Raw genomic sequence first — 72,089 nt, forward strand, 5'->3', positions numbered from 1 at the left:
CAGTTTATTGCCTGTCAGTTAGTTTTCAAGGGAAAGAAAAAACAAACAGAACAGTATGAAAAGACACACGTTAGCGGCTTCCCTTTGTGAGCAAGTAGCTTCCTTTAGACGGAGGCTACTATACATTTGGTTTTTTTAATGTATGCGATTAGCCTTCAACTAAAATATGTGGAATTTCATTCGACCAAAACTGACAATTGTGTTTGTTGACAAACCCATTCAAATAAATGCTCACCGTGCTCGTGGGTTTTCTCGGGGTTCTCCCGTTTCCTTCCACTTTCTTCATTCCACCATTTCACTCATCTCTCATAATCACCGTCTCCTTTAGCCTAACCGGCATAACCGTGGGACGTAAAACTCAAAGATTTCATTTCAAATAAATGCTCATTCATCAAATATGTTTTAATAAATTGGATTTTGTCTTGTTAAATAAATCATTTCTTCACAAAATTTACTTCCCTGTCACTATCATCTTCGTGTAGTTCATCTAAATGTAATTTCACTTTGTGCAGAGAACTTACCAACAATCCAATATTTGCTGTAGTTTTTCGTACTTATGTCGTTAGATTAGCCGTGAATTTTAATTTTAGCTACTCTTACCTCTCCGCTTCTTGTTTGCTTTCGAACCAGTCTCGGTGAATTTAGTAACCGATTTCCTGGTATAAGTACGGACCTCGTTTTTCTAGGGATATCTTTCATTAATATTCTAACAGTTTTCCGAGCGCTGTCAGTAGATCCATAGACAATAAAAAATTTCACTCTTTCTTGTAAAGCGAAAACTTTTTTTTACGTATGTTCATCGTTGAACTATTACTCAATGACACGCAATCAGAATAAGTAACAGCACTTCACTGTCAACACGACACAACACATTTGGATATACTAATGTACCACTAATCTAAGCTGCAGTTATTGTTAATGTATAATTAAACAAAGCCCCCCCCCCCCAAAAAAAAAGTTGATTAAACCACGTTTCTAAGTAATTTAGGGTCAGTAATGGAAAATGCAATTATAGAAATCAAAGTATGCATATATTTTTTTCATTCCTTACTATAGTAGTCGAGCCGAGTCGTGAAGCTTGGACGCTAAACCAATCATAGAAATATTTTGCTTGAGCTCCGATGCATCGGAAAACTTCGGTATAATTCGTGGACCCGCTTCCCGAGCGCGCACTTGGAGAAACGTCGAACAGCTGAAATTCACCAACAACGTTGCTAAAAAAAACTTACCTATTCCAGAGGGCAGCGAGTTGTTGTTCTTCTTCATCCTGTTGTCCATCTTCGTCTGTTTCTTCCCAAACTTCACTCTCCGTATCGCTGTCTTGTAAATTTATAATAAAATTTTCCATTGTGCTATCAGCAACCACTTCGAGACGAAAATCTTCGTCTTATAGTTTTTCCGCTTGACCAACACATGTCTCCCAGTGATGTTTAGATATGCTGTTCAAAGCAATATTTACGAGATTTTCTACGTCGTTTAGCCTAAACGCGTTGTTTCTGTCTGCAATCGATCTCTTCACTTGGGACCATATCATCTCTATTGGATTATAGTGACAATGATAGGGAGGCAGTCTGATTACAGTCTGCCCAAAACTTGAAGCAATTTCGTCCAATTCGTACATCGTAACGCGGGTTTGGACATCTGTGCAAGTTTCAAAAGCTCAACATGGGTTTGCTTCGGATCTTTTTTTTTTTTTTTTTTTTTTTTTTTTTTTTTTTTTTTTATAACCACTCAACTATGTCATTTTTCTTTGTGTTTGTAGTTGGCGATCTATTCAAGATTACTGAGTGGTAACTCACGTTCTCCATCACAATTACCGCATTTTTCACCTCTAGGTCATGTAACTTATTAAGGAAGTTTAAAAACCATTCCTTGAAAACAGCCACGTTAATTTTATGATGGTAGTGAGCAGAGATCTGTTTTTCCGCGGAAAACTAATTTGCATCCTGGCACAAATCCCTTTTTTCCCCCGGAGCCAACATAGTACACTATTATTCTTTTCCCTTTTCTTACAGGCACGTTCAAATCGCCTCTTCCGTCTTCGTCTTCCCACACCTTGAAATGAGAGTGGTTTTTGTGTACAAATGTCTCATCAAGGTAAAATATCTCCCGCCCTTCTTCTCTTGCCTTGCAGAGTTTGCATAAAAATGTTATACGCGAAGCTGCAATATCGTTTCTTTCAAGAAGGTATTTTCGACTGTCTTTTGTATTCCGGTAATGGAAACCCATTGTCTTCAAAATGGAACGTAAGGATGTTGCTTTCCCCTTAAAGTTAATTTCACTCCTCATATCACGAAGAAGTTTATCCACCGTAAGATACTCTCTCTTCTCATAGTAGTGGAATATTCTCCTCCTGAGAACATTTTTATCAGAACCATCCAGATCAGTGATAACTGGTCTTCTGTTTATTCATTTCCTTGGAGAAACGAAGGATATTTCACCCGTTGAAGCTTGCGCTCCCTTTGCCTCTCCAGTTATGCGTTGAACACAGCTCCTGAATCACCTTCTTATTGTTTCTAATGTCCTCATATTGCATATCCCAAGAACAGAACACGAACACAAGGTGAAAAGAGGGAATAAACGAATCCAATAACAAGTATGCATATAAGAGTATACACGGATATCACATATACACAGACGCACGCGAAAGCACTTAAAAATTACCAATAATAACACTGCTCAACAATAATCACTGTAACAATTATTCTAAAACGGTAACAATAACACAAATAGTAACAACGAAAATATAATGCAGCAAAAAACAATTAACAAAACGGAACTTGGCGCCAATCCGACAACACTGTACTCTCGGGAGGTGTTTTCCGTGTAGCGCGAGAGACGACACTGACAAAATTTGATAGGTGGGGGTTGAATACCGGAACACACCCTCGCGTTCTATTGGGTGGTGAAATTGCTAGATCTAGGTCAAGCTTCATGACTCGGCGCGACTACTTTAGACAGCCAGCCGTTCGATTTGTTTTCTTTCTTGATTTTTTTTTTTTTTTTTTATGCCATTCAATTTGAAGTGTCACAAAATGTATGATTCCATTTAAGATTTGGAGAAGGAGAGCACGCTGGCTCGGTGGTAGAACTGTTATTTGTGGTTCTTGGGTTTTCTCAGATTATTCCAGTTTCCTCCCACAAATTTTTCCTCCATTATCATTCACTTCCTTTAATCATTCGTCCTATCTGGCCTAAAGGACATAATCGTGGGACGATAAACTGAAAGATTTCTATTTTCATTTAAGATTTTAAGGGTGGGGGAGGTTTTCTGCACCACCAATAGCTAGAGACGAAACTTTTTCGCTAATGGATGTGTGCGAAACGTTAAAAAATGCGTTCATGTTTCAGGAAACCTCAAACTTTTCGTTTCAGAACCAGAAATCACGTTTATATTACCGCGAATTTTTTGCGAAATTCGGCATTACTTGCGATGGATGCGAATAAAAACGAAAAAGTGGAATTATTACTAATAATAACTATTATTTAACTTAAAAGTCGTTGCATTTTACCGGAAACGTGCATGACGCTAAATTAAGTTCTCCATAAAATCTGTAAGGTTGTATGGCGTGATGTCACTTTGTGGAATTTGACATTGTTTATGGAAGTTGACATTGTATCATTGTTGAACAGTTTAAAAGTTATACACAGGTCTTTTGCTGTCAGCTTGTTATGTTCAATATGGTTGGCAGTCTCGAGTGTTGATACCGAGAGATTCTTTTCTAAGTATAATATGATTGTTGCTTACAGAAGAACAAACTTAAAAGAAACGTTGGTAATGTCTTGCTGCATGTTATCTTTTAACTAAGGATAAGGTTAGAGGAAGTGTTTAAATTTCTGCATTAATCTCTATATTTCAATGAATACATTAGCTAGAATATGTACCTAATCAAGGTATATCCTCATTTTTGTATCAGATACACCTTACTACCAAAAATATACTGTTTACAAGTACCACATTTATTTTAAAAAATCCTGTGCTTCCTTTTTTAAAAAATGCGAAAATTATGATAATAAATGCTACAAAATATGAAAATCGTTGCGAAAAAGTTTCGTCTCTACCAATACCATAGAAGTACCTCCCCCAGTACGTCTATAATAATGTTTCCTGTAAACAGAATATTCGCATCCAAACTTGATTTTTTTAAAAGGAAAAAAACCTTATATAAATACAAACCAATGGAAATTCAATTTCCTCCCTATACTTACTAAAAGTTCAATGCCTCTTATACGAGTCTTTTTTTTTTCTTTCTTTCCTTTTAAATTATTTGCACACACACTGATTTGAGTTTTATTATTATTAGATCCTATGCTTTTCCTCGGTTGCTGGTCTCTTCGAAACAATTTGTGCTACTCCATTTTTCTTGGCTAAATCCATTGCCGCCTGTTGTTCTGTCCTGGCTAAGAAGTACATCTTCAGAGATTTCCCAGTAATTGTGAGGAGGCTGGTGAAATCATATTCCTCTGTATCGCATACAATATTCATTGATATTTAGCACAGTTAAAATTTAAAAACTCCGGCGAAATTCGTGCGAGCTGCCGTGCTATTTTGTTGCAGAACAAAACTTCTTCTAATGCTGACGAGAATCCTTGGAAGCGTAGAATTTGTCTCATATTAATATCCAGTTCAAGGAAGGCATTGTATTTTTCATTGGACAGTTTGACCTCTTCAGTCTTGTTCTTGTGTTTACTTTGGATTGTCCTAAAGAGAAGTTCCAGCTCTAAACTCGGATAAGGCTTCGATTTACAAATTGTATAGACTGTTGCCCTGTTCATTTCAATCGAGGTAAATTTTAGAAAATCTGTCAGGGTCATGTCACAGATACCCATCATACTGAAATATAGTGTCCTAGATTCAAAATGATGAGACACATATTTTTTTGTTTTGCAGGGAAAAAAAAAAATGCTGGACCGACTTAAGCTGCTTCAAAATTCGAGGTCCATTTTTGTCACAAGTTTTGGTGCTAAAAATTGTAAACGGCTGTTTCTCAGGAATCATGAAACATAATTCAGTCGGTTTTTTTCTGTTTGAAAGGTAATGGAAGGGTCTTGCAAATACATATACAACGAACGTCATATGCAGCGTTTGGGATGCGATATTAATGTAAATACAAATAATAATAATAATAATAATAATAATAATAATAATAAATCGACCTCCAAAATCTCGAAAAAGCCACCCTCAAAAATTTGCAAGACAGTTATAGCAATACCTCAAGTTGCACATCTCTAAATTACAAAGGGTGTTTATTCCTGGTTTCAGTTTTACAAGTGATTTACATAAGCACATTTACAAGTTTAATATTTCACGCACTGATGTTCGTGTTGCCGAATGTTATCAGAGAATTTATAGCCCTTTGCAGGTCCTTTGTCTCAAAGCAAATTGCAGTTGCTTCTGCAACCCACCAGCAGCCGTCATAAATTAGAGCCAGAAACGTTCCCATGTTTATGTCGTGATGTCGTCAGTGCTGCATAACACGAGTTCTGTTGCCAATGGTAACATTCACCTGTTGTTTCTCATGATTGGCAGTTCTTGGAATGGAAAACACATCATCATTGCCAGTTCCCTCTGCATGCCACACACAGCTTTTTTGAATCATTTTCACACAGCTGGCGGAACATGTACTGCGTAGTGTGTGTTTTGCATCACGGAATGTTTGAATCTCTGCGGATGGAATGTAAAATCGGTGTAACACCTGATGTATATGTCTGAACGACAGTCTGATTCCACTCCATATACCCGGTTGATAAATTATGTCGCGTAACAAGATGCTTAACCGAACTGCCAGCACTGTCACTTGCTGATTTGCCATGCCCAGTGGCTGTGAAAATGCATTTCCTGACTGGGATATTGAATGTTTCAAGTTCATGCAGTTCATAACGATTTTTAAAGTGACTTGCAGCTCCATCAGATATAACCGTTAGTGCTGTAATTGCATCTCCATTCTCAGTAATACAAGTAATGATTTTCTTAATAGCCAGAAGAGCATGCACTGAGTCATGAATGCTGTCATCGTTGACAGTAGCAAAATTTTTTGTACAATCTTCCTTATATGCTACTGCTGTGAATATAGACACCTGGTCGTTTTTCCAGTGGTAGTTTTGAATCTCAATTTGTAACAGAACTGCCCAGTTTTCAGCGAAATCAACTTGAAGCACTACGTACTGACTGTCTCCTTTTGCTCTGATTTTTTCTTCTGCCACTGCTTTCCTTTGAATATTTTCCACATGCAAGTGTGGAATAGTTTTGACTGTCCATTTAGAAATGTTGCGAATGAACAGACCTACTGGAACTGTCTTTTTAATTAGGTCCCCATTCTCCCAGATTGCAAACGATATGTCTTCACTGTCCTCTTCATCATGTAATCTCAAAGACTCTAACATGATTCTAGCACTCCTAGGACATTCGCCACCTTCACCAAGACAACAGGACTCTGTTAGTGGAGAACACACTACAAGCCTTTGTACGAGGGTCATTCAGAAAGTAAAGAACATTTTTGCATGGTTAAATGAAAATAAAAGATATCAGCACAAAACTTTGTTTACTAAGCAACATGACCTTACTCTACTTTTGTACGTAATCGCTATAGTTGTTAAAACATTTGTTATAGCGTGGGACCAGTTTTTCAATGCTGATGTCATACTCATCTGCCGCCAAAGATTTGAGCCAGACTGTCACTACTTGCTTGAGTTTATCATCGCTTGGTAACTGTTTTTCTCCCAAAAATTCCTTAATTTTCGGGAATAAGTGAAAACCACTTGGTGCCAAGTCAGGACGGTAAGCATGATGTCCAAAGATGTCCCACTTTAGACGAAGTTCCTGCTGTGTTCATGCTGATGCATGAAGCTGGGCATTGTCATAGAGCAACAAAACTTTTGTCGACAGCATTCCACGTCTCTTGTTTTGGATGACGCGTCGAAGTCGTTGGAGAGTTTCATAATAGGCTTCTGAGTTTATTGTTGCTCCTCTTGCCATGAACTCCGTACTTAATATTTGGCGGGATTTTCGATTGGCTCTGGCATTTTGAATCGCTGCAAAAACAAGTAGCGTGACCGCACAGTATTCAGACTCGGCTCAAACTGAGGTGGAGGAAGGAGCTAACTGCCGCGCAGTCGATCACAATGGTGGGAAGTCGGTTTCTGGCAGGATACGCAATCGTTCTTTACTTTCTGAATGACCCTCGTAAATATTGCATTACGTCACGAACATTGGTTGATAACTGCTATGGAGGTTGTCACTGCTATGGAAGAAAGATCGAGATTGGCACAGTTTATGCAGACACACAAGTTCCGTGTAGGATTGGGAATAACCCATCTGGGCCGTAGGGAATAAAACTTGGAACGACCTATTTTAACATCGGGGTGGTCTTCGCGAAATTTGCTATACACTTCGTTTTACAGTCTGAGAGAGAGAACATTTTGTTTCGGAATTTCCACACCATTTTCACGGATTGAAATTACATCTTTTCCATTGGGACTTCGAACAGAACAATCGACATTATCACTCAGGAAGTAGCTTCTTGCCAAATCAATACTTGAAGATGGGAGTGGGTGTCGTTGGTAAGGATCTGGTGTGTGATACATTCTTTTTATTTGCCGTGATTTGTCTGTTATGTTATTGTTGTTGTTACATGCTTCTTTGATATTCGTGTTGGGACAAATGTCAGTAGCCGCATTTTGTCATGATACGACTTGCATGCACCAAAGGAGTCTGTGATAGTCTGTAACCATTCTGCACATTGCCCACATAACGAATCATTGGCTCTAGTTGGCATAATATTGATATCATAGAGTTTCGCTAAATTCGCACTTATGGTAGTCGCAGATTCTGTTGCCAACTGCTGTCGTTTCCGACTTACGTAGACTGTCCTTCTTTCTGCCTCACAAGACGTGGTATTTTCAAAGAACTCATATTCATTACAAGGTTAGATATTGTTGCATTCAATATATCTATCTCTTCCTGATTATCACTGTACAGTTTATCATCACCCAACACTCGAAATTCTCTTCCCATATTACCTCTTTCTTCTTTACTCACTGCACTTTCCGACGATTCTGCACATATTCCAGTTTCCTGAACGATGACATCAATCCGCATAGAATACATGTCCGAGTATCGACGGTAACAGTTAAAACAAATTAAAGTATCATCATTAATGTCCTCACGTTTCAAATACATTCTCACCAACGCTGCCATCTGTTCCAGTTGTCTGAACTTCCGGGTCTTGCATTGATACACACAATTTTTATACGTCTTCGAAGCCAGAACACTTTCTTCTTTCCTCAAAAAACACTGTTTTTCCACCTGTAAACATCTTTTTAACAACTTACAACTGACCCACAGACGCAGTTACCAGCAATCTGAAATGAAAAGAAATAATGGATTCTGTTAATATGCCTTATATAGGTTGATGTAAAGGTAATTGCGGGTTTGGAGTATCAACAATAAATCAGTCTCTCTCAGCTTAGAATAAAATATATTAATCAAAATAAAAACTATTACAATCTATGCATTTTTACAAACAAGAAACAAATGAATATATTCCAGCAGCATAGAAACCTGGAGTTTTAGAAGTAGTGTTGTAAAAAAACGGTTTTTTTTCTGTGAAGTTTTTTTTCAATAAAAAACATCGTTCTTTTTCATGTTTTTTTTCAAATGTCTGTTTTTTTTTCTGGCAGCTATTATTTATTGATTTATCTTGAAGATTATTGAAATAATCAATAGAACTTGAATCGAAGCCCTCGTAAATTACAAATCGTTTGTTTCCTTGTACCTATACGAGCAAAATCGTGTGATTATTCCATTCGGACCCAGATCAGTTTTGGCGTTTTCCTACTTTGTCAATTAGTGACTTATTGCTCAAAAACCACTTACCCTATTGATATGGTTAAGACCTTGTTTTTTAGAAAAGGAATGTGGCTATTTTTTGGTATACATTACATTGCAGTGTTGCGAGCGGGTGGGAAATTACTGAGGGAAATGTAGGGGTGAAAATTTACAAAAAATCCCGAACCGAATTTCAAGATTTTTGTATCTAGCACCACTGATGCCATATCGGTCTAGGTCACCTAAAAAAAATTCTTCGGTGCGTTGACAAGGTACAGTGAAAATCTAAAGTCGCTGGCTTCCATTCAAAGAGAGAAAGAAAAAATTCTCTGTTTCCATACACATGAAATGTTGACACTTTTTATGCCTCAGAAGCAAAAACCAACAAATATGCCGGGGCTACAGCTTCTCTAATTATCCTATTGAAACTTTTTATGGTGCGTTCTGTAGGCTAAAGAGAAGGCTTTCAGGTAGTGGTACATTTGTTGCAACGTAGCGAGCAAGAGGGAAATAATAGAGGGGAAAGGGAAATTTGCCAATTTTTTTTACTTAAAATCAGGAATTAATTGTTTTGGCTGGAAACACTGTCATAAAACAGACGTAAAGTATCTGAAAGTAAACCTTCGTACCCCAAGAATACTTCCTACAAGTATCATGGCGATATCTAACAAAGTAAGCATGATTTTTTTTTAAAAAATCTCATTCTACCTCAGAAATTCACAATTTTCTTAACATTTACAGAACATAGTTTATTATAAGCGTTAACTGTACTTCCCCTAATTATTCTACCGAAACTTTTTATGGTGTGCTGTGTAGGCCAAGGACGAGGCTTTCAGACAGTGGTACGTTTGTTCGAATGTAGCCAACAAGAGGGAAATAATAGAGACAAAAAGGGATTTTTTCACAAGATTTCTCCCTAAAATCGGAAATTAAAATTTTCTGTAGCTGGCAACAGTGCTAGCAGACACACACAAACTATCTTAAAAGAAGCTTTGGTATCCCTATAATATACCCTCAAGTATTGTGACAATATCTAATAAAGTAAGCAGGTCATTAAAAAATATTTCAGTCTACCTAAAAAAAATCACAGTTATCTTTCCACTTAGAGAACAAGATCTACTGTAAACCTTAACTGTACTTCCCCTAACTATCCATTTGAAACTTTCTATAGTGCGTTGTGAAGGGTAAAGACAAGACTTTCAGATACTGGCACTTTTGTTCCTATGTAGCCAACAAGAGGGATATAATAGACAAAACACGTAACTTTCCCCTAACATATTGAATTAAAATTTTCCGTAGGTGGCAACACTGCTAACAGACAGACGAAAACTATCTTAAAATAAACACTGGTACATTACTAATATATCCTACAAGTATCATGGCGATATTTAAGAAACAATGCTTTTAATTACCAAAAATATATTTCGATGAAGAGAAAAGTAGGGGAAAATCAAGAGTTAGAACCTTAATCTGAATTTTTCGTGCTTCCCCTAATTACCCCACTGTAACGATATGTACGCGAGTTTGTTCAGTAAGAACAAATGTTCGACTGACGTAAGTTGACTTGCATTCCGACGTATAGGTACGGTTTATAACAAAAATTTCGAATTTTTTGCCCAAATTTAAGGAGATTTTAATTTCCGTAGTTGGCAACACTGCGCGCAAGCCCATCCAATTGATGTCAACAATTAGGTATCCATCGGACGTATCTACCTGACAAGTCTTAAGGAGGTCTCTCTACAACGAATGAAGCTACAGGGGAAAAGTAATAAAGAAAATTCGAAAATTCTCGAATTTTTGACTGGGGTGAAATTTGAGAGGGAAATTCGACACACAGAAGAAAAAGAAACTAAAATGATAAACTATGGACCAACCATATTTGGCAAGAAATATATATATATATATATATATCGATATCTTAATTTGTGACCATACAGGAGCGGATTAAAAAATTGACATATCCGTATGTGCCACTTTGGCCACCTGGGTCCGAAAGGGTTACGAGTGTACATTTAAATACATTTTTTGACTACTAACTTGTGTTGTTGTATTAATTATAGTCTTGACTAATAATAATATCGTTGTTGTAAACAATCACAATCTCTCCTTTTTACATCTTAGTTCCAATACTGATGCTGAGAAATGCAGGGTGTTTCAAAATGAATATCGAGGAATTAAGTCTTCGCAGTACTTATTACATTTTACGCACAATTATAAACAATACATCAAATAAAAGAACACCTGAAACAGTTTTTGCTTCAAGTGTTCGATGTGAGCTTCATTCGTCACATGGCACACACAGAGTCAATAGGTGAGAAAGGTCCATAAACTTTCCGCCATATGGCACAAAACATTCAATTCACACAGACGGTTGCACTGTAACTACAGATTCAGTCTTTGCAAAGTTAAAACACACAAAGCTTTCTGGTCTCTAGTCTCCATCTTTGCTACTTGCTCTTTCTAACGGCAGACAGAGAAAACAATGCATGGCATGCGTGTGTACAAAACTGTTTGAGTTGCTCTTTTATTTGATAATACTTATAATTGTAAGTTAATTGTAATAGATACTACAAAGTTTCAAAACCCTAATATTCATTTTGAAACACCCTGCATTACTTCAAATTATGTCATCCTATATTCATGTCTTGTATGTACACTCATGTCCAAGATTATTGTTGTATGTCTATAAATATGTTGTTGTAGGAATATAATTTGATAACGAATCCGCCTGGTATTTGTTATAATATTAGTATGTGTATAATCGGCAAAGACATGTATGTGGCAAATTTCATGTCAAAACAGCAGTAAATAAGAACAATAAAACAAAAATAAAACTTTCTTTCCATTTAGCAACAGTTTCTTTTACTCTTTCTCATTTTCGTATTTATAATTCTTTTCCTTTGAAATTTACAACAAATATACATTTTCCGATTATACACGTAATATTAAAAGTACCCTGCAAAATCATTATCAAATTATATTCTTACAAGAAGACAGTTATAGATATGCGACAATCATTGTGGACATGCATGTACATATCATCGGGCCGACCCCAGGCAATTTGTCGCCCGCGCAATGACGTAATTTGCCGCCTAAATCTTTCTCCAGAAAGAACAAATCTTAAAAGTCACGATTTTAAGTATGCTACTCCAGCATGAACAACGAAAGGGAGGGAAACTACACTCGCACTCAGAAAGGCTTAAATACTTACTACAAATACAATATTGTTGTGTCTGTTTTTTTCTTTAAAAATTAATCTATTATGTTAGTGAAAGATAAAGCAAATACATCTGAAAGATGGTAATCCTTTTTATAGAATTCAATATCGAGTTTCAATCTCAACATATCAGTTTGCAATTATAGTGCAACTAGCTCTTTTACCTTTATTTCTTGATTTTCCTTCTACATCTGTTATTTTTTTTTTTAAATTGTTTCCACCTTCCATGATAACAATCTTATTTGCGACAAAGACAAGAGAAGCTTTCATATCAGAACTTTGATAACTAACCAAAGGGGACAGGCATTCGAGAATTGAGTTCCTGCATTTGACAACAATCAAGCAATTTATTCTGGGATTTATTTTACCATTTGCTTTAGCACTGATCATGTTACTTAAACTAATGCGACCTAAACATAATTTATGAATGTAGTATTCAAATAGAAGGTCAGCTTAGTCAGTGGTGCCCACCCCCTCATGTGCATGACGCACCCCCCTCAATTGTCTATCCGTAGGTGTTCTTCCATGAAAAAAAAATCTTTTCGATTAATTTTTACACACCCTCAAGCATATTTATATAGATTTTTAACCCCCCCAAATATTTCAATGACGCAATTTGCGTCATATCCCCCCTGGCTTAGTAAATTTAGCTACCATGATCATGAAGTCTATCTCCAACAAGAAATATTTATTTTAAATAAAACACTTATGACAGATATTGCCCCCCAGTGCAAATGCACGTGTTGCACATATGGTAGAGCCAGCAATGCATATCATATATCTAGTCGACAAATTATTTATATGATATTCAGAAAATATTAGTAGGCAAATTAGTATTAGTTTTTACCTTTAGACAAGTTATTTGCATTTTATACTGTTCGTGATATTACTTTCGTACTTATTAAAGGCCTACTTTCACGAAAAAAAAAACAAACAAACAAACAAACAAATGTTCATTTATACTTTTATTTCTTCGTAGATATTGGTGAAACAGTACAGAAACACGGATTATTAGTAGGTACGCTACTCATATAAATTGTAAAATATGTGTACCGTATCAGTATCTAGTGTTTAATTTATGTTGCATTTTATGGTAATTACACCTACATAAAAATACTTCAGACTTAAATGACGTAAGATACATTACAAATGACTATTTGAAAAAAAACGAAATTTAGAAAAAAAAACGAGAGGCAATGTTTTTTTTCTAAAAAAAACGTACATTTCTGAAAAAAACGAACGGTTTTTTTTCTATTTACAACACTATTTAGAAGCAATGAGTTCTTCGAAGGCCGTTTTAGCTACTGCTTGGGTATCGAAGACGACCTGTTGCAGAATGTGGTCGAGGTGGTAGTCGGTTGGTGAGAGGTCTGGGGAGTACACTGGGCGCGGTAGAGTTTCATATCCCAATTTGTTCATTTTCTGTACAGTCATTTGTAAGACATGTGGTCTGGCATTGTCATGCACCATAATTGGTCCTTTGCGATTGACCAATGCTGGGCGTAACTGTTGCAGTTTTTGGTGCATTCTGTCGAGTTCTTGGCAATACCTAGCTGATGTGATGATTTCGCCAGCATTCAAGAAGTTTTAGAGAATGTGGCGAAACCTTCCAAACAGTAACCAAAACCTTCTGTGGATGCAGCTTAGGTTTGGGAAAGTATTTTGATATTTCATTTTTGTCCAATCACTGCGCGGAACGCTGTCGGTTGTCGTATAACATCCATTTTTGTCGCAGGTCACAATGCGATCAAGAAATGGATGTTTTGTTGCGAATAAGAAGCGCGGAGCACACTTCGTGTCGGATTTCGTTTTCGTTCAGCTCATGAGGCATCCATTTGTCGAGCTATTTTGTTTTTCCCATTAAGTGCAAATGTCGAACAACTGTTGAATGGACAACGTGTAGTTCTTTTGCAACCTCTCGCGTTGTTTTGCTTGGGTCCGCTTCAATAATGGTCCTCAGTTGGTTGTCATCAATCGCAGCAGAACGTCTGCGGTCCTCCTTATCTTCAAGGCTCTCGTCTCTTTGGCAAAATGTTTGGAACCAATGTTAAACTGTACGTTTACTGACAGTCCCCTGGCCAAAAGCATGATTGATATTGCCAGCATTTTCTGTTGTTTTTCGTCCCAGTTTGAACTCATACAATAACATCGCTCGAATTTTCCTTCTGTCCATCATTAGTTGGAGAGCCTTAAAGACACAAAGAAAAAACAGTTACTTTGCAACTGTAGAGCGAAATGCGCTCTGAACAACGTTGTATTACATGAATGTGAATGCGGACATTTTATTCCTACATACGTCTCAAAGTTTGCAATGGGAAAAACCACAATTAATTTTGCATCAACCAGCATGTTACATAAGCATCTATGATTTTTTTTTTTTTTCGTAATGGGTTTTTATTATCTACATAGTGCTGCTGTTTACGTTTTGTTTGGTTTGAATTTACATTTTGTATATTGTTTACCCATTAACACACCTGTTGCAATCACATTTGTCTGCTGACCAATTGCGATTCTGTTTATGTTTTCAGCTTGTAAATGTCCTTACGGAAATAGTTTGTAAAACTGAAACCAGAAATATACACCTTCTGTAATTGATAGATGTGCAACTGTTCTGCAAATTACATAGTTTTTGAGGGTGTCCTTTTCGAGATTTTGGGGATCCAAAAGGGAGCAATTTTGTTGTATTTTCATTAATAGCACATCCCAAGCCTGCATATGACGTTCGTTATATATGCATTTGCACGGCCTTTCCATTACCTTTCAAATACACAAAACCCGACTGAAAGGTCTTTTATAGTTCCTGAGAAATACCCGTTTACAATTTTGGGCGCCAAAACTTGTGACAAAATGGACCTCGAACTTTCAAACAGCCCAAGTCAGCCCAACAATGTGTTTCTGTAAAAAAAAAAAAATAAATAAATAAATGAAAATAAAATAAAATAAAAATAAAAAAATAAAATAAAAATAAAAAGTCTTTATCATTATGTATCTAGAATACTATATTTCAGTATGATGGATATCTGTGGCATCATCCCCTGGCTGTCAGCATTTGGAATGCAGCTCTGTTACTTTTCTTATCTATGCCACACAACTACTTCTTCAGTCTAAGCTAATATAGAACTCGCGAGATGACGTCTTTGCTGTTAGACTGTGATCGTACCTGTTGCTCGGTAAGCTGCACCCTGTCAAACGAAGGGTCCCCTAGGATTAGCGTTGACTTCAGTAATTTTCCAACTGACACAGATGTCCTGTTCGAAGGAGTTCTTAGATGTTTGATTTATAATCTCCTATGGCCCATTAAGTCTTTCCGCAAAACCTTTGACAAGGTCTCTCTAGCTTGTAATACCGGGTAGTCAAGGATAAACCTAAATTCGAAATCTTTTGAGGCCTGCTCACTTAATCTACCTTCGCAGAAGAACGCCCTAGACTCTCAACTGAGCCTTTTTATACATTCTTGAGACAAGGAAAGTGACCATCCAAAAGAATTATACATAAATATACAAAAAAAATAATTTCAGTTTTGTAACCTTTATTCGTAACATATCAAATATCTCGTTTAAATAACAATAATAATAAAAAGAAAAAAACGACTGTTTGCTCTGTGAGAACATTCCATCGGACTACGCAGAATGGGATGAAGAAAAAGGTATTGCAACCCACGTACAATATATAAACTATTTTAATCTCTCGGATAATTTCACTGAATTTGTCATGATAATAGTGTGTCAGTTTTATGGAGAAACTAATTCTAAAATGTCAGTAGATGGTAATGAAAATGTATGTTTATGATGACAAATAATGCCAATTAAAATTCTTCCTTTTTCGAATATTAATTATTTATAGTTAAATATAAATATTCAGCATATTAGTTAGTAAATATATATGAAATGAATTTGTTGCATCGTCAGATCCAATGAAATTATTTCTAAATTTATATTTTTTCCTTTTTTGATTATTAAACATATTTTAATGTCTGAATTGTAGAGTTAAACTGTAGTTCAGAAGCAATGAAACGAGAAGGTCACATACTTCTCATTTTCTCTTAATATGTATATTTGCGTATATTAATGCTATATAGATAATACTGTAGTACTTACAGGGTTTTCATAAAGTCTGGACGGATTTAATTTGCTTATAATTTTCATAAAAATGCTCATAATGAAATCAAATAAAGTGCAAACGGTAGCGGAAGGATTAAATTTTTAGTTGGCAACACTGTTAGATAAGCGGCAACTCTGAATACGTTGAGAGAGGGAGAGGGAGGGCAATGTGTTCTGTGGTACGCAGAACTAAAATCACCAATTCTGGTGTGTCGAAAGTTCACCAAAGAGTTCAAAAAGCCGGCACCGACTGAGAGTGCAATCCGAAAGTGGCATGCTAAGTTCTTGGAGACAGGAAGCGTCCTGGACCGTCCTCGAAGTGGGAGTGTGAGTGGATTCCAGCGCCGCCTACGCGAATGTGTGGACGTAAATGGCGCCCAGTTGGAGGTGTGGCGGTGAATGAACTGAGCTGGTGCAGATTACAGGTAAAAGTTTAATCCTTCCGCTACCGTTTGCACTTTATTTGATTTCAATATGAGCATTTTTATGTAAATTATAAGCGAATTAAATCCGTTCGTCTCGATTTATTCTCGGTAAAACAGAATATACGTAAAGATCTGACAGATTTCACTTTCCAGTATGGATTTTGATGGCTAGCCGAAGACAGTGGTATGAAGAGCCTTTGGTTCGATCCAAGGTCATGCGAGTTTATGGTGAACATCATCATCTGCGTAGGTTTTCTCAGAATTCTTTCGTTTTAGCACACAGTATTTACCAACTTCATCATCATTCACTTGCATGTATTGTTTACCTCGTGTAGCCTGCAGAAAATGCCTGCGGGGCGTTATGAATGTTCCCATTTCGTATGTCTATTATACCAATATTGTTTTAATTTCCTTTAAAAATGCTAAATGTGAAAAATATTGTAAAGGGGGAAATGAGATGAAGTAAATGTGTATTGCTTTCCGGTATTACTTACGAGTTACCATATACAATTCTGAGGCACTATTCATCATCATCATGATGGATATTCTGCCATTACTGGCAAGTCACTTGCTGCAACTGAGAAGCTTCCGTGCTCCATGGTCTTCCGCCAACTCTTTGTCTTCACGTACGATTTCTCCGTTTTAAAATCGTCCATTAATTGTCGTCTTCGCCCCCTCCCTCTCTTTCCTGTTACCATACTCTCTAGCACGTCCTTCATGATACAGTTTCTTTTTAGCCAATGCCACAACCAGTTTCTCTTTCTCTTCTTAATAATATTTAAAATTGTTCTTTTCTATCCCACCATTTCTAACACCGTCTCATTCGTTTTCCGTTCGACCTAGCTAATTCTCTCCGTTTTTCTCTGCACCCACATTTCGAAAGCTTCCAGTCGTTTTTCATCATTTTTGTGGAATGTCCATGTTTCTTACCCATACAGCACGATATTCCACACAAGGCATTTTATGAGTCTTTTTCTTAACTCTTTATTCAAAACCCCACAAAATAGTATTTTGTTCCTCCTAAAGGCTTCTTTCACCATTCATATCCTTACTTTTATTTCACATTCACACTTCATATCATCCTAATAATACTACCAAGGTATCGAAAAGTAGTCACTTGTTGTATTTTCTCCCCTCGTACTGTACTTGACACCGACCCCTTCGTTCCAATCATCATGGCTTTTACCTTCCTAACATTTATTTTCATCCCATATTAGTTCTAGCTTATTGTTCGGTTTATATATTTAAGTTTTGAAATATAACCAAACGAATTTGTAAAAGAACTCTTTTAATTTATATGGATATTTTGTTACAAGAGAGAAAGGAGTATTAAATTTTATCACTGTTTGTGAACACTGGTACCGTAATATTTGACTTAAGAATACAATAGGTGACCAGACAAGACTTTTAACCCGCACCACAAACTTTAGCTGCGCAAAAGCTTTACTGTGAATAAGAATCTTTAAAACAGTAAATGGTTTGTTATTCTGATGTTAAAGAACAGACGAATCATTCAGATTATTAATATTGGTGAGTGACGGTGCAAGAATTCATTATCGAAGAAAGAAAGAGAAAAAGCGAAAGGAAATATTTATTGCAAAACCCCATCAGGAATTAGACCCATGCCACTTGAACTCTTTGCTTAAAAGCCTTCCAACTGCGATAGATGAGATCGTATCTCAAGTTATATGTCTATAAACATCATATGCGTACAGATAAAGTAATTTTGTGAATGCGGTATAAGTAGTCATAACGTTATTTCCTTGTTTGCTAGCCAGTTGTTTCTCTTAGTAACACTGTTTCCATACATTTGGCACGTTTCAGGTACTTCTTACATTGCAATAATAATAATAATAATAATAAATACGTCAGACATAACAATACATGAAACGGTCTTAGAAAACATTTTGTATTAAAATTTGGTGGACATTGACCTAAACAAGTACCAAGAGATCTCAGATTTAAAGAATTTGAAATCGCAATATTCAATGTGAAAGCAGCAGTAAAAACGGTGAATGAACTCTTGAAAAGCAGAAACATGTACTTAACAGTAAGAAACTCCACTTCGAGGAAAGTTTGTGCCGGTTATACTCTTGTTAAGTAAAATTAGGTGAATTTTAAAGTATTTGCTAATAGCTTTGTTTCTATTACTGAACCTCGCCGATTTTTGTCAGTTTAGCACATGGTGACTAGGATAACGCTCGTAATATTCCTTGTTTGTAACCTGTGTTATTTTAACTTATGAATGAAATTTGTAAATGAATATTTCTGCAGAGAAGTAGTTTATGTATTACAATCCTCATTTCTGAAGTAGAGTTAATGAGTAAGCAACGTAAATTATTACATATAAAGGATTCGCACTGAGGAAAGTGAGAAATCATCACTGAAATGTCTTTCAAATATTCTGCATAAATGTGTTGTTTATCCATATGCTTGAATAGTTGTAATATTTTGCATTCATACTGACGTGTAGTGACTGTAATAGCTGTATTTACATTGGCATATATTAGTGCATATTACCATGTCGTAATAGTATTTTTTTTTTTTGACAAATAAATTGAAATCAATTTGTATTTTGTAACTGTTTTTAAAAGGAAAATATTTTTATATGTCTATTCGCTATTAATTTAATTATTTCTCATTTTAATAAAAAATAATTTAAATCTTTTTTTTTAAGTTTTTATATATACACTGTGTACCTACAAGTATAACCTTTACTCCTTTCGTCAATGTTAGAGTTGTCAGAAGTAACACACTTTAGAGAAACATTTTTGTTACTCAAAATAGAGTCATACTTATCAGATAGTTATCTTTGAATAAATATATATATTGTTCCTTATGTAGTACAGAATTTTCCATAACAAATCACCACGAAAAGCCTGGCCAGCTCTTCCGTGGCTAAGCGGTTAGCATACGCGCCTTTGGCGTGGGAGACCTGGGTTCGATTCCCGGCGGGAGCTCGTGTGGTTCGGATTCCACGTTAATCAGTAGATCACGTCTCATATAGCCTCGCTGCTAAAAGGGACGTTAAACTCAAAATCAGCTCAACTCAACGAAAAGCTTGGCGCTGATGTGGACACCTGACATTGCCAAAACACACATCTGACTATTCAACTTAAGGTATTTCCACTAAATTGATAAGGATCTCTCTTTCTCTCTCTCTTACGTAAGGAGCAAGAGAACGACAGTGTTTAATGAACTGAGCAGCGCAACATCTGATTCCCAAACGGTAAATTGTTGGTGCTGAGTTATGTGGTGCGTGCGTAATGAAAGTGCAAATGTTTGGGTGTATCGCAAGGGACAGTGTCAAGGTAATGACGGTCTTCGAAACTCATGGCAAAATACATTGGTGAAGACAAACAATAGTCCAAAAGAAACCGTCACTGACAGGTCTCGCCGAGCATTGAAGCAGGTTGTCACTCAGAACCGTCGTTCGACTTCAGTGCAAATGACGGAAGAACTCAACCAGCACTTCTCACAACCTGTGTAGACAAAATTCCGCCGTGACTTACATTCCCGGTTGCACAGATAAAACTACTGATAAGGGTTTTTAACGCCTGTCGCGAGTTTTTCCATTCTAAACCTGCCGCCTGGGAACACCATCTGAATTGTTGTCTCAAAGATGGGTGAAGTCATCGAACATGATGGCCTGTACTTTGCTCAATAAAGGTTTGCCTTTGTTTCTGATATTCGTGTTTCATTTTTTTTCCCTTTTATTGTACAGAACTTTTGGGACTTTGGTATATTGTTTTCATTCCATTCGAAAGTCTCACACAAATCTGAAAGTCTAATGTTGTACTGTTAAATACGTCTTGTGGCCCTGTCCGCTATGCTCCACTAGCACAACTACTTCCCTCCCTTCGTCAACAACGAGAATTAATTCAAACACCCAATATGTTATTTACCGTATCATAATGGGGGACATTTCGAAAATTGATTCGTGCCTCAGTTGTACAACATATCAATGCAAAACATGACCAAAATACATTGCCTTGGTGTTAATACTCTCTGTGTTATTCACATTCAAACTTGTGACAGTATTTATGATATAACTAGGTATTATAATTTAGATAAGTTAGAACTTTTGCAATATTTTTTTTTTATTTTGTTAATATTTTATAGTTAAATCAGCAGATGGATCAGTGTGCTTGCTTTCTCAGCCATCTAACCATTGGAAACGGTGGATCCTCGCAATAATGGCGCTGCTATCGGTCTGACCTACAAACGATTAAAATTAATTTTAACATAGAAAGTTCTATCTTCTCGAATTTTATAATAGCGGAACACTAGCGCCACTCATAGTAGCTTGCAGAAACTTTCTCACAAGTAAACCTTACGTTTGGGTGAATCGAGTTGCTGACTGAGACACATATGAGAAAGTAGTACTAAATGTGGTCAGTATTATAGTGAAGTTGTAGGTGCGAAGCTCCAGGGGTTTAGGAGATACAGCTACCAGAACATCACATGGAAGTACAGAATAGTCTTCATACAGTTGGAGGTAAAAGCTCTGTAAGACCTCTTGTAACGACAAAAGGTGAATAACAAATATATGGGTACATATTAGGACTAGGGGAAAGTCATATAGTAAGGGTATACTTGACGGCGGCCATCTGGAAATCCGCCATTTTGAATTAAGGTTAAGTTTTTAAAATAGGAATAGGGTCATGTGATACATGGTTTAAGGTTTAAGGCGCAAATTTAATCAGAAGAACAATGGTGACGTTAATTTTGATTTACGCGCAATTGGTAAAAAGTTACGGGAAATTAAATATTGTTGCCGCATATGTATTAGTCCTTTACCCCACTTTTTAAATTTTGTGTTAATGATAATAATTAAATAAAAAGCAGGTGGATAAATATTAGGTCTATGGTAAGAGTTGCCTTGATGGCGCCCATGTTCAAATCCGCCATTTTGAATCAGACAAAAGTTTTAAACAAAACGCATAACAATGACGCCTTATTAATAGCAAATTTTACCATAACTTCAATGGTATAACCATTTTTGCTTTATCATTAACCAGCACGAAATTAAATCGATCGCTCCTTACGGGTACTACTTTGACGGAATTGTTAACGACTAATGTGTCAAGTGTAACTCGATTGCCTTTGTCAGGTGTGCTCACTGTGAGCAGAGCATTTGTGCAAGTCATGCACTCTTTTCTGAACTACATATTGATTGTACTAATTGAGGACTTTTCTGGAAGAAGGACCCAAGTTCAGTTATGACTCAATTCCACTTTGATCATTTTTCCTTAAATTAGCAACTTGTTTATGCGATAACAAATGCTGGTTAATGATAAAGCAAAAAGGTTATACCGTTAGATTTATGGTAAAATTTGCTATTAATATGGTGTCAATGTTATGCGTTTTGTTTAAAACTTTTGTCTGATTCAAAATGGCGGATTTGAATATGGGCGCCTTCAAGGCAACTCTTACTATAAACCTAATATTTATCCACCTGCTTTTTATTTAATTATTATCATTAACATAAAATTTACAAGGTGTGGTAAAGGACTAATACATATGCGGCAACAATGTTTAATTTCCCGTAACTTTTTACCAATTGCGCGTAAATCAAAATTAACGTCACCATTGTTCTTCTGATTAAATTTGCGCCTTAAACCTTAAACCATGTATCACATGACCCTATTCCTATTTTAAAAACTTAACCTTAATTCAAAATGGCGGATTTCCAGATGGCCGCCGTCAAGTATACCCTTACTATATGACTTTCCCCTAGTCCTAATATGTACCCATATATTTGTTATTCACCTTTTGTCGTTACAAGAGGTCTTACAGAGCTTTTACCTCCAACTGTATGAAGACTATTCTGTACTTCCATGTGATGTTCTGGTAGCTGTATCTCCTAAACCCCTGGAGCTTCGCACCTACAACTTCACTATAATACTGACCATATTTAGTACTACTTTCTCATATGTGTCTCAGTTAGCAACTCGATTCACCCAAACGTAAGGTTTACTTGTCAGCAGTCATCGAATTTTACTGGGCTTTCCAGAAGCATCCACTCTGGTGTGGCTGTTTTCAGTACGCGTGCTCGTAAGTTCATGAGCTACGAATACTCATGGCTGTCACTTGTGAAAATGCTTGTGAGATAAACACATCGAACAAATGCGACGGCGGAATTCCTAACATCTTTTCTCGGTCAATAATAACAAAATGGAAGGCAGTAATCCAATATTGCTTTTAAGTATTGTTGCAATACATATCATTATGGTGCTATACAACTCCTGAAAATTTTGAGTCACACTCATAGTATCTCTAACAGTATTTTATTTTTGATTGTTACAAGATAATACTGGTTTTATATAATTGTATACAATACATGGAGTTTTTTATTGGAATTTCTTATTAACGATAAATAAAAGGAACAATAATATAAAAATAATTAAAATATATCCAACTGTTTTCAATGTTTTTCTTAGATTATAAATAAACGAAATACAATGTCAAATGTGAGAACAATAAGTTAACATTTACAGATAACAATTTTTATCTTCTGTGTTTATATATCGTTATATCTGTTTCCCATAATCTAAAGATTTTTAACAGTTTGACTTGAGCAACAACAGGAACGCATCACTTTATTATTGTAAATTAATTGCTGGTGACTTCGCTGAATTTCGAATGGTAAAGAAGTATGGTGATTCTTCAGTAGGACACAGAAATCGTTGAAATAGCGGTAACCACTCAGTGCTCTTCTTACCAACTGGCTCCAGTAAGTTGTTCCACTGCAAATTGGCAGCTACCAAAATACAGAATAACAGTTATATTTGGTAATAATGAAGTAAGAGTAAATTAAGGTACACTAAAATACACCTTCTGGATTTTTACATAAAAATTTATACTATATTATAGGTTTGTTAATGAAACACATATGTATGAAATATACGAACAAAATTGCCTGAATCGGTTTTGAGAAAATTGTCCGAAAGAAAACTCATCTTAAGAGTCTACTACTACCCCTTTTAGAATTTTCCGAGAGAAATGGCACACGTCATATTATAGGATTGTTAATAAAGTCTTCATTTATGGAAAATGAACAAAATCGTTAGAGTCGCTTTTGATTAAATCACGTCCCTTTTCATTTCACACGGCAGTAAACTACCCTTATTTTCAGAGATGGAAAGAAAATTTGTAAAACATCTCTAGTATCTCAAGTTTGCAGATATGTTCAATGATATAGCCTCTAGCGAGTGTACATCGAAACAAACGGGTTATAGACATAGAAAAATCACTTTTTCAGTATGTAGGGCTCATGAAACGTTTAAATCCGTTAAAATATCGAATTCGACTGTTTTCCACGATCACTATACTTTCTTCTCTCCTATCGTTTCTCCAATGTAAAAATGAGTGAACATGGGTTGCAAACCTCTTCAAAAGTTCCCCTTTAAAAGGGAAGAGCGGAGCAATTTTTACAATATTCAAATTTTCGGTTTTATTTTCATTAAACCTTATTCTTCTCGTTGAAGAATTGGCACTTCTATTGTTTCTAAAGTATTATAAGCTTCAGCACTTGCTGTAGCACACATGTTTAAATAAACATCTAACAGTCGAATTCCATTTGGAGGGTTCAGGAAATCGTTTGGGGAGTCGGGCTCCCATTTGCTTGCCGTGGTTACTCCCCTGAATACGTCTGAAACATGTGATCGTCCGTACTGCAAGTCATCAGTATCCAAATTTGCTAGTGACATCACAAAGTTCGCATATACTGCTGGACAGTTCGTACTGATTTGTTAACTGCGGGTATGTATCGATGCTTCGTCAAAAGAAATCTCTACATACAAACCACAAATGGCGTGGAGAATTAACGGAGCCGCCGGCATGTACTGCACAACAAGCCACAACATATTTGGAATCGTGTAGCATTCTTCGATGGAAACCTATTTTGCCACTTCTCGAACAGTAGATCGACGGAACAGTAGCAATCGACGGAATCATAATCCACGATAATTCTTTCTTCAAGAATGCAATAGAGCAGCACAAGTGTTATGGCATGGAGCATATCTATGCTAGAAAACAGGCAAATTGTCGCAGGATACCATAAAATTCATGGATGATGGAACATGATGTCATAGTACAAATATAACACCCACTGAAAATGGGACTCAAACTTTGCTGTGGTCCGTACAACCCCAGCATATAAACTCTTTTAAAGTATTTGACATCTCCTACAATTATAATCGCACAAACGTCACAATCCCGCAAGCAAGAGCAGTTACTTGAGTTCGTTTTCACGAACGGTATCACCTGCCAAAGGATATCATCGATGACTTAGGGTAAAGACATACCGAAGATTCCTCGCGATCGAGGTCGAGGTTTTAAGTCGCGGTCGTACCTCGATGTCTAGATCGCAATGGTTGAAGGGCGCACATAGCGAGGAGATCACATCCTCGCTGTAAGTTCTCAGTTTGAGGACGCGGGTGAAATTATTGCATTAAAAAAAACACTGCAAAACATTTTAAAATTGAAAGGACCAAACAGTTTATAAATAGGGGTGGACGCTAGACGAGACATGAGAAAAGCTAAAGACTCGTCTCTTGTTTCGCAAAAATATTTGAGTCTCATCTCTTGTCCATCTTCGTCAATAAATCAGACTTTTACATTTTCTCAATATCCTGTGAAGAAATACCCCCTTTCAGCACTCAGGCGAAAAATCATTTCCCAGTATTTTTTTTTTTTTTTTAAAGATATGTCTTCAGATTTCGAGGTGGAGGGGGTATTAACTTCAGCAAACGAAGTTTCGTCACTGCAATTCCATTATTCGACGATTCCTACCTATGGATACGTGCCTGTCTTCACAGATATTTCCTTACCTTCTATCAATAGCGAATTTAGAAGAAACCCTTTTTATTAATCTCGGAAGGGAAGGCGTAGAGTTTTTAAGCATAGATATGATTAACAGTAGCTTCTTTTTTTATTTAGAAATTTTACAATTTACGGACTTCAGCTCGAAAGCCCCCCTCCCTGTAACCGCCACTGCCTTATATAATAATAAGCTACAGTATAATTCTCAAATAAATGTAAATAGCTTATTTGATATTCCCATCTCATTTGCTATTTTCTTCAATTCTCTCTATTATGATGTTTATGTTTCTTATTCCATATTGCTGGAACATTCCTCACTAGTTTTATTAATATGTCTTTCATAATCAAAATTAATAGTCAGCAAAACCTCTCGAGCATAGACATATACAATCTTCTGCAGATGAAATTCTAAACAAATGAAAACTTTATTCCATGCAGTGCTTCAGGGATAGCCAATGAAAACACGAGTCACAGCGATGCCTCCGCTGAACATCGATGTAAAACAAACTCGGTTGTTTATAATCGTGACCACTAATTCACCCTCGCGGTCGACCTGTACTTCGCGATGTAGCGTACATCTTCGGCATGCGCTTACACATTTGAATCCATGTGTTTGTGCCAGTATCGAGGGTGCGACCGCGACTTAAATCTCGATCATGATCGCGAGTTATCTTCGGTATGTTTCTACCCTTACTGGAAACCACACTACATGGGATTGAAGGTTTAGGTACTTCGAAAGGGAGTTCTAACAAGTGTTATCTCTAGCATCATAGTTCCTTTTGTGTGTGTACTAATATATGTAGTAATGGCCACAGGATATCTATTTACTTATGTCAAAATACTGTTTATAGCAGTAGCGGTACGTGGCCTCTAAAAGCAGCAGTTGCAATATCAAAGGCATAAATGCACATGCGGCCAAACTTTCTCCTCCACTTTAATATTTAGAAAATATCTCCTCTATTTTCATATTTATTAATTTAGATTTAAAATTTAGCAATAGAGTACTATTCTTTCAAACATAATCAACAATTAATGCTCAATGTAAGTTTAAACGTTATTTCTAAACAAAACTTCTATATCGATCTTATAAACGCTAATTAAATGAACTCTACATATAAAAAGGTAAATGTAAGTTTGTATGTTAGCTCATTACGCAATACCTACATAATCAATTAAAATAATATAGCGATGATTATCAATCTTATGCTTTCGAAGGGTCTTATGGTATTACCTTACATTGTACAAGTAAGTACATTGACGATTTTCGGTATGAAAGTGACAGATGGAGTAGGAAGTGGCGACATGTAAAGATAATCTAAAACGACCGATATTAATGTCCAAGTTATAGTCTTCGGAGTCGATGATACGAATAGTGACACTACCGTTGACACTTAAGTCCAAATTCATTCTCAACGGCATGGGGTGAGAATGGATGATATTTAGGTATTTGTTGTTGTACTTTCATTTGAATTCTTATAAACGGAAGGGGATTCAAATACGTTTCACAAGCCTATTCTTCCTGTGTAACGATGGGGCATTTGAGCTAGTGTAGCAATGCTATAATTTATGAAGTTACTTACGTGTGTTTCGCTTCATCATAGAATTAAAACAACAGCACACAAAAGTACAACAGTATTTCTTGTCTTAACTGCATTCAACACAAAATAAGCCGTAAGACAAGAAAACAGAAGCATATTTACAGAAAAATTAGAAACAAACCCAGAATAATTTAACTATACATATCAATTCTAATCTAACCTGAGAAATACTTTTTACAAGAAGTATTTTGCAAATCTTACCATAGCTCATCATACCAAAATTATGTAGGTTCAAGATCTTAACATTTTTATTATTATTTTCATTCCAACTATAAGAGTGTTCTGAATTTAGAGATTAGTCTAGAAATGTAACTTAAAGGAATAAACGTAGAATCTGTTTGCAGCTAACAGACAATTTTAGCAATTTATTTACACAAGATTTTAAATACAGAAATATTGCATTTGTATTTGGATTGTAAATATAATATGATGAGTCTGTGAAGTTAACACATTTCAGACTTCAATCGTACATAATCCTTGAAACAGAAAATCAATTTTTCTCAGCTTAAATTATGACTAGAGGTCTGCGCGGATACAAAATATCGCATCCGCAGCATCTTGATCCGCATCCGCAACATCTCTATCCGCACAAGCAGATAATGAGGTAGCAAATATATACAAGTTACATATTCTATAATACACGTAGTTTTCTGAATCAAACGAAACAATATATCAGTTTCCTCGTGATCAAATACCAATTACGATAAATAAAATGCAATATAAACCATGCAGATACAAATTAGAAATTAATGAACGATTTATGTACTTCCCAAGATCTTCAAATTCAAATATCCGGACCAAAATAATGGCACATAGGTAATATCCCCTCAATCGACTAATTTTAGAGCACTTTACTAAGTTTTGAAACTTCGTCATTACTCATAAAAAAGGGGCATTTGTTCTAAACACAAAGGCGAAATAGAAATAATCGTTATTAAGAAATAAAAATTAATAACAGGACCGCAAACACATCCAAATATCCCGAACTGACACTAGCACCAGTAATTGCACTAAATTAAAAAAAAATGTGACGAAACTAACAACGCAATACAACGCATTCTTTCATGACCAAGCTCCTTCGTGGCTAAGCGGTTAGTGTACGCGCCTTTGGCGTGAAAGACCCGGGTTCAATTCCCGGCAGGAGCTCATGTGATTCGGATTCCACGTTAATCATTAGGTCGTCTCATATAGCCTCGCTGCTAAATGCGACGTTAAACTCAAATCAACTCAAGTTTTCACGACTACGCTTTTACTGAAACTACAAGTGAAAATAACTTCTAATACAAATAGGAAGTCTACACCGTTAACTTCGGGAAGAGGCAATAGCGGAAGTTTAGAATTTACTGCTTTTCTTTGCAGCCCCCCACTCATTGTTGGATACATTTAGGGTAGGAGAAACAACACATTGATAGTTCTTTCTTTCTTTACCAGAGAACCAGAACATACATATACACATACACACAAGAAAAAAAAAAGAGAGAGAGAGAAACAATTGCAGTTATAAAACTCCAATCCCTCGGAATGTTCATTGAGGTCCGTGCACCTCTCCGAAAAGAGAAATCTGTGGGGTCGCAAATGTGCATTCAGTATCTGCTGTACTTCAAAGGAAACACTGAAGATGATTTTTTCTTTTTCTTTTTTTAAGAAAGAGGGAGAGAGAAAGATGAACGTATGATGTGACTTGTTTACTATTTCGGTGAACTATGCGCTTCTCCAGTTTTTCATAAAAGGCAAAGATAATTCTGCTGACCAGTTTTCAGTTATGGAAGGATATGCGGTGTTTTAAATTAGGGTTTTGGTTCCTGACCTCTCAGGGTAGAAAAACTTTATTTGAAGACATTTCTTCCTCTTCAAGGCGAATGGTCTGAACATTTTCAGCTTTATCAGAGGGGTTTTGGCGGCAATTATTTTTTTTCTTTTTTACAGCAAATAGCGGTACTTGAGGAGTAGCGATGGGCCCTGTCGTTTCTTTCTGTTTAGGTCAGAGATGTCATTCACCTACAAAACGGCTGCTAAAAATATTGAAAACAGCAATAAAAGGACACTCTCCCCACATAGCACACTACGTCCCTGGGATGTCCCATTTTGATCCCAATCATCCCATTCGGTTCCCGGGATTATCGGGACAATGAGAAGACATCCCATGGACGTCCTGAAGGATTCCCATGTAGGGTGTCCACGGGACGTCCCAGATGGGACAGAAGGTCCGAGGGAAAACAAATAGACATCCCTTCGTGGTCCCGTTGAATATCCCGTATCCCGGGATATTAGCAGACATCTGGATCTCCCGCGGATATCCTGTGGATGTCCCGGGAGCACATTCGGATATCCCGGGATGTCCCGTCGTCCGTTGCGGGCTCAGTCTCGGACATCCCGTGGACGTACTTGTGCTATGTGGGTCTCATGTCATTTTTTGTCCTTTTGCTGTCACTGAGTCACAAGCTTCAAACACATTTGGATTTTGATTTTAGTATTTTTCAACTGGTTTCAAAACTTTTAATTCAAAACGAACTTTTCTAGTGCTCTTTTCACCATTATCATAAAATTCACATCTTTTTTTTTTTTTTTGGTAGAAAAATGTAGGAAACATTATCCGCAACTTTATCCGCTATCTGCACAGAAAAGATATATATATCCGCATCCGCGCAGACCTCTAATTATGACGAACCGCAGGAAACAATGAACTCATTACACATCAATCACAAAAACAGTATTCCAACATTCAGAATATATTATTTACTAACCAAGAGTAAATTAGAGCAACACAAAAAAGTTTTATAAACGTAGAAATCCGAAATTTTTACTTACCAACAGCATGAGCCTTTTGCGTAAGATGAAAGCAATCATAAGAGAGGTATGTAAGATCAAGTTCTTGTTCCCCAGATGGAAGTACTTTCCTGGGAATTTGAGGGTTTGAACTGAAGGGCTGGTAAACCACTGTGAAATCATCTTTAATATCGTATCTTCCACTGTTAACCTACACAAACCAAATAAATAAATAATTTAAACAAAGCAAGTGTTGTTATACTCAAATTTGAATCTCATTACAATTTAACAAATAAATTAACCCCCTTTTGACGACTGTCGTGAATTCGCGAGATACTGCTATTGCGTCCTTCTGCGAGCCGGTGTGCACCGGTGGTTGCATATGCTGGTTACAGCAAATTCGAGACTACCCACTCAACGCATCGTTGCTCACTCTGTCATCCATTGGCGATTTTGTCTATTTCGGTGAGCTTAAGAGTTTTGGCGGTAACAGGAAACGTGTTTCTTCGTTTTTCCTGATTTCATATACAGTTTTATTGGAAAACAGTGCTTAGCGTATAAAAAAAAGTCTAACACTTACGATTGTTCCTAGGGTTCTGGAACGCAATGTAACTCATTTTGGATCAAATGATTCTCGAGAAAGTATAGTAATGTGGTTAGACACTTTTTGCAACATAATGGAAATACATATTAATAAAATACTTTTCACATATATTTCAGTTAATCCAATTTTAGTAACCTTAATTCATGTAGAATATATTACTGAATATTATTTTCAAACTATTTTGCGTAATTCCGGCGTTAAGGGGTGAAATAAATTTAGTTTCAATGAGAGTAACTACTTCATTTTAAAAGAAGCGTCTCAAAATAACTATACCCATTCATCACTCTAAACATGAATAGAACAACTTGGTATAATAATGAGTTATAATTACCAACAGATCAAGAGCAGCGTATTTCGTTAATTTTATCTTGAGTTTGGAAATGTGAACAAAGTTGTATAAAAACACATTTGGTATAAACATACAATAGTTTCCATACTAAATTTTTCAATTTTAAACTCGGTTTAACAATAATCTAGATCTTAGTACAACTATAGCGCAGTAGGAACTGTAGGTAAATATCCAATATATGCAAACATATCCGCGTTCTTTTGTTTTTTTTATGTAGCAATACTCCTTTTATGTTAGCGTCTTTGTTCTTTGTTGTATAATACCGCCTATTTTCCGGTAGGATGCAGGTGATATTCTTTTGCTGACGAAGATATCGGAAAAATTCTACGAATGCAAGTCTTTTGTTGGCAACCTTATTGTTAGGCTGAATGACCTTGAGTCTAGAGGACGGAGGTGTATTATATTGTTATCTGTTTTTGACGAAGATATCGGAAATATTTTAGGAATGTGACTCCTTTGTGGACAAAGATATCAGAAAGATGTAATAGTGGAGTGTGAGGAGATGCATGTATGTATTTTTAAGAACTGGTCTTTTGAAAGGTATATGCTCTTTTGTTTTTCAAAGAAATCGGAAAATGTTAGCTTGTATAACCTTGATGAATTTGTTGTGTTATGAATGAGCTTTTGAAAATACTTGTCTTTGAATGGTTTAGGTTTGTGTGTTGTATATCGCCCATTGTTAACAAAAGATGTCTGAAAAATGTTTCAGTGGAGATAAGGAAGGACAGATGTGTTATATTATGATCTTTTATTAGCGAAGATATCAGAAAAATCTTGGTAACGTAGGTCTTTTGTTAACGAACTTATTATTAGGGTCAATTACCTTGAGTGGAAAAGAGGTAGGATATAGGGTGTTATATTATCTTTTGTTGACAAAAATATCGGAAATACCTTAGGAATGTGGATCTTTTTCACAAAGGTACCGAAAACATGTTATACTGCTATAGGAGGGGATGCAGATGTGTGTTTAGAAGAACTCGTGGGAATAATTTTAGAAAATGCATGTCTTTGTTCTCTTGTTTTTACAGAAAATGTTGGCTTATATGAATTTAACAAAATTGTTAGGATAAGGACGTCTCTTTTTGTGACGTAAATCTTAAATATTGGATCTTGGTACAATTTCGTATATAGAATGGCTTTGGCTCTTATGAGAGGCGTAGGTGCTAGCGAGATGGAGAATGAGACTTTACACTATTCACCGAAGAAACAGAAAGCCGCGATTTCAGAATTTCCTGACTACTAAAAAGTTATTCATATATCTTCCGATGATGAAGTATATTAATCATCTTTTCATGAAGAAGTTCAGCGCGTAGAGACTCTTTCACCAACGGTGTTACCGTCACTACCTGTATTATCAAGAATGCTTTGAAGTTTAACTTGCACACATTCAAGTAATCAGGTGCATCCCGATTGCGTGAAAGAAGCAGTTTATTCATGGAAAACATAGTGAATTACTGTGTATGGAATGCGCTGAAGGATATATAAACCAGATGGGACACGACTGTTTGTATATAACACAAGAAGAATTGTAGTGTGCAGCGAAAGAAGTTATGTTGGATGTTGATGTCGAAAAAGATACTTTTATACGTATGTACAATTTCACTTTATTGAACTACTTAAACGAGATAACTTTCATACTACCTATATGAAATAACACGTTTTTGGAAGAGTTGATAGACATTCTTATGGATAAAAATGGAAAGAAATGTTACGGAAACTTGTGAATTTTCTTGTGTATATATATATTTTTTAAAAATGTATTGGAACATTAGTATTGGTGGTGGTCATTTTTATCTATACTCTGCAGAAGACAATATATGTGAATTTCTGTTTTAAAAAGTATAAATATATACTCACACCTAAATCCAGTATCATCTAAACAGTGTGTTTTAAATCTTCAACAGCAGTGTATGTATCTTCATAATGCTGTAGTCCATTTATCCAGTGATAAAACTCTTGTTGAATTGTTTGAAGAAATACATAGTTAAATCTGAATCACAAACTTTATAGTGACTGTTTAAAGCACACAGAAATTATTGGACACATTATTCTGTTTTTTCATATGTCAATTAGTATATTATTGACATATAAAGTATTAAAATTTCAGATAATGAATTTATTATTCGTGAATTTTGTTTAGTCGCGTATGATTATACTGTAAATTTACATTGTTTAGTGAAATCGCTGTTTGAGATAATAAATTATCTTTAGGGTATAAAAAACAAACTGTAAATAACTGCGTTTAGTGTAATAATAAGTTATGCTACGGATTAAGTTGGAATAATAAAAACGGGAATACTGTACCACACATACGTAACCTTGTATATCAAATATGTTCGCAAGATGCAGCTTTTTATTGTGAAGTGCAGCGAAATCTATTTGGAATATGAAACTATTTCTACTAAATAATGTTGATTGCAAAACAAAACAACGCTCACCATTAAATGAATTATGCTGTAATGTTATAAATGAATATTGTTCTTTGAGAAAAATCTGGTTGTGCATATCAGAACGTACAATAAATTAATTATTGGAGGAAGTACACAGGAGTGGATCCAGGGAGAGCGATCGGGGCAAAGCCCCCCAGAAGAGGAAACTTTCTTATTTTATGTATAAATAAAAACCAACACAGAGTTTGGAGCTCTTGAAAGTAGCTCTAAGTAGCAGTATTACAACCCACCGCCTCCTCCGGAAGTCCGTCCTGGATCCGCCCCTGGAAGTACAAGTGACCAACGTATTAACTAATGTAAAACTTCCTTTAATTTTATGCTTGATTAATTTTGTAGCTAAAACATGAATTTAAAAATTAAAATTTTACTCCTCTGAAAAAATCATGAAAATAAAATTTTATTCTACATAAATCTTTCTTTATTTTCTATTTAAAAATTTTTAATGTATATATACACCGGTACCGTGCCATGTGGGGGTGAGCGAGGCGACGGCCCCGGGCGCCGAAGTAATGAGGGCGCAAATTAGGGGATAAAAGTAAAACAGGAAAAATATTTAGAATATATATGGGGCGCCGTCGCATACTCTCGCCCCGGGCGTTGATTTTCCACGGCACGGCAGTGATATACACACTTATCATACGATTCATATGCATGTTGTATATAAAGAATCAATAGCAATACCCAGGACTTGCAAAGTAAATTGTCGTTATAATTAATTAATTCTGATTTATAACTTTTCACTATATAATACAAAAATGTAAACCACTTACTACTTCTTCCTCTGCTCTTTGATACTCTGCTACACTCCTAGTAACCTCCCTTTCATTCTCTTCAAATGTTCCGGGTCCTCGATATAAGCAGCCACAGTAAGCATATCGTGTAAAATAACAGACAAAAGGAGTATTTTTCATATGAACATTTGCTGTTATATCTGCAATACAAGAAAGCATATATTTTGGCAATTTTTAGAAATTCCGTTCACAAAAATATGGAATCAGTATATAAGAATGTTAAATGTGAACGTCAACAGTACACTCTTAAATAGGTGCAAAGAAAACACGGCTTCTACTGAGTTTGATCGATGACCTTAATAGTTGAATAACTGTTCAGTTTTTGTTGTGTCACTAGATGATGCTATTTTTTGTATAATTTTTGAACATCATGAGTGGCTTTACTTGAATTGCTATCAGGCTAAAATGTTGTAGTTTGCATTCGTAACATTAGGAGTTCTGGCCGCTAACGTCTTCCAACTTCCTGACTAGTAGGCCAGTATTCCTTTAGTAATGTACACTAACGAACGAACACATATTGATCCATAACTTCTGTTCACATGGTTCCGTGCCCATATATTGCTATAAAAACTCCAGTAGATGACACTAGTAAGCCGTGGCGCCAATCAGTAGATGCTCTGCGAGAGCCGTTACCACGAAACTATTGCGTTACTGAATGATAAGCTGCTACCCACAAGATACGGCCAAATGGGAGAGAGGTTGTTGTCAGTGCAATATTATCGTACAAAATGACTAATCTGTTGGAAGATGGAGAGAGATTCACCCAAATGATTATAATTGTAGCAGAATTGTTGGTCGGCTTCAGCAGTGGCCCAAATCTGTCTACAACATTGGGGGGACGGATAAGACCGTTCCTTTTTATATTTTTTTTAAAGCCATGTTCAAAATATTTATGAAGTTGAAAAACAATGCTATGGAGGATCAGGGGAGCAGAGTTGCTTTCAACATTGGGAGGCGGGCAGATTTGAGGCTTACTCTCGGGGAACATCAACTTCGTCTCACTTTCCTTTGTGGCAATCGGACTCAAATCATCACATTTCTCCCTAAAAAAAAAACACACATTTCAAATCCGATTACTAGGGTGACAGTCCCACTCAGTTCCAAGATTGGAGGGTACATGTCCCACTCATCCCTCCGGGATTTGCGCCACTGTTCTTGAGGCAGGCCCAAATGTCAAGGAGGTTGATGCATGATGGGCAAATCAAAGACCATCATTTCCAGACTTCCGAAAATGGTGATACAAGAGGATCAGTTCGCATGTGTATGGTGTAAATCGTGGAATGTGTAAAACAGTTTGAGAAAATCAGTATATAATCCAGTTGAGAAATTGAAATCAGTCTACTACTCCATCTCACATTGTGCATGCGTTTACTAGTGCTTTGCTGTCCATGTATACCTACAACCATTTCACGATGGCTGATGTGTTTGGTTGTATGCTTGGAAGCCAGTAAAGTATGCTCCATTATTCCCCGCCCCGTGTCACGTCAGATTACAGTGGTATGGAGTACATTGTAAGGAGGTCGACCCAATGTAATTGGTTTGTTAGATTGGGGTATAAGGAAGAAAACGAACTATTGTAATGCATTTAAATTTCAAAGTCCTTCCTCCTGAAATTGAACCTAGGACCCCTTATACCAAAAGCAAACTCATTAGGCAGTAGGCTATCGGAGAGAGCGTCCAATGTGATATTCTTAGATGATTCATTGTTTTGTGTAACAAGTGACTCTGGACATTATGTGGCGTGAAGAGAACGGAGAGTTGAATGCGAAATGTATGGGACCGGATTCTGGAGTCTCGGCGGTTATAATGAAAAGTGTTAAGAATACTGCTGCATATCTTTTACACATTGTCCGTTACTGAAGAAAGATATTGTACCGAGATTCTGAATGGATATCTTCATCCTTTCCGTGGCACGGAAGATGTTGTACCAATTGAGTGCTAGATAGGAGCAGGTATCATTTATGCATGTGTAAAGAACTATGAAGGATGCTCTTGTTTCGAGTCATTTACATTTTCCGTGCCCCATTAGTTTATAATTAGTTGTAGACTGAATATCCGTTTGGGTGATCCTGCGTAGATAACTTTACCAGTCTTTGTTTTTCCTTACGAGATAAGTAAACATACGTTATGTTTTTCTATGATACCTATATAATAAGATAGTGTACAGTAGTCACCTCAACTAATATATTTGTAATGATTAAGTTGTCATCTTTCTTTTGAATATACCTTGTGGTCCCCATACTATATGCCAGCTCTGGTAACATTTAAGACAAGAGAGAATGATATCATTGCAATCATGTGTGACGCTTAAACGTGACTTTTTTAAGGGAAAATTGAGAATAGTGCCACGAAGGAAAGAGAAATTTGGGGAAAGAGAGTATATAGAAAACCATTGATAGTGTGCTGTCAGAAGCATGCTATTTTTGAAAAGCTTCTGATATTTTTTTTCTGTATCCAAGAGTGCTGTACAAGACAGTGTGTGTGCTTTCAAAAATGTACAGTCTTCTTAACTTCCCCTACTAACTTGGATATTTAAGACATTACCCAGTGATAAATTGAAAATAGAACTCACTCAATACTTGAAATAGATCTACAGATGCTTGTTTCCTGTAACTGAAACCGTCTATTATTTTCAACAAATATTTTGACGAGAACTGGATACAATGTTGCGGTTGAAAAGGTGTGCACACGTTACATGTTATGATATTGATAACATGCATCAGTTTGTGCGTGAACTTTGTAAATGAGCCTTGATGTGGAGAAACCTTAATTATTTTCGTTGTATGAGTGATAATTAATGTAAACTTAATGACGATTACTAAGGAAGGCAAGTAACTCATTTTTAGTAACATTAAAACCAATATTTGCATTATGAATATCATAACGAATCTCTGTTCTTTATTTATATTAAGTGTATACCCGGATCGAAATTAGAAACGAAGACAGCTCAAAACCACGTTTAAATTTATGTGGAGAAGGAGAGATATGTCACGGGAATATTAGGGCCATCGAGACAAGAACTAATCACAAACATCATTGTGGTAGTCACAAGTGGAGGGTTTCTGTAGAAAGGGACACCAACATTACGATGATTTTGCCATTAGATGGTTAGAAACGTTTGTAAACTGAACTGGGTGGAACATGGCGAACGCCTTAGCGTAATACTGATAGTGTGACAATAGGGCAATACATGCTCCTCCAAGTACGTATAGTATTAAAACAACAGTTTTTTAAAATTATTTCATTCTAAAGTATTTTGGAAAATGAGTGTTTTAAAAACAAGAACTTTGATAACTTGGCATTTTTATATTATGGTAGTGCTGTTAGCATGCTTTGTTGCTTCAATGCATCGTTTGGTTACCCGAGAACATGAGAAAACGCTTAAGTATATGGTATTAGACCAACCTTCTCATTGATGGCAACGCACGCCCATACAGAACTACCCAAGTTACAAATATACTGGAGAATGGGGATATAAATCGTATGAATTGGCCAGTATATTCCTTAGATCTCAATCCCATCTATTATTCCTGAGAAGTTCCCGGAAGACGCGTGTCGCAGAGCAACCTACTACTCCGGATGCTCCAGATCTCGAAACTATCCTTGAGAAACAATAAAACAACGTAACATAGATTGATCTCCTGAACACTTTATCGGCATGCTCTGTTGTTCGAGATGGCTATTCGCTTTACTGCTGTTATCAAAATTCTCTTCACACGTTGGAAGTTGTATTTCATTTGTACGGTAATCAACTAGCCACCTTTTGACTGTAAAGCAGAACTCCCACAAGTTATGCGTCAGTATGTATGTGTTCACTAGTAATTGCCAAGCAGTATATATATATATATATATATATATATATATATATATATATATATATATATATATATATATATATAAATATATATATAACATTAGCCACTTCTCTTTCAAAATTCCAGACTAAGTATAGTAGTTTATTACTATGATTATTTTAGTATATACGGCGATTTCTTATAGCTACTACTAAAAATCTTATTTCTAATATATCCATAAGCTTGTCAATTAAACCTCCCAGTCAGCAATACTACAGCTAGAGGAAATTTTCTGCGAAATGTTTCCTTCCTTGGGAAACGAGTCTCTTTCCTTGTTCTCTGTTTCTTTCTGTCAGCCTATGTTGACAGCTAACGCCTTAATAAGAAGGAATTGGACAACAAGCTTCTTTTTCTTCAACATAATGATTGTATCAGATAAAAAGAAACGCTTTAAATTTTTCTACCTAAATTTCAAGACAAAATTTAGTATACCAATGACCCTTGTTAGACATTAGTGCTTACACTATGTTGAAAGTAAGCTTTAAAAAATCTTCACGTTTCACAATTCGTTACGATGATCTTTCCTATTTTTAAAGCAATTCTTGCTCTCTTTGATGAGTGTTTATGATCATGTACAGACCTCTGTAGTTTTTGAATTGGTAAAAAGACTAATTTGAAAGGGGGTTAGTTTCTAAGATGAGGCTTTATCATAGCTTATAGTCTTATTGATGGATATTTCTCACTTTCGTAGTAGGTGTTTAGGACTAAGGTGTATACTTTTAATAATTTGCGAGATTCAACTAACATCGCACACACATAAACATGTATACACCTATTAATAAACGTGCAGATTTTTGTACAAATTCCAATAATTACTTTGTTTGACGTCAAACTACACACTTTGCATTTCATTAACTTCTTGCTGATTCATTGAACAAAGGATTCAATAACCGACGCCTTCTATCAAAACTAGAGGAGATGACAATTCGAGGAGTAGTAGGCAAAGTCAAACTACGACGAGTATGTAAAAGAGACACCCACGATTCTCGGTTCTAAAATCAAAATTACCCACGTTTGTTAGGATAATATACGTATTAGCGCTTTCATGTATTGGCGAGAATAATGACATTATTGTCAAAAGACCGTCCGTACTCCGAATTGTTTAAGATGGATCACCACCCGGAAGTCAACATATATTTTATTTAGCTCATTCCCTTAATTACTGAGCAATGAAACCTTACATATTATAAATATTGTAATATAAGATAAGAGTTATGTTTCAGCTACAACACAAGACACTGATTAATTTGGTTGTCTCTTCGGATATCGTAAAAGATAACAAATAAAAGAAAATATTTTATTCGTTTTACAATGAGCACACAAGATGGCATATGCTGTTAGATCTTACTAGAAGTGCTCAGTTTTATGAAATGCTCATTTTCTGTGGAAACTATTTTAGAGTAATGATCTTATTACGAAATAGATATTTTATTTGATCGTTTTCCATGTTATGTTTCACATTTTATTTAAATTTTAATTTACATGTAAGGAAATAGATTTTGAGAAGAAACTTGCGCAGATCGTTATAATGCGTTGTTGCCAAATTTGTACACTTGCTGTGGTTCTCACAATACGAAGATTCCTGGATTCTAGCGTTGCAGTTCGAGAAGCGGAATTGCGGTAAGGTCGAAAACTAATTTCTCGAATAAGTATCCAAGCAGAATTCCATCATTACTTCCTTTATTATCTGACAGTAAACATTCGGCGCTGTCTGGCAACGCCGTACTATTCAAGCAGCGTTTAGCATAGCACCGAGGACACTTAGTGATCCACCTTAACGCCGTAAAATTTATTTGATTTTCATTACATCTACGCCGAGCTTCAATTCAAGTCGTCTGGCCGTCTGATACCTAGACGTCTTGTAGCTTAAGGAAAACAACAACACACGAGATATTCATCGATGAAAAATCGCCGAAGGTTCCAGGCAAGTGAAATATAAATTTTTGCCTTTCTCAAGTATATCCTTATTCAACTCTACCTTCTTTTCACCCTTTCACATCATAATTTGTTTCCAATTAGAGGGTGTTCTATTTCATTTGAGAAACAACTCCGATCCCAAACTCATTACTTCTGCTCTAGTTTATAAAATCGTAGGATAGCTTGTCAGTTCTAAATCCCGAGTTCTTTATTTTAATTTTGTTTCTTTGAGCTAAAAGAAGTAACGAAACTATACTGCACAATAGTATATATTCAACTTTTTAAAGGGCCTATTCGATTTGCCATAAGGACTAGACTGTGTCATGCGATTAGGTCGAAAGTCAAGTTGTCTTCTAAATCAAGTCTTTAGATTCCAATTTCAGATGTGAGATATTTCAAGCACGTAACCTCTGCATAGATCGCCCTGGGTAATTCGCAGAAAATCCATATACTTTACGACTATTATTGATTTTACTCAAACAACTTGACTTTTGATAATGTTTTATCCATATTTACGTTACGTGCTATACATCGTTTTTCATCTCTTCATTGTCTTTGAAATAAGCTTTCAATTAGCCAACTCCTTATTATAGTTTTTGAGATATGTGGACGACCTCATTTTATTCATTTATTTTCCATTGACATTAATGTTAATGTTTCATCAGATATATTCCATCCATTTTAGGGCAATTTTCTTTGGAATGTAGACTCTACATAGTCTCTTGTTATATTTAAGCTGTATTTCAGCCATCTCACTCTTTTTGTTTTTAGAAATAAGTGAAGGAATTATTTGTTTTCCATTGACATTAATGTTAATGTTTCATGCTTTTTGGCTATGTTCCATCCATTTTAGGACAATTTGATTTTGGAATATAGAATCTATATAGTCTCTTTCTACATTTGAGCTGAATTTCAGCCATTTCCCCCAAAGTCTCTTTACATCATTGCTATCGGATAGGCCCTTTAAAATCAGATTTACACTAAAGAGGTGTTCTTGATTTCCCGGAATTTATTCTGAATCATCAGATTTTGTCCCTTCCTTCCGATATCCGTTAAAAGAAGAACCGTAACACTAAGTTGCAAGTGATAAAGTACTTAGGTCTTATTTTAATAATATCCGGGAAGTAAAGAAGGTGGGTAAACTTATTTGCTAAATTAACTAAGATACTCACTGACCACCGATAGAAGATTGACGAACGTTCTAGGTAGATTGTCCTGTAAATAGTCCAGCAGCTGAATTAGCTTCTTTTTGTGTCGCTTTGCTGAATATTCTGTTTGGTTGTAGCATCTCCTCGAACATATATCGTTGTGGCCTATCAAGACTGTTAGCATCTATAGGAAATAATCAATGAAGAATTGTCATAAACTTAATGAAAAGTGCAAAATGTATACAACTCTATAAACATAAACGTTTTAATATTTAGAATATAATAGTCGACGAAATATTAAATGAGGGAATCAATTTTCTGACTGTCAGATCGTTACTTATGCACTCGTGGTATTACTTTATTAAAAGGTCTGGCAAGAAGTGATACATACCATTTTAGCAAAGAAAATTGCACTAACATTTTTCTTCCGAAGTTCTAAAACAGATCAACATATTTTGAGATAACTACAGTGAGACCTCTGAATAACAGATTAGAAATGATTATTTGTCCCTAAACAACAGGTGTCTCTTACAGGGATGTTACACAAAGTTCGATTACTCACACTGGTGCGGTAGCTGTATTCAGTACACAGTAAATATATTAGTTAAAAACGTGAAGTTAGGCTAATACTGTATAGAATACTATACTGAGTATTGGAATTCCTGTGGAGGCGAGGTGAATATCTACTTCTATAAGGAAACATTAGAGAATAGTTAGGGGAGGGGATATAAAGGATCCAGAATTTACTGCATATGTGGTAATTTTCTTCTCATTACATGCCCCTCTCTGTAAAAAGAAAAATATATTCACACACAGGCTGTGCTAAAAGTAAAAAAGAATAGTAAGTAAAAGAATATGGAATATTATTATTAAATACTAAAATGTATTGTGGACAGAAAAAAACAATTTCAAGTTCAGCTTGCAACTGTTCTGTGTGATGATTGACAAGGGATAATTAACTTATGAGAAAAACATTTTGTGCGGAAGGTATTTTCCGTGCTACGTATGTATGAACTGAGAAAAATTGAAGACGTCGGTGCAAGAAGGGGGCAGGTCCACTTTTTTTCCAGATTTTGTATTTTACACAGAAGTATATGAAGAAAAATATTCTCTTTCGGTCTGTACAAGAACGGTACAGCTCCAACCAATATTGCATAAGATATTAAGGGAAAGGAGGTGTAACAGGCTACGTATCGGGGGTAGAACGATACCCGGTCATTCCTGAAAACTTTTAAAGAGTGGATCTGCTTTAAAAAGTTCTTGCACCGAGCTCTTCAATTCCTGTCTGTTATGAGGAGGTCATTAAAACGAGGAAGAAAACAAAATGTCTGTATTCCTTAAAAAAAAAAAATATGGTTCTATCTCGTAAGAATACATGTATTTTTCACGGGATAAAAGAATCTGTTCATATTATGGAGGTGTCCATTATTGACAGCTGTTCGATAAAGGAACTTTATTTATATGATATATTATTTATCTGGTTGTGCTTTAAACTACACCTAGTACAAGAATTTCCAACTTTAAAAAATATATACGAGGGCTATCCAGAAAGTAGATTACGTTTTGGAATAAAAAATCAACAAAGTATAGGAAACAAATTTTATTATATACAGATGAAAGCCACACACAAATACTACTTTTCGACATAGTCACCATTCAAATTAAGGCATTTATCGTAGCGATGTACGAGCTTGGAAATTCCTTCGTCGAAAAATTCGGCCGCCTGCGACTTCAACCACTTCGTTACCTCTTCTTGCAGCTGTTCGTCGTCATCAAAACGCTGCATAGCCAGCCACTTCTTCATTGCTGGGAATAGGTGGAAGTCGCTCGGTGCCAGGTCGGGACTGTACGGCGGATGAGGAAACAACTCCCACTGAAAAGATTCAAGAACTTCACGCGTGACATTTGCCGTGTGGGGCCGGGCGTTGTCGTGAATCAACAAGATCTTAGAGCTCAACATTCCTCTGCGCTTGTTTTGAATTGCTCTTCTGAGGTTTTGCAGAGTTTGGCAATACCTTTGAGCGTATATTGTAGTGCCTCTTTCCAGGAAGTCCACCAAAATCACACCTTTTCTGTCCCAAAAAACAGTCGCCATCATCTTCCTTGCCGACATTGCTTGCATGCATTTCTTGGGTTTTTGGGGAGAACCTGTGTGCCCCCACTGCATTGATTGCAATTTCGTTTCACAGTTCACGTGTTTCACCCATGTTTCGTCACCAGTAACGATGCGATCGAGTAAAGAGTCACCATCCTTATTGTAGGCGTCCAAAAAGTGCAACGCTGCAGCCATTCGCTGATTTTTGTGGTCCTCTGTCAAGATTTTTGGAATCCATCTTGCACAAAACTTGTGGTAACTAAGCTTTTCGCTGATGATTTCGTGCAACAAACTTCGCGAAATTTGTGGAAAACTCAAAGAAAGTTCCGTTATTGTGAACTTTCGATTTTCACGGACTTTAACATCGACTTTTTCGACAAGTTCGGCAGTCACTTTGCTGGGTCTCCCACTTCGATCTTCGTCGTGAACATTGGTTCGGCCATTTTTAAATCTTATGACCCACTGTCGCACTCCACCTTCAGTGATAATGTTGTCCCCATACACTTCACACAGCTGCCGATAGATTTCTATCGGTTTACAGTTTTTTGCTGTCAGAAACCTTATTACTGCACGCACCTCGCAGCTCGCGGGATTTTCAATTAACGCAGACATTTCAAACCGTCACAGTATCTTAACGGAGCACAGCACGAACCTCTCACTAGCACGGCTAGATGCCGGCTGAGCTGCGCAACGCTCTGACCCCAAGATGGCCGCGCTAGCCCTGCCCCTAGCGGACACAGACGAAAACGTAATCTACTTTCTGGATAGCCCTCGTATATATATTTACAGACCACAAAAAGTAGTGAAAATTACATATAAGTACAAAAAGTATTTTTAAAATGCCTTTTGTATTAATATCTAAACAACTGTGAACATAAAGACAGTGTCGGGTCGTGACTGAATTTTCCGGGGATTCCAAAAAGAAGAGTAAAATTCGATTGACTTGTTTGAGTTTAACGTGCCATTTTAGCACCGACACTGTATGAGACGTGGATCTACAGTTCACGGTAGATTCGGGACTACCGTAATTCCATCAAATTTTAAGTTTCTTAATCCGAGAATCAAACCGGGATTCCGTGCACCAAAAGCACGCACTACTTACTACATCAACGGGAAAGCTTTTTAATATTCGAATAGTAGTAAATTGAATATTTTTTATAAATTCGCTTAGGAAAGTTTCGCAAAAGAACAGAATGGATCATCACAGGAGTTTGAAACTTAGCGCGAGTTTAAACATGTCCAAACCTGCACTGTAGAAGCTCTAGTCATTGTCTTAGTATCAGTTGATTTTCAGCTGTGTTACTGAAAAAAGGTGGAGATGTCATGGTCAAAAACTGATATTGGGCAATTTTGCGCTACAATTTTGCACATGGTTTAAGTCTTGATCAGTGTTTAGAAGAAATGACGCCTGTGGTTCAAGAGGATTATCCTTATCGTAGAACGATATTTAGGTGGTACCGAGAGTTTCAAAAAGGAAATTTCAGCCTTGAGGACGCTCCAAGGTCAGGTCGGCTATCTTCTTCTGTGACAGAACAAAACATTGCTGCAGTAAGAAAAATGCTTGAGACAGATAGACGGGTTAATACCACCAAATAGAGGTATGCTTGGGCATTAATGCACCAGCAGTTCGTGCTATTCTTCGCAATCACCTTCGAGTTGGAAAGCTTTGCACCATTTGGATACCAAATGACTTGACCGAGGAGCAGATGGCACACCGTACTTCATGGTGCCGTGAAATGGTGAAAAATTTAAATTTGGAAAATCTTCCTCTGTGAATAGTATTGTGACAGGTAACGAAACTTGGCTGTATTACTATGACGTCCCGACCAAGGCTCGAAACAAAATGTGGGTGTTCGAAGATGAAGAGACCCCCCGTGGCTATGCGAGAGTCCACATCAGTGAAGAAGAGAATGGTGGCGTTATTTTTTAGTGTGTGTGGAACTGTCGAGCAAGTTGTCTTAGAAACACAGAAGACAGTAACAGGAAAGTGGTATACCGAGGAATGTCTGCCTAAAGCTCTTACACCTCTCAAATAGTTGCGCCCAAACTCAAGAATGGACACATGGTTTCTTCACCACGATAACGCTCCAACGCACCGTTCCAAAGTTTGCTAAGAGTATTTGGCCAGCACTGGACTAAAACTGTTAGAACACCCTCCGTACAGTCCAGATCTCGCTCTCTGTGACTTCGTGCTGTTCCCCCATGTGAAGACCAAACTGAAAGGAAGGCGTTTTACAAGCGATGACGCCCTACTCAGGGCATGGGATGATGAGTGTGCCCAGATCTCTGTCGAAAGATGGCCGAGTTTCTTCGACGACTGGCTTCGAAGAATGGAAAAATATGTAATGTGTGGTGGAAAGTACTTTGAAAAAGTATAAGAAATAAGGTCGCATTGTAAAGCTTTCCTAGTGCCCTTTGTATGTACGCATAGAACAAAAATAACTATGATTTCTGAAATATTTTAGGGTCCTGCAACACGGAAACACATAATGAGTTTACACTACTAGCTTATTATCTTTCTGTATAAAGGAAATACTGAGTGACTGATCAACGCCTAGGCCAAAGCTCTTAAAACTAGAATATTGAAATTTTGGCAGTGCATAAGATTGTAACGAACGGTACCACTAAAGAATGATTTTTTAAAAAGAAATCAACGGTGAAGGAAGGGGAAAATGGCAATTATTATAGTAAAATGTTCATATCTTCGAATCTCTGAGTAGAGACATGAAATTTGGAATATAGATTTCCCGTTTAAAATAATTCGACATGTTTTCAGCGCTTTTTTATATTTCCCTTACAACGGAAAAAAAGGCGGGTAAAAAAGATGGTGGAGCTAGCAATTGTTAAAGTAAGATGGCAACATCTCGAAATCCCTTTATGTTAGAGACATGAAAATTGTTTTGATTTTTAATTTACGATAATAAAGAACGTGTTCAACGTTTTTTAGATGTTCTTCTTAGGAAGAAAGAGAGAAAGGTGGGATTTGCAATTGTTATAATAAAATGGTCATATCTCTAAATCCTTTAAGACTAGAAACATGTTAGGGATATGCAACTTGGTATATGAACTTCTTATTCCAAATAAGTGGGCGTATTCCACAGCGTTTCCGGAAATTCCATCTTTCACGAGAGGAGGAGAGTTTTTAATTTGTTCCCTCAACGTATAAAAAATAACTTAGGGGTTGTCAATCTCATCATCATGGGAAAACGGGCCAACCATTTGAAATGAATTTTTGAACACAAGTTACCATTTCAACCGACATGAATACACTTTGATTCAAATGCGCATTCTAAAGGAGAAAACAATGTTTATATTTTTTTTACAAAAAATAATCTCATAAATGTATTCTTGTGCAGGAAGAACATAAACAAATCCTGAAATATGATATATGATACCAGTTCGTAGGCCGAGCAAATTTGGGACGTGCGGGCGGCGTCTCGAAGACTAGTTATAATGTATTATAGGGAGCTAGCTTTAATGCGAGGCTGAGGAATTCAGAGTTGATTGGCAGGTTCCCCACCCCGTCGCCAAGAAACGGTCACTCGACGGTCCTGGGCGGGGTTGCCAGTGCGTTGTCAAAAAATTCAGCTAATACTCACTTAATTCAAAGAGTTTATGCAATTATGCAATCCCTATCAAAGATCCCTGTATACGTGGACACACGCAAATTAGGCTGTGATAACAAATGCTTCAGTTTTTGTCCTTTGCTTCTTCGTCACACTGCACTATGGCTTTCCTTATTACTTCTCTAGCTTCGCTGTGTATAGTTTGCCCTCTCTTACGCTGTGAAGCCATTGTCAAATGAATAATAAGCAACAAAACCGCAACCACAACAGCACACAACAAATAACCAACTCACACTAACTCTTCAGAATGACATTCATGTGACAAATTTTTAACCCTGGCAACGCTGACATATAGAAGGAGGGCAAGGGAGTATTGCAAGAGTCAGGCAGAAAAATTGTTGAAATTTTCCCCCTTTACCTCAGTCCCCGCTGGTAAACAAGCTAGCTCCCTATAATACTGTCATCATTATACTTTATTGTACCCAGTTCCCAATTAAACTGTACGTCCATGTCTCATGTATCCTCGCTGCTGAAAGGGACGATAAACTTAAATCAACCAAATAGCCAATATTAAACTCGCTTCAGTCGCTTGATGTGTCTCCACCATGAAATGGTTATGGGGAGCCAGGAGTTGAAGTTGTTAATCTGAGGGCCTGTTTCACAACATTTACTTGTTTGGAAGCTCATTCTACAAACCGTAAAGTATTAGATTACTATTACCTTTTATGAAACAACTTGCTACGTTCCAAATATTCCCATTATGGTATTAAGCAGTCATGGTTCCATTCTTGCAATTCTTCAAACTTAATTATTTCAAAATAGGACAAGACGTCAAAATGGACGTAACCATATTTACCGTAGATTTGAACATTAATGTTTGTGCATTTCTACAGTAATATATTGTTATGATTTAATTGCAACATAAACTGTATTGTTTCAGTAAAAATGGATAATGCTGACACAGCATGTACAGTGCTGTTCAGAGGACAAGTAAAAACTTAGAACTTTTAATGAAGACGATTTTAACCTACCATATAGAGAGAGGGTCGAAGATTTGGGGACAACAACTAGTATTGATAATACTGTATACAAATATAGTAGTAATTGCAGCACCTGGCCGAAATTTTGTGCCCCTGCCCAGGGGTGCATAGGACAACCGCTCTAAATTTTGTCATGGGTACATTGGCCCACCCTTAAATTTTGGCAGGGGTAAGTAGGACCAGCTCTTAAATTTGGGAATTGCCAAATTTAAAAATTTGGTATGGTAGTATAGGAGCAGAGTATGCACCTCTGTAAGTTTTGGTGGCCCATCAACCCTGGCCTCTGGACCATGGTAACGATATAAGGTAATAAGACATCATCAAAGACAATAACATAGGTCTAAGGTAATAAGACTTCATCAAGGAGAATAACGTAGATAGGTCAAAAAGCTCCGAAATTTATATTTTTGATAATTTTATACCCATCAAAGGGAACGAGGTCCTATACGGTCCTCCTGAGATAGGTCAAGGTACTCGAGGTGACCGTGGGTGGTCCTATGCATTTCTGGTCCATGTCCTTTGAGCAGGAGCCATGGCACCATTACCCATTACTACTACTGTAGTATGTCCTACTTGTAAATAAACGAAGAAACATTTCACTTCAAATCATGGTCATAAATTTAATTAAAGAAAATTGAATGTCACGTCATTCGATATTACCTTCCAATCCTTATAAAAATCGATACGAGGGTCATTCCGAATGCGGCTCACAAGCATGGTTGCCTGCGATACTATATCTCCGTCCAGTGATGCTGGTATTGCCACATTCAATTGCGACGCCTTTTGAAAGAAGGTAGAATCTCCGGTTGAGAAGCCCACCAGCTCTGGATTAAATTCTTTCAACAAATTAGGCAAAGTCACATATTCTCTCCAGGTAGCTTGTCCTCCTATTAATGCAGATAAAGAAAACATATTGTTTCGTAGAATAACGACATAATAGCTATACTCTTTTATAAACAGAAATTAGTACACACACAATGATGTTCCAAAACAACCTGCATCTTTTTTAATATTTTAGAAAATATCGCGTCAAATAAGAATGTTTATACCTCTTTTTTTGGAAACTCTTTAAACAAATATACACTTGTATAGCATCAGCTTCCTGCAGATCTGATAATAAGGCTGGCCGCATGCTAAGGGAGCAAACGGGTAGAAGCAAGTATTGAGAATCAATTTTGCCTGAGCAATTTAGCTCTTTGCTTCCTCAGTGTGCGCAGAAGATTCACATCCACAGCGCATATTGACTCAAATTACATAGAAAACCATCAGATCACTTTGAGTGTTTGTAGTGAGTACATGAGTGTCGAAGAGAGATAAATGTATCCACAAGTTTGTAACAGTTCATCCAAATCATAGATTCAAACCTGATAGAAAGTAGGCTATTGAGTTCGCCCTATTAATGACAAGTTTCAATGTACGTTCGTTTATAGCACATCTATGGAGAACTGATCTCAGACAAACCTTAATGGAGCTAAAATGACGTGTAACACTATAACGTCACTCCACAGTTCGATTTATTTAAGCTTTATCATAGTATATTCATATAAAATACTGTTGCTAATAACTACGATAATTACTCAAGGATTACACACTAGTTTTGATCACTTAGAGGCACTATATTTAAAATAATTATAAATTGCTTCACATCAATTCAGTACACTTCTATATTACATGTCGACGGAACTGTTACCATAGCAACTGGATTACGACGTATAAGCAAACATCTACCTCTAGCGGCAGCAAAAGAAAACATTTACAAATTGAGATTATTCATGACATTTTTATATTCTTCTTCTCCTAATTCGTAGCTTTTGCTATATAAAGCAGTGTTCTTGCCCAACATATTAAATAAAGACAGGAATTTTAAGAATGATCCCAAAAAGTAGATCAAAAGATTGGGATTGGCCAAGAATTTTAGGAATGATTCCAAAAAAATGCATCAAAAGATTGCGATCTTGATCGACAATTGGTTTTTGAATCAGGGGCCAGAAAAGTTTTGAACGGGCCCTAAAACGAGTTTTCATATTTTCTACAGAATAAGCACATTATACTGTTAAGTGATAGTTTGGGTTTGGCTAAACTTTCTGCAGATATAAGCAGTACAAGAATATTTTTGATTGAAATATATTGGATCTTTTGATCCAATAAAAGTAATAAATACATGTTATTGTTGTAACATTTGCTTCCTATTGTTTCCTTCCTTAGTGTGCGGCCAGCCGTTAAAACGTTGCCTGTAAAAGCAGTAGTTGCAATATCAAAGGAATGCATTCGCAAATTAGGTAAAAATCACATATTCTCGCTGCGTCGTAAAGTTTTCGAGTTGCTTTCGAGTTTCATTTCAATAATTAGAAAATACAGAAGTGAAACATATTATCTATTGATATATATTGATTTCAAGTTACATTCGCAATTGTTACTGTAATATTTATCAACAACTATTCACTTACAAACATTATGAACAATTGATGCTTAACGTAAGTTCAAAAGTTACTTCTGCAAAATCTTGTTTAATAACATTAGTAAAATGAAATATAAGCAGCATATACTGAAGATATAAGCAGGGCCGTGCCGTGGAAAATCAGTGCCCGGGGAGAGAGTATACGACGGCGCCCCCAAACATATATTCCAAGCCATTTTTTCTATCTTTTTTTTTCCTTTTTTCTCCCGAATTCTTCGCCCCCTTACTTCCGCGCCCAGGCCGTCGCCCCGCTCACCCCCCACGGCACGGCCCTGGATATAAGATATATTTTAGCACTGTAATCAAGTACGCGTTTGATCCATTTCATTTAAGAAATAATAATAATAAAAATATTGTATTCTCCAGGCAGGTCCGTAACTTGTGAAGGGTTAGGAGGGGGGCAACTGCCTCCAGGGAAGCTCCCCGTCGTTCGAGGAGGGTCCACTTTAAGACAAAATTTTCTTACTCCATATACGATACGAGCATGAAATTATAAATGCACACAAAAGGTAAATAAAACAAAAATGAGTCGTGGGCCCATTTCAGTAAAAAATGTCTACTATTAGGGGCCCTAGATATAATATTTATTCATGTGGCTGTGAGATTTGTCAATATTGTCTCGTAAATTAATTTGCCATGTATGGAACGGGCCCAGGGGCGTAACTAACGGCCCCGCAGACCTTGACGTGCGGAAGGGCCCACAGGCTCCAGAGGCCCACAAAGAGTAAGAGAAAGATGGGAAGAAGGGTTCCAAACAACTTTTTCTAGGGGGCCCAAATACTAATGATTGCCCCTACAGAAAAGAACCTTAGTTATGCTGTCACCAGACATATTTGTAATAAAGTAAGACAATACATATCAGTGATGGAACGAGTCATGGGTCACCGGGTCAGGACTTTTGTCTGGGTCATCCAGGTTTGAGTCTCGCCCCTCCGATCTGACTCGATTTGGACGGGAGCAGGTGTACGCAGTTCAAACAACATTCATTTATTTGATTCCTAGTGTAACATTTCTTAATAAAGGTATTATGTCTTGTATTCACATATTCATGTTTATTCATCTTACCATATTGAAAAATAATATAGCGATTTTTAAACATAGACTACACAAAAAGATTTAACAAAACACTGTTTGGGTTCAGCATTATTATTTTTTTTTATATATTCTCAGCGACAAGTTTTACAAATTCATTTGATTATACTTTGAGAATTTTTTATAGGAAATACATGTACCGGTATCTTATCTTTTCTGTGATTCTCCCGCGTTTATACTCGGGTGATTCTTCTAGTTATCTTTCAGTACAATGTGTTAACGCATACAAACGCAAAAAAGTTAGGAAGATAATTAGACCTATATACTTAACTTAATAAAAAGGTAGAGAGAGATAGATAGATAGAGAGAAAGACAGAGGAGAGAATCGTTTCGTTAGAATTAAATTACCAGCCTTACACATGCTACACATGTGTATGACGGTGTTTTGTCGTCTCCTAGTTATACCGAGTCTGTCAGGGTGATACTGAATCACTCCGAGTCATGGGTCTCTTCGGGTTATGATTCTGTCCGGATCACCGAATGAGATCGGGTCAAGGATCATGAAGTTCGTGATCCGTTACATCGCTTTCGGGCCGCGGTGGCTCAGTGGTAGAGAGTTGACCTCTAGTGCTTGGGTGATAGTTCGATCGCAGCTCGTGCCAAGTGAACTTTGTGGTGGTCAAACATCGTCTGCGTGGGTTTCCTCGGGATTCTCCCGTTTCCTCCCACTTTCTTTATTACACCATTTCATTCATTTCTCATCATTACCGACTCATTTAGCCTAGCCGGCATAATCGTGGGACGTAAAACTCAAAGATTTCATTTCATTTCATTTCCGTTCCATCTCTTTAATTCTTATAGAATGATTTAAAAAAGACTCGGGCCAAGTACATTTTAAACAACACTTCTTTTGCTGTCGTGAAAATAACTAGAATTTAATTGTATGCAAAATCACAAGACTCATATATATATATATATGTATGTATGTATGTATGTATGTATTGCAATACGTGTTTGCTGTTTATCAACGGGTTCTTCTTCTCTTCCTTCCCACATTTCCATTATTTGCATACAAGAGTGTAAAACAAATGAGTCAAACACTGTACGGTGTGGGTTTGTTTCTTAAAATGAATTTTTGAGATATGCATCAACACTGTCTTGCGCTAAAGATGAAAGTTTCATTTTTACTCAAGCACTTCACAATCATTCTTTGTGGTTAAAAACTAGATGGTTGCATAAACACGATCTAATTCAGCTACCGGGCCCATTAGATGGAGCATATGCTGGTAATTCTTAAGTTTCAGGTGCGAAGTGAACTTCCTTAAATTTAACCAACTCCTATGTCCAGTAAGGAAGTTTTCTGGAGTTTAAACTCCCCGAGCAAGATAATAGTCAAAAATTAGTACTTACAATATACATATATATATATATATATATATACAAACAGCTGAAATAATATGTTGTTGGGAAGATGAACCCCACCCATTGTCGAAATTCGACGTCCACCACTAACATGCTTCTTTTAATCATAGATGACTTCATTAGGCTCCAGATCCAATCACATTCACTCAGCTTGATAAATTATACGAAAATTATTTGGTAGTATAATAATATCCGAATATTGTGAAACGTCTGCTGAATTCTGGCCGTCATGGGACTAATTCAGGGATCAGAAATTGAGTGGTTCAAAGTTACACGAAAGCAGTATCACAGTATCCTACGAAACATTGAGTCATTATATTCCTTTTACAATTGGAGAAAAATGTAAATAACAATATATTTCGTTCAAAATAATAATAGAATAGTTAATTTCCATTCTATATTAGTTAAATTTGTTACTTTCTATGGTAGCGCGAATTGCGCAATTCCGAAGTTTCATGGTTACAGAAGAGGGCAAAAATTATGCAGATGCTTTTGAACAAATAACGTCGAATATGCTGGGTAATGTAGAGTACATGCAGTGTTTAGCAAAACAATTTCTTTCTTTCTTAACTCTCTGCAGACAGACTTATTCGTGTAAGTTGTTTTATCTCAAAGACATTTCTGAAAAATACAAAGTTCGGTCTTTTAAAAAATATATAATGAGATATGTTGTTCTAATAATAATTGTTCTTACATTTGGAAAAGTTTCTTGTTAACTCTTTTGAGCAAAAAAGGATATTGTATTAGAAATTATTGTAATTCCTTGTACTGACATTGTAATTCAGAAATGATTTATGCAAAATATCTTTAAAATTCATTATCAGAACTGAAATCCTCCTGAAGAAGTTGCTCGATTCATTCTCAACAACATAAATGTGATCACGACACATATTTTAGACGACACACAACATAAATGTGTCACAAAAAATGAAGAAGTACTCATCCTATCTAGCGGTTAAAATTTGAACGAACTGGTACCAATGAATGTGCACAAGAGATAAGCTGCGAATATAGGTATATTGCTCATTTGTAATAAAAAAATATACCACTATCGATTCTAGCAGAAGCCAAGCCAGGTTCTCTGTTCAGTGAATTGCATGTTTAATTATCTTCGACCATAGAACCAATGAACCGAGGACATTCATTCTGAAGCCGACATTGCATGACTATAATGAAATCATCAGAATTTTATGTAATCTCATGTATCTGGCTGATACACATTGTAACTTTACTTTTTCTGCAAATTTCAGTGTCAGCTCATTCCCTTTCCTGATTGTCACCTTTTCCTACTTCCTCATTTCAAAATTCGATACGTCATTTTTCCACTGAGCCAAGAGGTTTCTAAGTGTACTGTTACTCTAAATCAGGTCAGTTCCACCTGTTTCTGCAAAGTAAGTCGTATCTACGTCACAGGTAAGAAAACAGCGCTCTATCATCACTCTGGTTACCTGGAAAAGCCACGAACTTCGAGTGACGAAGTCAATTTGTCATTCAGCTGACTTGGAAGAGTTCAACAACAACATACCATCCTATGTGAGAAGGTGTTGAGGTGTTCGCCCTTTTCAAATTGTAGGTCCAGAGATTGAACTCTAGTTTATATGGCTAGGGCAACGAAATCCATGACACTATCGGAGGCAATACAAACTTAAGAAAATGTTGTCATTGATCGATTCTTGGGGTGCGAGGCAGGGAGTCCACATCTATTGTAACGAGGAGTGAAGGTCTTCTCCCCCTCTTGGCACGTTGACATTCTGCTTATAGGAGGAGAGTGGAAGTAGATAACTTCTAGAGCCCAAAAACACCAGAGTTATTTCCCTATCTTATATTTTAACCATTTTCTTTATGTATGTATACATAATGTTGTATTTTATTCCTGAACACTTTACAGATTACCATGGTTACAATAGCATAGTATTTGGTATTAAACTGATGTTTGTATCTGGGTAACAAATTTTCTATTTGTTTCGTAATGTCTGGTACACCATGGACATAATTAAACCCCATATTATATGTTTTACATCAAATTTTTTTTTACAATTTTTATTATTTTTAACAATAATTTCCTCATTGGCTATAGCAGACAACAAAAAAATTTAGTGGTGGGGCACCGAATATAGTTACTACTGAACAAATGTGTCCCAAAATTCTACACAGTGACAGTGTGCCAAAATTGATTTTGTTAAGATACTTCTGGAGTGATTTTGGTTAAAAATATTTATTATTAAGCATTGATCACATGTTCGATATAAAATTGAAAATGTGATTTTCTATTTGCGATTTATTTGTAGTTACAGCATTATACTATGATATATGACAAATTTCTGTTAATGTGGAAACGATCTGGATTGGTATGCATACCTGATGACCAAGAGACCCCTCTGTTCTCAATGAGGATTTCAGGTGTAAAAACTGCTAGAGCTCCATTGGCTGCCAGAAGACTATCACCCAGAGCACCAACTACCTTGATATCCGACGGCCTCAGCTGATGGACACTCGTGGCAGGTGGGAACTTTCTGGAAGTGTTACAAGGAAAACGAATGGATTTTGGAATAGGTATTTGAATCCGAGAGTTCTTTACCATGTTGTGGTACTGACGGAAGTAAACCTGGAAAAGGATCAAACAAAATGTAACATTAAGTTTAATAAGATACCTTGAATTATATCGAAAATTTGTATTTGACACGATTCTGTCTATCAATGCCTTTTGCAAAATTATTCCTTAAAACATTTTATAGTATATTGGATGTATCAATCGTCTTTAACCGTAGTAAACTCTTCAGTACTATGGCATCCAGATTCAATCTTGCTTTTTAGGTTTGTTTCTACTATCGTCGATCGAATGGCAACTGACGGAATCTGTGTCTTATGAACATCTACGTATAGTAAAACAGCATTATGATTTTAGATTTGCGTTTTTGTTCTTTGAAGTCAGGTATGTGCGCGGGAATTATTTCCGGGAGGAGTCCGACGCTTTTGGGGGCAGTCCAAATTCAATATGATAATAAATTATATTAAAATTTGTAAAATTATCTCTAAAACTGGACTAAATTTTTAGAGAAGTTGGGATTTCGGGAGTGGTTAGTAACCTCAAGAGTCACTGCTTGCGTACGCCTCTGTCTGAAGTTAATAATTTGTAGATGCTTTTAATGACCATACCACAAATATGATGCCAAATATGAGTTCAGACTTCAAACTAAATTCAGTGTTTTCCTTTTATGCAGGTCCTGTTAGTTGAAAAGCAAAACCAAGATTAATGTGAGTATAAATTGTTGAGTATAGAGGATAATAAACAAGTACCTCCGTAAAAGAAAACAAACTAAGAAAAGCATTACATTTTCTATACAGAAAATATAAATTTGTTTTTTTTTTTCAGCGGTATAGTCAGCGAAGCAAGATGTTTTAGGAGGTGAGCATGACATTTTCAAGGTGATTATACACATTATAATCAAACCCTAAGTCTTTGTCCAGAATATGAAGGCATCAATAACATTCGATACACACACACACACATTATTATTATTATTATTTCAGAATGATATCTTAATAAAGGATTGGTCTTGACAGTACACAAATTTAAAGTCAATGGTTATAGGAAACGTACCACATTTCAAGAAAGTAGATCCCCAGGTTAAACGGGTTTTTACGTATATTCAGACTCTTAACTATGAAAACATTTACTATAACTCCAATCCCAGTCATTTCAAGCATTCAATCTCTTTTTATAAGTTGTTAGAACGTAATATCGAATGAGATTTACTCGAAAAATGCTCTTTACATTGCAAGAGCTGTTAACTTCAAAATATTCACCGCTAACTCATAGTCGTATTGTATTAAACAAGAGCGAGTGTAGAGCAGAAAACTTCTTCACACAAAAGTCAGAAGACGATCTGCAATTCCATACGAAATTGTCGAACGATTTAGGTCAAGAGTTTATCAATAAGATGTTTATGTGTTCAAATCCTCTAGGAAATCAACTTTTTCTTTAAAATGTGTTCCTATTTTCAGCTGGAGACCGAGAACATTTCTTTCAATAACACTTTTGCAACTCCTTTTCTATCAAATTTTATTAGAAAGGAACATTATACGAATTGCACATCTAAAATCCATAGCTGAAAACAAAATATAAACTATGTTCACTATTCCATTATTATCGTCTCATTTCTGACGAAAAACTATATTAGCTGTGGTGACTTATCAAGATTTTCCTCGGGTGGGTTGTCAATATACGTGGGAGGTAGCATTACAAAAACACCGGTAGTTAGCTCGAGCACGATCGAAGATATGGCACTGAAAGGTGAAATTTCTTAGCTCAAGGGGAAAGTATAAAATTCTCCAGGTCACCCCCTGATATCATCTCTGATTATAAGATTTTCTTAACAAATAGAATATTGTATTTGTTTTTCTTTCTGCATTTTGAAATGGCAAAATTACAACTTACAGAGAATTATAATAAATGCATAAAGAATTCTAATGCTAATTACGTAAATATTATCGTGTAAGTTATTGACTTCTGGTTGGTTTAAAACTCGATTACTCCTTCGCATTGCACTTTGAAGTAGGTCCTCTCTATATAAACTTGATTGGAAAGGTATGCTTAACTCCAATTAATTAATCAAAATTTGTAATAATATATATTTATTATAACTTTTTACGAGGGCTAGTCAAGAAAGACTTGGACTGATTTTTTTTTAGGCAATTTATTATTACTCAGCAACAGGCACATGATCCTTTTCAAAGTAGTCCCCGCCCATTTGAATGCACTTTTTCATTCGAGTCTTCCAATCCTCAAACACGTGTCGCAGGCCATTCTTTGAGAGGTCCTTCAAAACCGCCCCCGGTGCCTTCAGAACCTCGGAATTATCGGAGAAGCGGCGTCCACGCAGTCTGGATTTTAGGGCAGGGAATAGAAAAAAGTCGCACGGTGCGAGATCTGGGCTATACGGTGGGTGTGGCACACCGTTGATATTGTGCTGATGTAGATATTCGAGGACAGCATGTGCCACGTGTGGTCTCGCGTTGTCATGGTGGAGTCTCCAGCCGCCATTGCGAAGGTTTGGTTGTTTCTTCGCAATGTGCTGCCGTAAGGTCTGAATGACTGACACGTAATATGGTGCAGTTACAGTAGTGCCGGAGGGAACAGCATGCTGATACACCATACCAAGATGATCAAACAACGAGATCACCATCACCTTGCCTGCCGACTTCACAATCTTTGCCTTTTTTGGTGTGGGCGAACCTGGTGTCTTCCACTGCGTACTGGCTTGCTTGCCCTCAGGATCGAAATGATGAAGCCATGACTCATCGCCGGTGACATTTGACTCCATATAGGCGTCTCCACCATCCTCAAACCTTTGCAACAGCTCCCTGCAAGTCTCCACTCGAACGGCCTTCTGCTCTGGTGTCAGGATTCGCGGAATCCATCGCGCACACACTCGGCTCATGTGGAGGTGGTCATGCAAAATTTTGAAGGCACTGCCATGAGATATGCGTAGTGCGGCTGCCAGATCGTCGATACTGATGCGGCGATCTTCTCTAACAATGACTGCTGCCGTGTTAATGTTCACCTCAGTAACAGCTGACGCTGATACACCTGGTTACCAGCTTTCGTGATTATCATTCGGCCCTCTTTAAACTCTTTGAACCACCAGAACACGGTACTTCGTGGCAGAGCATCATCTTTGTAGGCTGCTCTCAACATTCCTAGAGTTTCTGTTGCACTTTTCCCCAGGCGATAGCAGAACCGTATAGCTGCAAATTGTTCATCTCGTAATGACTCCATTTCTTCTACAGGCGACTTCTAGAGGCGGCGCAGAACATCACCTGCAATAAAAAGTCGTGGTTACCAAACATGCAATGATTCCTTAACAACATTTTATATATATGCACAGCAAGACCCACCCTACTTGTATGCCAAACTATGAAGCTCCAGCGTTAACAGAACTGCCGGGAAAAAAATCAGTCCAAGTCTTTCCTGACTTGCCCTCGTACTATTCAACGTTATTTACACTTTATTTCTAAGATCAAAATCTTGCAAATGTATGTTGGACGAATAAATTATCATTAAATTTACGCAAATTCTACACCAATTCGTCTTGGATTTCATAGACTTCATGGATTTCATGGATTTCATAGACCGGCTTAAATACCTGTTATGAAACCTAAATAAGCGGTCAAAGACGATACTACGCCATGGTAACAAAAGTTGCCAAAAATCTGAAAAGGGTTAAATACACTACAACTAACTAGTGCCTTAAAGGAAAGTCCATTATTCAGAAATCACTTTACAGGTGTGTTTGACAGCAATGGGTTGCCCTAGTATTAAAAACATTTATCTCACTCTGACAATCACTGTGAATACAGATTCAGCAACAAAATCAGGGAGTCATTGGTTTGCAATTTATATTGATAATCTTGTTTAGGAGAATATTTTGACAGCTACGGTCCCTTCTTAAATACCACCCCCCACGCTGCATTCTTAAAACTTCATGATAAATATATATATAATGATAGTCAAACGCAAAGTCTAGGATCAAGACTATGTGGCTGTTTTGCTTATTATTATTTATGCCATAAAGCCCGAAGAAAATCCCTGTGTGAATTTAAATACATGTTCACAACGATACCCTCTGTCAAGGACAGTAGACTGCAGGACTACACCTTCCACGTAAATTTAGAATATTTATCAATGAGAGAATTTTTATATGTTTTATTTTTATCATCATCAATCATAAACAAGCTCTATAATAATATTTTTTCTCGTTCTCTTTACAGTACTCACAATACAAAGATTTGCAAACCAGGGCTATGCTACATAACATGGAAGCAAATAATCACAATCAAAAAGAGGAAGACAAGGTCTAAACAAGAAAGATGTATCATTGATGCAATACAAGAATGCCTAAATATATGTAATTCAACGACATCTACAATAACTATAAGCATTGTCAACATCTTAGTGTATCAAAAAATGAATAAGAAACACGAAAAATGAATAAAATAAAATTTATGGATATCTACGTGTTTTTACTTTTAACTAGCATCAATTGCCCACTTCGCTGGGTTAAAAGAAAAATAGTAACATGTTGCGCTAGTCAGTCAATTTTTACTATTACTAAAGCGCACTTTAATATTGGGCATTTTCGTTTATTTTTATATATTCCCCTTCTGTCCCCATGTTGTGGGGCACGGAATCGAAAGTGTCACTGTTCTTCTCAACGACCCCGAAAAATATGAATTAGACACTGGTATTGGTCATTTCGATCATTTTTTAAAATATATATCTCTTCCCCAAGTTGTGGGGCTAAATTTGATTTAAACGGCATCAGAAGTGTCACCGTTCATCTCAGCGATCTGGAAATCTATAGATTCGGCACTAATACCGGGCATTTTCTATCATTATATATATATATATATATATATATATATATATATATATATATATATATATATATATATTCCCTCGCCCCTCTCCCAAGCTACGAGGCTGAATGTGGATTTAAACAGCATCGCAAGTGTCACTGTTCATCTCAGCAACCCCAAGAACTATAGATTCGACACTAATATCGGTCATTTTTTATTATTTTTAAATGTCTCTCCTTCATCGTCCCTTAAATAACACCGTCAAAGTGATATGACAAAAAAATTCTCAGGTTCGAACTTCATTTAGGTTGAAATCTTGATGGAGATCGGTCCAATGGTTCAAGAGTTATTAAGCTTTATTTATTTTTATGTATCTCCCCTTTTTAAATTTTGTTGGTTAAGTTGTTTTAACAGATACTCCTTTTATGTATCTCCCCCTTTTCTCCCTTCCTCCTCCCCTAAGTTCTACCGTCAAAGTGAAATAATACAAAATATCTCAGGCCCAAAACTCATCGATGTTAAAAATTTGATCGATATCGGTCGGGTGGTTCAAGAGTGATGATGTCACAAAGACAGTCACTTTCATTTTTATTTTTTTTACATATATTTCCCTCCTCCCCCTCTTCTACGTTGCACCGTCAAAATTAAATGATAAAAATTATCGCAGGCCCGAACGTCATCTAAGTTATGTTGAAAATTTGATCGAAATCGGTTGCGTGGTTCAAGAGTTATTAAGTTTTATTCTTTTTCATATACCTCTCCCCTCTCCTCCCCTCCCCTAAATTCTACTGTCAAAGTAATATGATAAAAACCATCCCAGGTCCGAATCTCAACTATGTTGAAAATTTGATTAAGATCAGTCGGGTGGTTTAAGCGTGATGAAGTCCCAAAGACAGTCACTTTTATTTTTATTTTTAACATATATCTCCCCCCTCCCCCTCTCTTACGTTACACCGTAAAAGTGAAATGGCAAAAACATTCCAGGCCCAAACCTTATCTATGTTGAAAGCTTGATCGAAATCGGTTTTCATATATATTTACCATCCTCCTCTCCCCATCTCCTAAGATCTACCGTCGAAGCGAAATAATAAAAATCTTCCCAGGTTCGAACCGTATCTATGTTGAAAATTTGATGGAGATCGATTGGATGGTTTAAGAGTTATTAACTCACTAACATAGTCACTTTTATTTTTACATATATTGATTTTCGTATCTCTCCCCCCCCCCCCCTCTACGTTACTCCGTCAAAATGAAATGATAAAAATCATTCCAGGCACGAACTTCATCTATGTTGAAAATTTGATCGAGCTTAATCGTTTCGTTCAAGACTTATTAAGTTTTATTTATGTTTTTTATAATTCACCCTCCTCCCCCTCCCCTGAGTTCTACCGTCAAAGTGAAATGATAAAATCACTCTCAGGTCCAAACCTCATCTATGTTGAAAATTTGATCGAGATCGGTTGGGTGGTTCAAGAGATTAAGAGACAAACATAGTCACTTTCAATTTTATAATATAGATTCAAATTTAGATATATCAATATGGTGCATTAAACAAGGTCAAGAAATGAAGATATCGCAAAAATATAAAGCTTTCTCAGATTTAAGGATGAGTTCTTAAGAGGTATTCATTATGATACCAGAAACCCGGTCATGAATCTTAAGAAACATACTTCAGAAGTCACACCTCATACAGAAAACATGGCTATTAACAAAATATATGAGGCACCTTGTATCAAGAGCAGCCAAATCCATTTTTTTACCTAAACTGAGTTATATATCGCTTGTTATGTGGTTGATCTAAAGAAATTCCATGGAAACAGAATTTAGTTTATAAGCTTAATGTTTCATACTTTAAAAAAAAAAAAAACTAGTTCAAATATGGAACTTTGTTCGCGTGTATATAGAGCTTCACTGCTCTTTTTGCGAGATTACTCAAAACTAAGCGAAATGGATGTGGTGGATTTTGATACTAGGCGCCTCATATATTCGATTCCTAGCCAATATTTACCAATTGGAGTAGTTTTCACAATTACTAATGTGACAGGTTGATCCTATGTACAGTACACTTTGCAAAGATGTAAGAAAGATGTAAGAGATGCATATAAATGTACCCATGTCTTGAACTCCTATACTCACATTTATAACCATATAAAATAATAAGACCTTATCAAAAGTTAGGTCAGTAACCTACCACGTGGTACAACATATTGCTTAAGTTTTTTTTAATGGTTGATAGTTTATTTATCCAATTTTAACATAATCAACATATTCAACATTTTTATCACAATTTTTCTACCATAATTCAACCACAATTTGTTTTTATTTATCATTTTATACACGATTCAACAATACAATTACTTAAGTTTATATTTTTTGACAAGTTTTTTTCCATAGGGCGAAATAAATAGGACTAATCAAATAATACAGGACTAATCAAATAATCGAATAAAACAGGAACCTGGAAAACATTTACCATTTTTTTTTTTTTTTTTTTTTTTTACAATTCTGAAATTTAAGGGTGATCCTAGGCACTGCTCCAAAATATTAGAGGGATGCATCAATGAACTCATGTCCTATAAAATGGAATGCACTCTTGTATTCATCCATACAACCATATAACGTAATAAAGCCAGATCAAAAATAAAAAATAGGTCTGTAACCGACCACGTGGCGAACACATAACACGTGAATTTTTTACTTACAGAAGGGGATAAGTTGAAAGACTGAAATTTGCAGTTGTACATATTCAAGTCCTGATTGTGGCCTATACTAGCCTGATTGTGGCTCGTCAGGCCCAATCCTTCGGGTTTCTTCGGCGCACACGAAGCGACACGAAATTGACCAGAACCAACGGTAGTGGTATAGAATGCAATAGCGACAAGTCATGGTATATGTGAATGGTCGCGTCCGTACCAAGGATGAAGCATGGCAGAGAAATGGTATGGGCACGGCAGACTGGTATGAATTAACCTTTATGCGTCACTTTTTTTTGGGGGGAAAAGTCGAGAGAAATTACTTTATGGCGTTAAAAGTGTATGTCATTCGTTGCCTATATGATGGACCTCGTTGTATCTATTGTTTTTGGATTTTCCCTAACAGTTACACATTACTCCTAAAAGTAGTTTTAACCATTAGACGACACGAAATGAGAAATAGTCTTCTGTCTAGTGTCGCAAATTATTTTGTCGAATTCTCCTCTCGCCTCGATTCTCGATGAATCCTCTATCGTCTCGTCTCGATTCTTGTAAAAGTTTTCTCATCTCGTCTCGCTTTGTAAATTTATGTACAAAATGTATGCCCTGACTTTCTTCTTAATTTTGTCGAAAAGTTATTAGAGTCCTTCAATGTAAGAAGATCTCCACGAAAAGTGTGATATAACAACATTTAAACTATTTTCTTTTTGAAGTATATTGTGTAATGACTATACACATCTTTAAACTTTATTAAATACTTTTGATTGTTTTCGTACCATTACTTTATCAATTTATAGTTTCTTAACTATTAATCATGTAACATTAGGAGTAAAACAATGTTTGACATCTAAAGCTTAGATGAATTACGGTAGTTCGCGAGCAGGAGCGTCATTTCAGATTTTGCTTGGGGGGGAGGCAAGACCCCTTGATATAAGTAAAATTTCGCGTTTTTCACTGATTTACTACTATCCTATTGATAAAATCTATATACACCTCAAACTCAGGGGGGCAAATGCCCTTCCCTGCCCCCCCCAAATGACGCCCCTGTTCGCGAGACTAGAGAAATTCCTCGTCTCGTCTCGAGTTGAGTTGATTTTAGGTTAGCGTCACTTTCAGCAGCGATGCTATGTGAGTCGTGAACCTACAGCTTAACGTAGCATCCGAACCACATGAGCTTCCGCCAGGAATCAAATCCGAGTCTACCTCGACAAAGACACGTACGCTAACCACTTAAAACCACGAGGGACCTCTTCATCTCGTCACGAATTTGGAAATGCATTTCTCGTTCGAGATGAGAAATGTCTCGAGTCTCTAAGAATGATATTTACAATACCTGTAACTTGAACATTTTAACTTCATGTTGTTATTATTACCGTTGAACGAGAAAGAAAAGAGCGTTCGAAGATAAAGACATATTTCAATTGATTAGAAATGCGCACGAGACAAGATTTGTGGCTGTCTCGTCTCGAAAATGTGGTGTAAAAGTGATGTCTCGACTCGAAAAATGTTTATTTCTCTATTGGAAGAGCCGTGTCTCGACTCGACTTTTGTTAGGAAAGTCCTGTCTCGACTCGTCTCGTGCGCATCCCTACAATTGATAGTTCCTGTTGAGCTGAATAAGATTATATGCGTGAGTGTTGAAAGTTCACTTGTAGTTATTGAGAACATGAAGAAAGAAACAATTAATTTGTAAACCTAAGAACTAATACTTTACAAGGACTATACCAGTTATTGCGGTGAAACTAATACTAAAACATACTCTTACTAAGCTCTTCATTATGACGCTAGCAGGACTACAGTACACACTATGCTTAATGAGATATATGCTGAGTTACCATTCACTCTTAAAATTCTAATATCGGTTTAAGTTAAATGTTTTTTAAAAACAAATTTTGTTTATTTATGTATAGAGTATAGTATAAATTACGTAGCTAAATACACAGTTAATTTGCAGATTATAGACTAGTTTCTCTTCAACCAACGGCGACACACATTCTTTTTACACGCACTACTTTTAAATCTGTACAGATACAACATACAGTTTCTTTTTACTATAATACAAAAAAAAAAAGCATGTAAATTGAAGCAGAAATAAGGAATAGGTGGGAGCATGTGTACTAGTGAACCTTAGAGACTATCTATGTAACCGGAAACTCACGGACACAATGTTGTCCACCACTGAAATTAAAATAATTAAAGACATGTTTCAGCATTTTTTGTGTTTCCTTTAGAATGGAAGAAAAAGAGTGGGGTTTGAAATTGAGGAGTTTGATGCAATATGGGCGTAAGTCTGAAACATGCAGTTGGAGAAAAACCATGTTGAAAATTTAAGTAGTTTTTTTTTTTTTCATAAAACAATGTAATATGCAGCATTTTATTCGCATGTTGAATAGAAATTTTACCAGGAGACTAAACAAGCATGGCAAAAGCCACAAATGCGTTTCATGCAAAAAGGGCGTAAACTCGCTTACACCCTTACTACATCAAACTCCTCAATTCTTAAAAATAACATGGCAAATCTCTTAAGACTAGAGACACGTTAATTAAAGATGTGTTTCAGCATTTACTGACGTTTCCTTAGAAGGGAAGAAAAATGGTGGGGGTTGCAGTTGTTATAATAAGATGACCTTATCTCCAAATCACTAAATCTTAAGGTACGTAAGCATGTTAGAGATATGAGAATTGCGAGGGCGTAAGCAGAGCAAATGCGGAGGTCTGGGGCGAAGTTCTTAGTTGGCTGAAGACTTGTTAACCTATATTATGAAGGTAATAACTGTTAAATGATTAGAAGTAAGTTGAGAATAACGTCTGATGTCTGTTTATGATGATGAAAAGCTACCTCAAAACTATGTTACGTGCCCGTTCCTATTAAAATATTAAGACTTCAATTCGAAATGGTGGACTTCAAGATAGTCCATACTATAATAGATGCAGATCTACCTCCATTATTCCTAGCCAATGCATGGTGTCACTACCTGTATCCGCACTAAACGTAATAGGTACCTTTGCCTATAGATATACCACATTGACTTGACACCTAGTCTTCCGTTCCAGGCGCTGCTATCGACTGAAGGAATTACACTTCCTTTGGCTGACGCTCTCTCGCTTAGCAACAGCTGATTCCTTATTGGCTCAACGCATGGGTTTGTCGAGGGTGTCAGCTTTAGTTCGCATTTTTGCCACGGCTCAAGATATTATGGCAGCACCCCATTTAATATTATTACAATTCTGCTCATTTTTCTTATATAATAGGTTACTTCGATCTCCAATGGAATCTCGGGTGGGACTCGAAAGTTGAAATATAAGAACCCTCTTTATGTATATACCACACAGCATAATTCTACAAGTCAAAATAAAGCTATATATATATTTGCATATCTTTAGAGTACTCATCTGGGGACACAATTGCACTATGTGGCAACGTCGCAAATAAAGAACAACAGATTAGACCTACCGATCTGTCCAATAATTATATCGATTCTTTCCACATGACAGCTAAAGTCCATATTGATTGACACTAGCATCACTTATTAGTGTAGGAATCGATTCAACTGCTTGTCGTATCTGTAGAGTAAAGCTAATGGCTCCAAGTTAATCTGCGACGTTGCCACATTGTGAAATTTTTATTCCCCATAGCTGCTGAAGGAGGCCACGGAGGGCATACTATTATATAATATTTTGGTTGTAGAATAGTGTTCTGTAGTCCGTGGGCGCCACTTTTAGAACACCGGATATATATATATATATATATATATATATATATATATATATATATATATATATATATATATATATATATATATATATATATATATATATATATATATATATATATGCTCCCCGCTCAGGAAAGTTCTGGATTTGCCCGGAAGTGACCGATCCGCTACTGAGCCTTCATTTATAAGTAGTACTTAATATCGTCATATCGCAAGTCAACATTCGACTTATTTCACACAATATTTCCTTTTATATACGCATATCTATTACTTAGTGATTATTATTATTATTATTATTATTATTATTATTATTATTTTGGAATTTGAATTAGGAAAGCTACTGCCAATTCAATTCGTAAATATATGTAATAGTAAAGACGTTAGACCAAGACCGTATTATGCAAGGCATTCCACCATGTCAGAAAAAAATTAGAATGGCGATTTAGTCACAGTGTATGTGTGAAAATAGGAGTAACTTACATCATCATTTAGAAATATTAAACTCTGATAAACAGTTAATAGAAGAATCACGCACTAGAAGTTTCAATTGTCATCTAACAGCGAGATACTGTATGTAACGTGAATTACATTACCAAAAAGAATTAAAATTCAAAAATTCACATTCTCTAATGAGTTATCGCGTAAAGTAACGGACGGACTATGCCACCGTTACCCGTTAGGGTGTTAACGGATTGATTTCGTTAAGAAACTCGGCCGAGATAATTGCTTTAGGTATCTAAAGAATTTAAAACATAGGTTTCGTTCATGAGTTATATTGTGTATTAACGGACAAACGTAAGTCATCGTTACCCGTTAAGATGTTAACTGATTGACTCCGTTAACGAACGCAGCGGAGATATCTGCTGTAATTATCTATTGCCAAAAAAGGAATTTAAAAAATCGGTTTCTTTCAAGAGTTATCTTTTGTATTAATGAACAAACGTAAGTCATTGTTACCCGGTAAGATGTTAACTGATTGATTCCAATAACGAAAGCAAACGAGATAATTGCTTTAGTTATCTATTGCCAAAAATAATAATAATAATACAGTGAAACCTCTACTAACGGACACCTCTATAAAGCGGACACCTCCCATAACGGACATATTTTGTAATCCCCAAACACTGTAATAAGAAAAAGTATATTGGCAAACCTCTCTAAAGCGGACACTCTCTAGTACGGACACGGACAGTCTTTCCTGTATTGTATAGGTATTATTTATCTCCGTATTACGGACACTTCCTCTTAAACAAGTTGAAAAGTAAAGTAAAAATACATTTTTTGTAATTAATACGTGTGTCAGCAAGGAAGCACATGAGGGTGTGACAACATTCTGCCTCCTCAACTGCAACTCAGAGGAAAGGTCTCCGTTTAACAACACCCTTATGTCGTTTGCTTGCATTTCACTCTCACTCAACCTGTTTTAGACACAAATGTGATTGACAGTTGCCCGCCGTTTGGGATGACAAGTTATTCTACTGTCCCGCTGGAATCTCTAACCAAACAGAAGACAAGTTTGGTACGTTTTGCCCGCGGGTACGCATATATTGTCTCAAAAGTCATTACTAGACTGTAATTAACTCACAAATTAAAGCAACATACCAAAAACGTACTAAGTAGCGATAAGTGTAAAGTGCAGAGATCTATAACATCTTATTTCCATGTTGTGCTTTGTGTTCCATATAGTATTGGATGGCGCAAGATAATGCAGGTAGAGTAACATTTTGCTAATATTCGTAAATACATGATTCATACAAACATATTTCTTTCTAATTGCATAGTACAGTTTACTAATTTACGTAAGAAAATATTAAAACCTCTCTAAGGCGGACACCTCTCTATAGCGGACAATGTTTGATTCCCCACGGCTGTCCGCTTTAGAGAGGTTTCACTGTAATAATAATAATAATAATAATAATAATAATAATAATAATAATAATAATAATAATAATAATAAATAAAAGTCACTTCCATTCAAGAGTTACCATGAGGAGAAACGGACGAACGTCATTAACATTTCAATATTAAAAATCCCACTTGCGCGATCCTAATAAAGTGTGAACTTGCTTTCTGTGATATTGCATCTATCTTGAGAAGCCAGAAGACTAAACATTGTGCAAGGGTAATTATTTTTAAGTTCCCTGTTTCTCAAGATATTACTGGTGTCGGCATTTTACGATGTGAATTATCTTAAGATGAGAAATTCTTTCATTTTTTTTTAATTACGTGAATTAATATCGAGACGTTTAGCGGAAACTATGGTCGTTAAAACAAAAAGAAGTTATTATTTGTACAATCCGCGGCAAAAAAACCTGCAACATGAGCATATAAGTTTATTGTGAAATGACGAAGTCTTTTGCTCCAAAATAAGTGTGCACCGGAGGAGGCCGAGGTTTATCCTGGCATGATTCGTTCCACTTAGACGTTATGTTAATTCCCTGTGCTGTTAGGCGTAGATTCACGATAAACTTACAACCTTATGTTGCAAGTTTTTTGCCGCGGATTGTACCAAAGGATGTCGATAACGTCTATCTTTCCTAACGGAATATTTTTCCAGATATTAAATAATATGAGGTTTTGTCCTTGTCAATTTTCTCTGAATATTGTAGCAGCGTCCAATTCTCGTGAAATATACTGTATATTCCTTTTGATCTTTCTGGCTGCCGAACAGAGATAGAAACCAGGCCCGTGTTGGGATACTAACGAGGGTGGTGCACAAGTCTACCAAAAGGGCGCCTATAGAAAGGTGAAAAAAATGAAATGAAATCTTTGAGTTTTACGTCCCACGGTTATGACGGTTAGGCTAAAGGAGACGGTGATGATGAGTAATGAATTAAATGGTGGAATGAAGTAAATGGGAGGAAACGGGAGAACCCCGAGAAAACCCACGCACACGGTGTTTGTCCACCACAAAGTTCACTTGGCGGGAGTTGGGATCGAGCCCGGGACCCCTAGCACAAGAGGTGAACGCTCTACCACTGAGCCACCGCGGCCCCCTATAGAAAGGTGAATACGTATATATATAAACAAAAAGTATAGACCAACTTCGGTGTAGAAATGCCTCTGAGCTATGACTATCCGAAAATTTTCGAGAAAATGCAACAGCAGACATACTCGAGAACAAAATGTCGGATAGAAATCGGGTAAAAGGGAATGTCCATTATTTTTAGTCGTAGTTTCCATCAGTGTACAATCAGATGTAGTGCAATTGTGATCCCAAAGAAACTGGAGTGTTCCTTCGAGTATTTTATGAAACGTTGAATGAGGAAAACGAACAACAATCAAGTACAAGATTTCAACAATCAAAAGAAATAGTACATCGTTCAAGTTAGAAGAACACTTCGAATTCGAAAAAGAGATACACATGTGTGGTTGATATATTTTGTGTCAGTACAGAATAAACTCTCGGGAGAAGAATTTAAATAAAGTCTTTAATGTATCACAGGTGTATCTGCTAGGCTAATGGTAACGGATGTCAAATGAACGGCTTTCTGTTCAAGTTACGGGTGTGTGAAAATGGAAAAAATAGCTTTGAACCAGATTAGGTTTATAACGACAATCAGGCGGCAAAGATCATGTATGATGAACGAGAGTAAAAGTGATTCTTGACATGATAACAGTGATTTTCACAAATTATGTTAATACAATTTGGGCAAGAGTAAGCTGCATTAAAAGGTTTCCTCCTCGTAATACGTAATTCCGTGGAAGATTATAATTTCGAGCACCGAAGCAATGAAACTCGACGAAACACAAGCTGTTGCGCGTGTTGCACAATGATACAAAGAAATACAGAACTACCGATTTATTCTGTTTAGCACAAAGTAGGATAACTGTGAAAAACTCAGAAGTATCTTGTACAGTATTTGTGCAATGCAGTATGTGTACACGAGACAGCTGTGAAGAATAACAGTTCACTGTCTGATATTGTCAACCGTTGACCGCAGTGGAAAGATGACTTCGGGGTCGGGGAAGCATATTTTTCCACATGCGGTCAAACACACTTGAAATTTCGGAGATGATTGCCGCAACTATATTAACTCGAGCAAGTTCTAAGGGCTGTCATGGCTGGTGTTGCATACAAAAGGCGTTTCATAACCCCCTAAATAAGAAATCAAGGGCGTGAGGTAGGGTGAACGAGGTGATCATAACACAGGTCAATCTCTCAAAATCCAACTATCTGGGAATGTTTCATGTAGCTAGGTCTGCATATTCCTGTCAAAATGTGCAGGTGCACTGTCATGCTTGGGTCACATCTGCTGTCTTAAGTTCGAGGGCACATGTTCCAACCATTTTGGGAGAACATTACTTAAAAATAAAAGATACGTACTCCTACACAGTCAGGCCGTTAATAAATAAGGCCTTACCACAAAATTATCCACTATACCGCACCGTGCGCTCACACTAAATCTCTCTGCTGATGGTTCACAAACGTAATCTATGTTGAAACTTTCATCCACATCGGTCATTTGATTCAAGACTTATTAAGTTTTCTTTATTTTTATATATCTTTCCCCTACCCTCCACTCCCCTAAGTTTTACTGTCAAAGTGATATGATGAAAACCACTCCAGGCTCGAACTTCATCCATGTTGAAAATTTGATGCAGATCTGTTCGGTGGTTCAAGACTTATTAACTCATGAAGATAGTACTTTTATTCTAATTTAAATTGATTTTCGTATATCTCCCAGTCCTCCCCTTCCGTATATTCCACCATCAAAGTGAAATGATCAAAAGCATTCCACTGCACAAACGTAATCTATGTTGAAAATTTCATGCACGTCGGTCGTTTGATTCAATACTTATTAAGTTTTCTTTATTTTTTATATTTTTCCATCCTCCCCTTGCCCTAAGTAGCACCATCAAAACGAATAGATAAAAATACTCCCAGGTAGAATATTATCAATGTTGAATATTTGATCGAGATCGGTCGGGTGGTTCAAGAGACTATAAGTCTCAGTCCCTTTCAATTTTACAATATAGGTTATTATTATTATTATTATTATTATTATTATTATTATTATTATTATTATTATTATTATTATTATTATTATTATTATTATTATTATTATTATTATTAAAGTATTCTGTCTTTTGGCACGTCCTGAGACTAGTGAAGTTTTCATGTTATTTCATTTTTTATTTGGGTCTAGAAATGTTTCTTCCATCTTTCTTGATCTTCAGCTTCTTGTTTCAACTCCCAATATTTTCTTTGATTCTTCTAATCATCGATCGGTTGTGTTCTTCTTTCTATTCCTCGCTTTTCTACCAATGTTTATTGCCTATAAACTTACGGTTAAAAAATTGCCTACCGGGACGTTAACGCGATCTACCAAAAATTTCATCGCGAGCTACTAGTAGCTTGCGATTGACGGTTTGGTTATCAATGGTGTTTAGTTGTTTTTTTAGGAAAAAAAAAGTTTTGTGTCGTTAAAAACGTTGTCATTGATTGTCAATAGTGGAGTTTTAATTTTACTTCAAGAAATTATACGGAGCAAAATATATTATTAGCTAGCAGATTGTTGTGTTTGTCGTTTCCTCAACGATGACACAGTACTCTTTACGCAAATGATGCCAGATTTTACATTTATCCATAAGCAGTGACGTATTTAGGGGGGGCTTCCGGGCTTAAGCCCCCCGAAATCTTACTTACTATAGTAAAGGATATGAAATATCTTGCAGAATTTTCACATTTTCAGGCAAAGCCCCACCCGAAACAAAATCGTAAATACGCCACTGCCCATAAGTATTAAGTTTTTCTGGCACGTTTTACGTTTTAAATTTTCTCTGCATCACGGCTTCTTCCGTTAATAAATAAAGAAATAAATAAACGGAATGA

The 72,089-nt window shown here is 36.4% G+C and overlaps 1 protein-coding gene and 1 pseudogene across 1 annotated transcript; both read right to left on the minus strand.

Moving 5' to 3' along the window:
* Window positions 1-12,392: 12,392 nt before the first annotated feature.
* LOC145689338 (histone-lysine N-methyltransferase SETMAR pseudogene) lies at window positions 12,393-17,529 on the minus strand (annotated as a pseudogene).
* A 5,563-nt stretch (window positions 17,530-23,092) lies between these two features.
* Window positions 23,093-52,125, minus strand: LOC145689339 (phospholipase B1, membrane-associated-like). Its single transcript, XM_081763485.1, has 6 exons — window positions 52,074-52,125; window positions 48,234-48,460; window positions 40,897-41,056; window positions 33,933-34,093; window positions 29,802-29,970; window positions 23,093-23,332 (listed from the first exon to the last, which is right to left on the minus strand). The coding sequence occupies exons 1-6, from the start codon at window positions 52,123-52,125 to the stop codon at window positions 23,175-23,177; spliced, it is 927 nt and encodes a 308-aa protein (XP_081619611.1). The 3' UTR covers window positions 23,093-23,174.
* Between the last annotated feature and the right edge of the window lie 19,964 nt (window positions 52,126-72,089).

The sequence above is a fragment of the Thermobia domestica genome, chromosome 7, assembly GCF_964235325.1.
Source record: "Thermobia domestica chromosome 7, izTheDome1.hap1.1, whole genome shotgun sequence".
Lineage (NCBI taxonomy): Eukaryota > Metazoa > Arthropoda > Insecta > Zygentoma > Lepismatidae > Thermobia > Thermobia domestica.

What these genes read in the sequence shown, in the direction of transcription:
- LOC145689339 (XM_081763485.1), bottom strand. Translation starts at nt 52,125, where the DNA reads ATGGAAATGTGGGAAGGAAGAGAAGAAGAACCCGTTGATAAACAGCAA. An exon ending in CGTTGATAAACAGCAAACAC is followed by an intron (nt 48,461 to 52,073) that starts GTATTGCAATAC and finishes CTGCATTAATAG; the next exon opens with GAGGACAAGCTACCTGGAGA. An exon ending in ATTTTTATAAGGATTGGAAG is followed by an intron (nt 41,057 to 48,233) that starts GTAATATCGAAT and finishes TATTTCCTATAG; the next exon opens with ATGCTAACAGTCTTGATAGG.